A 72089-nucleotide genomic window follows, 5' to 3' on the forward strand; every position below is an offset into this window, starting at 1 on the left:
TAAATAAATAGATAATTTCATTATATATTACAATGTAATAATAATATAAATAAAGTACACAATAAATGTAATGTGATTAAATCATCCCAAAGCCATCCTCCCACCCCATCCCTTGGAAAAACTGCCTTCCATAAAACTGATCCCTGGTGCCAAAATGGTTGGGGACTGCTGTTCTAAGTGGTTCAGCTTGAAGGGTGCTTAAAGTGGGGAAGTGGTAAAAGAAGCGCACGGGGGCAGTTTCCTGAAGGCCATGCAGGAATGCTAAGGAGTTTAGATTTTATCTCCTAGAAAAAATGATCCGATCTGTGTTTTAGAAAAAAACCTGTACTAACAAGCATACAAATGTATACTCTTGGCTTTCAAGCTTACAATTTAATAAAGGGGATAAAAAAATAAGTAACGTAACATTGTTTAAGTTACAAAACATTAAAAATAAAATGCAGTGAGTGTTCAGAAACTAGAGAAATCTTATCAGACTGAGGATGATCAGAAAAAAATATTTAAGAAAGAAATTGTTCACATTTGAACTGGGGCTTGAAATTTATGAGGGGGGTGTAGATATAGAGAGAAAGGTGTGAAAGGACCATCAAAGTAGAAGAAACAGCGTGCCCAACGCTCAGCAGGTGGACAGGAGCAACATGGGTGAAGAGCATAGACTTTACAGCTCAGATGGTAGACCAAGGAGAAGACAAGCAGTCCTTGATCTAACTTAAGTACTTGGAGCTTTATTCAATAGGGACATTCGAGGAGAATGTGATCAGAGACACAATTCCAGATGGTTTACCTGGGAACAATGTCTGTGATGCCTCATCAGGAAGAGAGAAGCCTGGGCCAGCAACAATGTTTCAGGCAAAAGAGGAAGTTCTGAGTATGGATGTTGACAGTGAGCCTGACAGGAGGGAATGAATGAAGGAGACACCATTGAGGGAGGATCAACAGGGCCTGGCTTGACTCATGGAATGAGGGAGGCAGGGACCTTAAGGGTGTCAAAGATGATGTGAATGTTTCCAGCTTGTGACTCAAATAATAGCAGTTCTAATAACAGGAACAGGGAAGGCATGAAGAAAAGCTCTTTGGAGAGAAAAGCATTTCTTAAGATTTGGATATGATGACTTTATGCTTTAGATAAAATATCTGAAAGGCCCGGAAGATATTGGCAATGCTGGGCTGGGAGCTTTGGAAAGAGATTGGATTTTGTGATGAACTTTTAAAAGCTATTGTTAACTCCTGTATGTGACATTTTTCAGGCAGAACTACAATGATTGCAGCAAGCATTTATGGATTCACCATATCTGATCCTCGTTAAATACAATTGTTAAAGTATGGGTCTTCATCTCCCAGAATGATCATCTCTCTAGGGTAAGAATTTCCTTGGATGATATGAGATCAATGAAATCTAATGCTATTTTTTTCTTTCAACAAGTATTGACCAAGTGCCTGCTACAATAGACCTATTGCTATGTGCTGGGGGCCCAGAGATGAACAAAACCCAGTTTGTCTCAGAGTAGTTCGATCTGGAGGAGGAGAGTAAAATGTAAATACCTAATGATTCTATAATATCCTAAGTGTTACAAGAGATTCATTACAAATTGCTGTAAAAACACAGAAAAAGGGCGTGTTTTTAAAAAATATCCTATATTATCATTGTATGTCTTTGTACTTTTTAATTTAAAAATGCTTATTAAGTACCTACTAAGTCCCAGACATTGTGCTTGTCACTTGGGATGCAGATATAAATAACATGTAGTCTTCTGAGGGCTCCTACTCATGAATGTATTAAATGTTATTCATACTTATCTTACAGGTATGGCTGAAAACATTGATTCTTGAAGTGTTCCTTGGGAAAAAACAAAAAACAAAAAAACAAAACAGTTGTAACTAGTGAAGCTTTTAGAGGGTGATTTTTCCATGGTATGGGCACCAACAGTGTGCCCAGCACACTGCTTGGTGCTGTTGAATAGTTAATTCTCTAATTACTGCAGGTCCACATGCCAGTGTGGACTGGCTGCCATGAATACCAGAAAATGTTTCAGCCAAATAAAGCATCCAGGACTTGGAGGTACTCTTGTTCATAATCTTTTATTTGTCTAATTCTTGCTTAATGTAACAAAGTTTGTATGAAAAGGCTGTGCCTCATAAATCTTTGAAACTTTAATATTATTTAGTTTCAAAGAATATTTGAAAGAAATTTCTAGAAAGAAAAAGTTAGGAAAAACTAAGAAATAATGTTAGCTATTTTCTATGAGCATTTAAAAATTGAGAAACTGACTAAGAATATCTGTAGATTGAATTGGTCATCACTTTAAGTTAACATAGTAGCCAAAATGGCAAGTTTCTATTACATTAAAGTATATCATGAAGCCTATTGCAATCATGTAAGGGTGGATTTAGCTGTATGTAAACATCAATTTGCCCATATACCCATTAACAGAGTTGAACAATGATGGTGCCAAAAATTAACATGTAATATAGTACTTACTATGTACCAGGTGCTATTCAAACAATAAATAATTCAATCATCTTATTTAACATATGAGCTAGGAACCATGATCATTCCCATTTTACAGGTAAGGAAAGGAATAGTGAGGCTTACTAGCCCAAGGTCACACTGCTAATAAGTGGCAGAGGCAGAATTTGGACCCAGGATTCGGGCTCTGAAGACAATAATGATAACTCCCATATTATACTGCCACACAGGTAAGAGGAAAAGATTAGCTATGTGTGTTATTGAACTTGGAACATCTTGTAGCAGGGTCTGTTTGTATTAAGTGGGATGCTTACACACAGAAATGTGTTAGGAAAAAAAAATTCTGAAAGTGTCTAATCCTGGTTTAGAAAAAAATATTAACTTCTAAATGCTTATTATCTAGTATCTTGTAACCTTAAAGTAACTTTCAAGAGTGACTCAGTTTGTGCTTAACCAAAATATTACTAATAATGAAACAGCAAAACCTTGGAAGTTTCCATTACCAATCACAAGATGTAAGGCACACCCCAATAATTTTATTTACTTTGCAGAGCATAAGGTGGAATAACATGTTCTTCTAAATGTAGAGTTTAAACATTGAGTTGCATCATTGTGAAGAAAACCACTTAGTATTTTAATAGTGAGGTGACTTTACAAGTAAAGATCTTCAAGAAGATTCTTATGTGATTTAAAAAATCAGCTTAGATGCTTGGAATTTGGATTGTTGCATTCTTGTTCTTTGGCACATCAAGAGGTAAGATTCATAATTTATAATAAGTTCTTTAAAAATAATGAGTATACTTACATCTGAAATGTAATTGACATGAACTTATTATTTAGAAATCACTATTGCTAACTTCATTCCTAAGTAGTTTATTGTTTTTATGAATATGTTTAAAAATTGGCTGTTTATATTTCTTCGTATTTATTCATTTTTTCATTTATCATGAAATTATCAATGGACAAGTGCATCACTTAATACTGAATGAGTCTTATGAACATAAAGAAGCATCTGTTTCCAACAACATAAAAGAGTTGCTGGACAGTCTTGTAGTGGGCTCCTAGCTCTGCCACTTACCAGTCTTATGGACTTAGACATTGAAGTCTCAATTTCTTCATTTCTAAGATGAGTACATAGCAATAAATGAGAAAATATACATAAATTTCCAAATTCAGTAGCTGACTCATAGTAGATACTCAATAATTGAATGAATTAACTAATTATTAGTGTCAATTAGAATGTTCTTTTTTTCCACTTGAGTCACAGTTTTCTGGAAGGATATTAGTCTGCGGACATTTCTTAAACGTTAACTCAATATTCATTGACATGTTTGCTCTTTATATATGGACTCCTTAGACATTACTGTGTAAGGAGTTAGTGGTTTGGGCTACTTTTACCATCCATGTTTAATATTGTGCCTATAAACAAACACTAAAATTAGTTGATTTATTTTAACCAAACTAGAATCAAATAATTTCCATGTTGAATGACATCCACCCCTTTGTTGTAAAGTATCATGTAGTTGGTTGAAATAGTATGGTGGTAAGAAGACAGTCATCACATCTAACATTCAGTTCAACCACCGGTTTGAATTATGAATCTTCTTGGGTTTTAGTCCTCATTCTGCTGCTTGGCAGTTACTTAACTTTAAACAAATACTTAACCTTTCTACGCCTCAGTTGATTCATCTGTAAAAACAGGACAGTAACCAAAATAACATTATAGGGTTGTGCAAATTAAATAAGATGCAAGTTGACCATCTCTAACCCAAAAATCTGAAATCTAAACTTCTCCAAACTCTGAAACATTTTGAGCACTAATATGATACCACAAGTAGAATATTTCACATATAAATACTTAACACAAACTTTGTTTCATGCACAAAATTATTAAAATACTGTATAAAATTACCTTTAGCCTATGTGTACAAGGTATATATGAAACAGAAATGAATTTTGTATTAAGACTTGGGCCCTGTCCCCAATATATCTTATTGTGTATATGCAAACATTCCAAAACCCGAAATCTGAAACACTTCTGATCTCAAACATTTTGGATAAGGGATAATCAACCTGTAATTCATGAAAATGCTTGGCATGGGATTTGGGACATACTAGTAGTGAGCAATCAATAAGTGTCCGTTCTTATTTACACAGGTGAAGAAAACAAAACAGAGAGATTCATTGTGTAACATCTTGGTGCTAGCTGGTGGAATTGGCCAATCTTGACTTTCAGTTCAGTGTTTTTTAGTCTCTGACCTCCAGCTCTTCTCTATTGGCTAAAAAATGAAGGAGATAGGACTAGCGTTAGTTTTCATATTTCAAGGACTATATTCTATTTTGCATGATTCTCCTGCCCCAGGACAGTCCTAATTGAATGTTGAAAGCAGTTAGACTGGTGAAGGCAGAATTAAGCAATAGGCGGCTTACCCTGATCTGCTGAGATGATGTTTAAAGCCATGAATACAGACAAGATCATCAAGGGAGTGACTGCAGGTAGAGAAGGAAGATGGAATTACTGAGTCCTAGGACACTTCCTCATTGAGAAATCACAAAGATGAGGGCAAACTAGCAAAGAAGACTGCCAAGAAGTACTCAGTGAAGTGTTAGGAAACTAGGAGAGTTAGCCTCCTAGAAGTCAATTTAACATGAAAGAAATAACAGCATGTTTGTGTGAGGCTAGGAATGATCCAGTAGAGAGGAGGAAAGTTGGTAAAGCAGGAGAAAGAGAAGAGAGTAATGTTGAGCCTTACCCCTCAGTAGGTGAGAGAAGATGGAGTTCTAATAAGATGAAGGTTTGCCTTTGTGAGGGACAAAGACAGTTCGTCTCTTGTGAACGGAGTGAAGGCAGAATAGAAGGGCAGGTATCTGCAGGTAGCTGGATAGACATGCTGGGACCTTGTAAAAGTCCCTTCTCTTTGTTCCTGGTTTCCTATTGAAATAGGAAACAGGGTCATCAGCCAAGAGGGTTGGTGGGCATGAAAGTGTTAGAGGTTTGAGAGGGGAGAAGAATGAAATAACCCAGGAGCCTGGGAAAACGAAGGGCCTAGGAAAATATGATACGATGGCTGGGCAGCTTTAGGATCTGCTTTAATTTCATAACCACAAATTAAAAGTGAGATAGTCAGTACGGTATGTGATTTCCTCCAGGCATATGCAGCTGCACAGGTGCAGGCAGGAAATAGGTGAAGTGTTGGGCTTAACCAGAGTTGTGGTTAAGCCAAGTGAAGCAAGAACAGGAGAGAAGTTCAAGGAGAGTACAGGGGTGTGGTTTTAATTGACTGTAGGATTTACACTGGGTAAGAAGGGAATTGAGGAGAGAAATCGCTGCCTAATAAGAAGTTATTTTAACAAAACACATAGTTATGTAAAATTTAGATAATACATATATTTCTCCTACATACCACGTATCTATTACACAGCTGCCATAAATTTAACAATTGAGTCTACATTCATTTGTATTATTACCTATATCTCATCTATTAAATCTGTAGCAGAGTCCATTGCCGTCAATCTTCTGGTACCTACCATTTATGCTAATGACTTCCAAGTGTAATATCTCCAGCTGAACTTCTCCCTGGAATCCCAGTCTCATATACACAACTGCCTCTGAGATAGCTCCACTTAGGTATCTAATTCATATCGAATCTACATATCCAAAACTGAACTCTCAATATCTACCCCCAAATCTGTTCATCTCAAAGTTTTCACAACTAATGGACTTCCAGGTACTCTGGCCAAAACACCTTGCGTCATCCTTGACGTTTCTTTCTGTCATACCTCACCGCCAGTTAGTCAGCACATCTCTTTGGATCCTCCTTCAAAACCTATGCAGAACCTGACCACTTGTAACCACCTCCACTGCTACCACCCTAGTCTTAGCCACCATTGTCTCTTATCTGATAGTTTGTTATAATAATCTCCTAGCTGACCTCTTCCTCTACCCTTGCCCTGCTTCAATCTCTTCTCAGAATCGACTGAACAGAAGCTAACTCAAGTCAGTCCATGTCACTTTTCTGCTGAGAGTCCTCCAGTGGCTTCCCATCTCACTTCAGAGTAAAAGCCAAAGTCCTCCCAGTGACCTGCCAAGTACTACATGCTTCAGCTCTCTGTTACCGCCTAGCATTGTCCCCTGCTACTCATCCACCTACCCTATTCAAACTCCTGGGGACCAGATGCATTCCAAATGTTAGCTTTTTAAATTATTATTTTAGAAACATGCTATGGTAAACATACTGTATATAATACATAATTTCCAGAAAAATCTAGGACAGCACCCCATATTTAATCACATGAATATTTATGTGGTAAAATACATGCCTATTATCCCACATAATTTAATCTCACATTAAATGGGATAAAGACTATAAATAGCTTTAGGTCTGTTATTGCTGCCAAATTAGTTACTGCAAATTAGAAAACAAGTAAATAAAGAAACCCAAAAGCAACTATGTTTCCCCAGAGATTTTTAGATTTTGAAATTGCAGAATAAGACATTGTGGAGCGGTGTCTTCTCCTTGTCTTCATTCCCTGGGTCCTAGTCTGGGTGCCTCCTAATTCCTCAATCACAATAGGCTCTCTGCTTCCTTGCAGAGTCTTGTACTTTCCTTCCCTCTGTCTGGAATGCTGTCCGGCATATCTGCACGTGGTTTGCTCCTCTCCCCCTCAGGTCTTGATGCAAATGCTACCCTGGACACCCTATTTAAACTGCAAACCACTCCTCACCTAAACACACAAACACCCTCATCCCTTCCCTGCTTTAGGTTCCTCACAGCACCTGTCACTGTTTTAACGTAGCCATTTTTAAAAAACTTATTCTTATTTACTGTCTGTCTCTACATCCCCTACTAGATTATATACTCGATGAGGGCTAGAATTGTTTCTTTCAATGCTGCATTCCAGTGCTAATAGCATCTGGCAAATAAGAGGCACTCAAACAAGCAAATATCTCTTGAATAGAAATTATCGAACCTACTTTCCAGCTTTTTTATGTCTTTGGAAAAGTCTGCTCACAGTAAGACAGAGAAGTGGCTCCTTTAGAAAGTGGAAATTAGGAAGATATGAACTAATATGCCAATTTACATGATTTCTTAACCAATTAACACTAACTTCATGTAATGTGCTGTTTTTCAAATGTTTATTTAAAGAATTCTTAGGCCAAAGGGGAAATAAAGCATTTCAACTAGAGAATATATTAAAATATAAGGACTCAAGAACTGAAGAAACTGGAAACAAATCAGTAAAGGTGAAGAAAGCATTTAAGTAATAAAAATAAAAATAAAGGCCGGGCACAGTGGCTCACGCCTGTAATCCCAGCACTTTGGGAGGCTGAGGTGCACGGATCACGAGATCAGAAGATCGAGACCATCCTGGCTAACACGGTGAAACCCGTCTCTACGAAAAATACAAAAAATTAGCCGGGCGAGGTGGCGGGCGCCTGTAGTCCCAGCTACTCAGGAGGCTGAGGCAGGAGAATGGCGTGAACCCGGGAGGCGGAGCTTGCAGTGAGCCAAGATGGCGCCACTGCGAGGGAGACTCCATCTCAAAAAAAAAATAATAATAAAATAAAATAAAATAAAATAAAATAAAATAAAATAAAATAAAATGCCAGGCGTGGTAGCTCACGCCTGTAATCCCAGCACTCTGGGGTGCCGAGGTGGGCAGATCTTGAGGTCAGGAGATGGAGACGTTCCTGGCTAACACATTGAAACCCCACTAACACATTGAAACCTACTAAAAATACAAAACATTAGCTGGGCATGGTGGCGGGAGCCTGTAGTCCCAGCTACTCAGGAGGCTGAGGCAGGAGAATGGCATGAACCCAGGAGGCGGAGCTGGCATTGAGCCGAGATCGTGCCACTGCACTCCAGCCTGGGCAACAGAGCGAGACTCCATCTCAAAAAATGAAAGAAAAGAAAAATATGCATAGGACACAAATATCTCATCCGCAGAAGAGGTACAAATTGTCAGAAATGCACAAAAGGATATTCAAAGTTTCTGGTAATTAAATAAATGCAAATTAAAATAACAACAGGTTTTCATTCTTGTAGAACATGTGAGGTTGTCATACTGGTGGTACTTACAGAAACTGAAATCTACATACCCTTCCATAGTATGTAGATTGTATTGTTGTTCCCCATATTGACTCTCCATCCCTGTAAGACCCTTATACACATTTACCTTTGGCCACATGACATAGAAGAGAGCATTCTAAGTCTAGACACCTTTAAGAGCCTTTGCATGGTTCCACAGTTGCATCCTTTCCCTCCACCCCGAGAGACACATGCTCAAAACAGAGCCTACTCATTTAGCTTGGGTCCTGCATTGCAGAAGACTGGAAAATCAGAGCTAGGCCCAATCTAAGACCACTGAAGCCAAAAAATAACATGAGCAACAAATAAACCTTAATTTTTGTAAGCCAATGAGGTGTGGGGGGCTGTTTATTACCACAACATAACCTAGCAAAAGCTAGGCTATACCTCCCAGTTCCACTTAGTGATAGAGTAACCAGCATAAGGGTTCAGTTATTTTCCTGCCACAAATAGCAATAGATTTCACTTAGATCATCACTGTTTCTAAGTCTTCATTTTGTCATTTTTTCATATGTATGACACATAAGGCTAAATCTATTTTTGGTATTTTTTATTAGCAGTAGTAAGACAAAAAGGAAAAACCAGACTGGGCATCATTTGGTAAAGAAATACTCTTTCTGTCCTTTTGTGACTTTTTCATTATTATAAAGGTAATTCATATTTATTACTGAAAATTTTATAGCATAGACAAGTATAAATAAGAAAATAAAAACCACTGGGATTCACCATTAATATTTTGATACACTTTCTTTTAATTTTATTTTTTTCCATTACAGATATTATTACAAATTCTCTATAAATGTTTATAATGGCTGCATAATATTCCTCAATACCATAATTTTAAAACTATATCCTTTATTATTGGCCACTGAAGTTATTGATCCAATTTTAATATATTAATTTTAGAGCAAACATTATTTTTACAGAACTATTAATCTTTCAATTTTTTCTTAAGTAGCTTTAATACCTTATAATGTTGCTCAGTCTGCTTTATCACATCTATTTGCCTTTAACTTTACACTCTCTGTGAGTATTTCCTTATGGAAAAAAGAGCACAGTGGCAGATAACCCTGGTAAGCGATAAACACAGAAAATAAGGACTAGTTTTAAAAATCTTCATTTTAAAATCCATAGACTGAATAATGTAGTTGAGAACCTGGAGAAAAAAAGCAACAGAATGCAAAAAATAAAAGCAGCTGGGCATTCTAGGGAAGACAGAAGGCTGTTTTAGAAAGCCATGATCCAACTATGTAGTCACTGGTTCGAATTAGAAAAGGATCAGAATAGATTCCAGGCAGGAGAAATATTAAGAAGCTGCAATATAATAGGAATATATTGAAGAAGGCACATGTTCATTCTTCCAGAAAGAGAAAAAAAGGCAACCAGAGAATACAGGAAAACACAAACAGTACAAGAAAGGCATAATCCAAATATGGAGTAAACTACAATGACACTGATCCTCAGTAATTCAAATATTAGGAAAGACAATTCATTTGCATTGTCTCCTTTGAAGGGAATGAGTGTCTGAACAATGGAAGTGCAGAAAAGGAAATGTAATTATAGCATGTGAGTTGACTGAAGGCAAAAATATTTATCTAGTCATAATAATATAAATTCTGTTCATTGATTCTCAACTTTTTGGAGTCAGCCTGTAGACAAAACATGGAAGGATTAATTATGCTTATAGAGCAAAGTCTGAATATTATCAATCTTGATAGCATGAAAGCAACATTATGAAGTTGACAGACCTTAGAAGCTGGAAGGGAGGCAGAGAGGGAGAGGCAGTACCACTAAAATCTTCCTCTTAGGAAACTGGGAGTCAAGTTCTAACAAATATGATGTATGGATCAAAAAATAGAAAGTTACTATTTAAATTTATAATAGAAGTCAATAAATGAGCAAACAAACAAACAAAAACAAAACAGTGTTATTGACCGCGTTGGAGGAAGAGGTAAGACAAAGTGAAGAGTGGCGTGTGCTGGGTTATTGAGCTGTTATCTCTTGGCTTCAAGCCTGCCCTTCTGGCTGAGCTTTGCTGGGGCTGGAACGTGGCCAGTACCATCCTAACAAGTGTGGGATGATATCTCATTAAGGTTTTGATTTACATTTTCATAGTGATTCACAATGTTGAGCATCTTTTCATATGGCTGTTGGCCATTTGTATGCTTCTTAAGGAAAATGTCTGTTCAGGTCCTTGCCTATTTTTAAATTTAGTTATTTTATTTTTTGCTATTGAGTTGTGTGAATTCCTTAGGTATTAACGTGGAACCACAAAAGACCCCAAATAACAAAGCAATCTTAAGAAAGAAGAACAAAGCTGGAAGCAGCACACTTCCTGATTCAAAACTATACTTACTACAAAACTATATTAATCAAGACAGTATGATACTGACATAAAAACAGACACACAAACAAATGGAACAGAGTAGAGGGTCCAGAAATACACCCATGTGTATATGGTCAACTAGTCTTTGACAAGGGTGCCAAGAATATACGATGAGGAAATGATTGGCTTCTTCACCAAATGGTGTTGGGAAAATTGGATATCCACAAACAAAAGAATAAAATTGAACCCTTATACCATATACAAAATTATAAACCCATGTGTATATGGTCAGCTAGTCTTTGACAAGGGTGCCAAGGATATACAATGAGGAAATGATAGGCTTGTTCAACAAATGGTGTTGGGAGTATTAGATATCCACACACAAAAGAATGAAATTGAACTCTTATGCCATATACAAAATTAACTTGGAATAAAGACTTAAATGTAAGACTTGAAATTATATAACTCCTAGGAGAAAATATAGGAAAAATCTCCTTGTTGCTGGCTTTAGTAATGATTTTTTTTGAATATGACAACAAAAGCATAGACAACAAAAGTAAAATAAATAAATGAGTGGGATTTCATTAAACAAAAATCTTCTGCACAGTAAAGGAACTAGTCAACAAAATGAAAAGGCAACCCTGTAGAATGGGAGAAAATATTTTCAAGCCATAAATCCAATAAGGGGTTAATTTCCAAAATTAAATCCTACTTTAGCTCATAGTGAGAAACACAGCCTCTCTGTAAGCCTAGTTCCTCTATTACTGACACTCCGCCTTTCTGCTGCAGGCAAAGAAGTTTGCTATGAAAGGTTAGGGTGTTTCAAAGATGGTTTACCATGGACCAGGACTTTCTCAACAGAGTTGGTAGGTTTACCCTGGTCTCCAGAGAAGATAAACACTCGTTTCCTGCTCTACACTATACATAATCCCAATGCCTATCAGGTAAGCTAACTTGCAGCCTTTACACATGGATTATTCTAAAATATAAGATTTGCCTATAGATACAAGAAGACATAGATACAGTAACATTTCTTTTCAGTATTATGAGTCAGATTGTTTTGTATGTTATCTGTTCTATATTATCTGTTTTGATATATCTGATTTAAATATGAAGATTGCTCTTATGTTGTTATTTCATAAGAGGTAAAAGACATTATGTTCAGTCAATGTACTAACTGAGAACCTTCCATCTGTAAGACTGTGGATAAGCAACAATGCCTATTATCTATTGAATTGAATAAACAGAACAGTCTTGAGTTTATTATAGTGGAAGAAATGGCATATATAAACAAATACCTTTCTTGCAACACAAATTATGATCTGTGATGTAAGATGCAACTGAAAGACTCTGGGAACAAAGTGAAGAAGAGCTCACGTCGAGGTCAGGGATGGAACCAGGTAACATTTTGAGGAGGACATGTGTTTGAGGTGTATCCTGCAGGATGGGCAAGATGCTCACAAGCAGAGGTAAGCAGGGTAATGGCAAAGGAAGTGGCATGAACATAAAGAAGAGAAACCACAGGCGCGTCTGATGGATGATGTGTTGGGTTAGTGTAGGTTAGTGTAGTTAGTTGGGTACAGAAGGAGTCTTCAAAAGTAAGATTAGTTAGAAAAGTAGTTGAGGAACAAATTGTATAGTTCCTTCCTGTGGAGTTTGTACTTCCTCCTGTAAGTCATGAGGCCCCACTGAGAGCTTTTCAGAGCTGCTTTAGGGCATTTACTGTGGCTGCAGTTGCTCTCTTGTCTGAAGCTGGAAGAGATCAGAGGTGACTATGAGACCACTTAGAACTGTGCTAACATACTAGCCACTGGCCACATGTGACTATTAAAATTACAATTAAATCAAATTAAAAACTCAGTTCATCAGCCACACCAGCCACATTTCAAGTGCTCAATAGCCACATGTGGCTAGTGGCTACCATACTGGACAGTACAGATGTAGAATATTTCCATCATCACAGAAAGTTCCATTTGACAGTGTTAAATAGAAAGCTATAGTGCAGTTTGGATCACACATGGGAAGCAGCCTGAACTGCAGTAAGGAACGTGAGTATGATAATAGAAAATCAACATGATAAACATCATAAACTAGTCTGAGATTTCACACGTAAATGATTGGGAAAATGATAACCCTTTTCTCAAAAAACTTGAGGATAAAAGAGGAGTTAGATTGTGGACAGGTGAGGCTTGAGCAACCTATTGGAGATGTTAGTCTGACAGCCAAGCAGGCAGCCCAGAACTGGAGAAAAAGATTCAAAAGTCTTCTGGCTGGAGTTGAAAATTGAAACCAAAAGAATACATGAAATCTCAGAAGCAGAGAAACGAGGGCAGGACTAGGAGTGGATGGAGGATCTATATTTAGGGAGCAGGGAAAAAGGGGGACCAGAGAAGATCATTTCCAGTCTTTACCTGAATCTGTAACCTTGGGGCTTACTTTCCATCCAGCCCATCACACACTGCTGGGCCTTGCCAGGCAAGACAGTCTTCTCCTATGCCTTCCTACCATACAAATATGGTCTGATTTGTAGCTGTCTACTCACCAGACACACATACATATGTACACACTACTCTTTACTGAAATTTGCCATCTGTAGATGAGTATTTCCCTAATGTCCTTCACACCTTCTCCACTTCCCTCCATTTGGAAAGAATCATGTGTAATTAAACCAGATCTGTACCTGAATTTTGTAATGGATACAAGCCCGATTGTTTGCTGTTAAAGTGTTTTTCAACAACTAAGATATAGGATAAATCAAGTTATGTACTTAAAACAAGGATTTCCCCAGGCCTGTCCCATATGCTATATGAATTTGACCAATTCTGTAGATGTGGCTGTCTCTAGAACAAGGAAAAAAAGTTCTTACTATGGGTATAGAGACCTTATAAAGAAATATTCCTCAAAAGTTTGAGTTTTATAATTATCAAGAAGTAAAGAGAGGAATATTACTTAGCTTTAAAAAGAAGTGAAATGCTAATACATAATATAACATGGATGACTCTTCAAAACATTTTGCTAATAAGCCAGTCACAAAAGGACAAATAATCTATGGTTTCATTTATAGGAGATACCTGGAGTAGGTAATGGAAGTTCCTGTTTAATGGGTACAGAATTTTAGTTTGGGGTGATGAAACAGTTCTGGAGAAAGGATGGTAGTGATAGCTGCATGACAACATGAATGACTTAATGCCACTGAGTTTACCCTTTAAAATGGTTAAAATGTTGATTTTAATGCTATGTATATCTTAACTTTCTTTGCATTTTCATTTTAAAAATGTTTGGAAATATGTACAACTTTCATACAGTTTCAGGGTGCTCCAGACACCTGTGGCCACTTCATGTAAACCACTGACTATTTCTAGAGCACTTTCAGAGACTACAATATGATCATGATCAAACTTTGTAATTAAACCTAATGAGGGCAACAGACACTTCTCAAATAAGAAATGTATCAGTTACAGAGCTCGCCTACTCTAAGTATTCACAAGGAGACAGATAAACAGTTTCTTTATTCCTCCTCCCCCTCCTCCTCCTCTTCCTCTCCGTCTTCTTCATCTTCCTCTTCCATCTTTTCCCGGGCAACTTTAGCAGGACGCTATGTGCCATCAAACTTTACTTTCGACTTAGAGTCAGCAACATCCTTCTCATACTTCTCCTTCAGCTTTGCCACCTTAGTGATGTAAGGCTGCCTTTTTGCTGTCATTTAAGTTATTCCACATCTCACCCAGCTTTTTTGCCACGTCTCCAATAGAGATGCCAGGGTTTGTGGATTTGATCTTGGCGCAGAATTCTGAATAGAACAGGAAGAATCCAGACGGTGGCCTTTTGGGGGCATTAGGATCCTTCTTCTTGCCTCCCTTAACTGGTCTATAATCCTTCATTTCCCGATCATAGTGCACTTTAATCACCTTTGCCATTTCATCAAATTTAGATTTCTCTTTCCTGGACATTGTCTTCCACCTCTCAGAGCACTTCTTGAAAAATTCTGCAAAATTGACAGGGACCTCTGGGTTTTTCTTCTTATGTTCTTCTCTGCACATATAATAAGGCATAAACAGACATCTTGCCCTTTGGTTTCTTGGGGTCACCTTCAGCCATCCTGACTGTATTGTTTGCTAGCAGATTAGCTTTTTTTTTAAGTGAAGAGAATCTATGCTGAATACAAGTATTTTGGGGCAGCTTCTCTCCCTTTTAGGATGGTCAGGGCATATTTATCCACTTAGGACTAACTCTATTCCCTGATCTTCACTCTTAGGGCTAATCAGGCTCATGGATCCTTTTATCCTTTCATATAAGTGGCCATGCACTTGAATTCTGTGGAGCATGGCCAGTAAAACAGAAGGTGATAAAGACAGTGTTTAGGTGAAGCTGGGTCCTCTTGCCAATGAAAAGAAAATTGGAAAACTAAATACTTCCCTAAATAATGTTCTTCACACCTTACCTACTTCCCTCCATTTGGAAACAATCCTGTGTAATTAAACCAGATATGTATCTGAATTTTGTAATGGATGGAAGCCTATTGTTTGCTGTTAAAGTGTTTTTCTAACAACTGTGATATAGGATGAGTCAAGGTGTGTAATTAAAATAAGGATTTCCACAGGCCTGACTCATATGTTATATGAATTGGACTCATTTATAAACAAATCAGAAATTAACTCTACACAGTTAACATACTCCCTTCTCCAAGTGAGGAATTGTCAAAGGTAAACGTGGTGTGGTACAATAAACTTGGTGTCCTGGAAGTCACAGGTCTTTACAGTTAACTTTTCACCTTTCTGTAAGAATAAAACCAACCTACTTCACCCATGAATCCATGACACCTTAACCTATAGTGACTTATGCAGTCACTGGTGGTGATGGACATGTTGCACACTTCCAGTAGTTTCTGTGTCTGCAGCTTTAGTCAGGGTTAGAATATACCTAACTGGTAACTATTTTTTACTTGCTAGCGATGATATCACTGGAAATGTAGTCTTCAGAATAGATTGATCTCATACCTATTATGCTTCATGTCTACTCAGTCAAAGAATGCTAAAAGGCCCAGATAAACCTTGATACTTTAATTCACTCTTCCTCTCGATAACCTATTGTGTACGATATTGGCATCATTTCCTGGTTTCTATCCTTGTGGCAGCAGAATCTAAGCTTTCTTCTTTTGATCCCATGATGCTGTGTGGAGTTTCCCACGCTTATGTTGAAAAGCTACTTTAGAGGGTTGTGCCAGAGTGAATGTGAAGTGAACCAAAGTGTTTTCTCCACCTATGCTACTTGATGAAACTCCTCAGTGATCTCAGACAAGATCACCCATATCAGCATACCTGGATGGAAACCAGATGGCAGATGGCAGACAGACATGTGCAGTGCATGATGTGAATGAGCTCCTCTTTACACTAGCATGACAACAGATGCTCAGACCTCACAATACTTGTTAGAATGCCACTTGGAGGTTTGCTTGAGGTCTCACCTATTCAAACTATTCTCATGTTGAGAAAAGAATAAACATATTTTTTTGGATTAAATTCCCTCCAAACGGTTTTTCTGATGTAGAAACGGGACTATAGTAGGTGTTTGAGGCTCTCCAGCTGGGCCTAAGAGAGTTGAAATGAGTGAGCATCTGGATTCTCTTAGATACATAGATGGAATCATGTTTTTGTACTTGGATTGGATTATTTAGCAGAAAAATGCTTCCTAGAAGGCCTGAAGACAATTGATTTTATTGCCCACTTCAGCAAATCCCACATCTGGTTTGGGCCCTATCAGCAGAGAAAACCATAATCAGAACATGACTTGAGAGCCCAGTGGTTAAGCACCTAACTTCAAAGGCCATGTGGATTTGAACCCTGGCTCCAGGATTCATTAGCTGCAGTACTTTTTGGCAAGTTACTTGGCCCCTCAGTGCCCCCTTTTCTAATTTTTAAAATTAGTAGCTACCTCACAGTGTTGTGAGAGTTAAATGAGCTACTCCATAAAGTGCTTAGAACAATGCCTGGCAAATAGACAGATAGGAGTGTTAGCTATTATAATTACTGAGCAAGCCAGCTTATGACTCTCATAACCATTAGCTTACAGTCTTGGAGACACTTTACCTAGCCAGCAAATTGTATGATTAATTGCATTACTATTAAACACAGGTAGCCAGAAATAGGCTCTTTGTTTGAATTTCATAAATATCTAAATGTATTGCTTCCAGGTTATAGGATTCACCACAGTCAGAGTTGCTATTTGCTGATTTAAGTATTCATTTTTTCCAATAGAATCGCTTATACTTGTGCCTTTTATTGTTTTAAATAACAAAATCACTTAAATGTATAGTCTCCTGAAGTCTTTGAGAGTTTTGTTGTTAAGGCAATCCAACAAAATACAAGCAATACAAAATAATATTTGACATAGTCATATAAAATTATCTTCAATATGCTGGTATATTTCATGCAATGAGATTCTAACCTCAATTCCTTACTCATAAAGTGGGGTGGACAACCTCCATTTTTGCCATGTTTTTGGCATGCTTCTAGGCATGTTTTAATTCTCATGAATTACACTGATCACTGAGAAATGTTATACAAAAGTAAGATTTATTGAAATTCTGATTTAAACTTTCCTACGTTGTCTTGCAAACATTACTTTAAAAATCAAAGATTTTTTCTCTCCTTGTGTTGAATTTGTATACTGCATTGTATGATGCATTAATTTTTTGAGCTAGATGTGGTGGCTCATGCCTATAATCCCAGCGACTCAGGAGGCTGAGGTAGGAAGATCACTTGAGGCCACGAGTTCAAGATCAGCCTAGGCAACATAGTGAGACCCTGTCTCTAAAAAAAAAATTGTTTATAATTAGCCATGTGTGGTGGCATGTGTCTGTAGTCCAACTACTGAGGAGGCTGAGGCGGTCAGATGGCTTGAGCCCAGGAGTTTGCAACTGCAGTGAGTTATGATGGAGTCATTGCACTTCAGCCTGGGCAACACAGTGAGACCCTGTCTCTAAATAATAATAAAAATAATTTATGGTTCTTTTATAGTATGTAGCAGTAACTATTTAGTAAAAATATGTTAAAGAAGGTTGTTAAAAATCAAATTTAGTGAAACACTTTTGAGCAGCTTTGGAATAGGTCTACTAACTATTAAATAATTTTTAATTACTATTTTTCCTTAATGTCTTCCTGCTTGAAACAGGAGATCAGTGCGGTTAATTCTTCAACTATCCAAGCCTCATATTTTGGAACAGACAAGATCACCCGTATCAACATAGCTGGATGGAAAACAGATGGCAAATGGCAGAGAGACATGTGCAATGTATGACATGAATAAACTCCTTTTTACACTAGCATGCAAGCTTTATGTTTAACATGAATGTACTTTGCAAGGTATTCATGTATATTCATGGAAATCTTCCATTCAGTTATCCACAATTATCCGTGTTACAGGGCCTCAAATGAGTTATTCATTTCACATTTATTTTTATTATAAATTGCATAGATTACAAGGGGAGCAAATTTGTATAATCACTCTTGAATAAATTCTTCTCTTGACAGAAGATTAAATGGTATGATCAATTTCTCATTTAATTTAAGAAAAACAATTTCCAAGTTAACTCGACAAAATTAATCTTTCTCTCCTATACTTAAGATTAATAGACTGCTAACATCATAAGCAATTAAATATTTATAAGGCCATATAGTGAAGATAATATTAGTACTATCTCACTGAGTGAGAATTAAATTTATGTGTATGTATTTTATATATACTGAATATATGTGTTTATATATATAAATTTAATTCTCACTCAATGACATAGGTACTAATGTATAGGTGCTAATTACTAATATGTGTGTGTGTGTACATATATATATATGGGTTAGGACAGAGCCTAGCCTGTAGTAGGTTCTCTATTAATACCTATGTGTTAGTCCATTTTCATACTGCTATAAAGAACTGCACTAGACTGGGTAATTGATAAAGGAAAGAGGTTTAATTGACTCACAGTTCAGCATGGCTGGGGAGGCCTCAGGGAACTTACAATCATGGCAGAAGGCACCGCTTCACAAGACAGCAGGAAGGAGAAATGCCAAGTGAAGGCGGAAGAGTCCCTTATAAAACCATCAGATCTCATATGAGAACTCACTAGCAGGAACACAGCATAGGGGAAATCGCCCCCGTGATTCAATTACCTCCACCTGGTCTCTCCTTTGACACGTGGAGATTATGGCGATTATGGGGATTACAATTCAAGATGAGATTTGGGTGGGGACACAAAGCCTAACCATATCAACCTACTAGTATAATTTCTTATTATGGAATCAAGTGTTAAGACACGTCGGTTTCCTTGAACACTTATTTCTTTAATATTTATGTGACTCTTTGTGCCAGGTGTTGCTACAGCTGGAAGATATAAACTGCATCAATTTAGACTGGATCAATGGTTCACGGGAATACATCCATGCTGTAAACAATCTCCGTGTTGTTGGTGCTGAGGTGGCTTACTTTATTGATGTTCTCGTGGTAAGAAGACTTGATTTTTTTAAAATTATATTGAATTGGTTTTGGATATTAACACTCAGAAGTTGGGACAGTTGAATGTCTTTTTTTATTAGCTTAGACAAGTACTGAACACGTGAAATAATAAGCATTTGTACATGGCAGACAGAAAAGGAAAAGTTTCTTCGTAGTAGAGTCTGTGGTTATTTGAATCATCACTAGGTGGCAGTGTGTCTACACAGGCTCATCACTAAAAACTACCCCCGCAAGGTCAGTGCCCTGGTCAGCATGTTAGACCATCTCGATCAGTTTCATCACATTGTAAATCTATCCTTAAAATTATAAATTCTTACCATCTTACAAATATTTTTTGTTTAGAATATGACACGTATTTTCACACAAAAAGAGGGCTCTGTGCCTGTGAATTAGTTAGGTCTGTAAGCCAGTTTAGACACAACTATTTAACCCACATATTCTCTAAAAGAATAAAATAGATCTTGCTATTTATTAGGCCTATACTCTGCGACATTTACGAATCTCCAAATGCTTTCCAAAAAGTAATTTCCCACCCTAAAATGCAGGGTAGTAAAATCTGAAGATGCATAATCCTTTCAGATTTTTAAAGAGGGTTCATTCATTCATTCAACAAATATATGTTTCACTCTGCACTTACTGTGGGCTGGGCATGGAAGATATGACTTGTAAGTAAGACAGCATTTCTGCTCTGACAAAATGTACACCCTAGTAGGCAATGGAGGCACACACAGAAACCAATGAACAAGAAAATGTCAGTTGGTGACAAGTAGTGGGTGAAGAAAATGCAACGCAGTAGAATGGAAAGTGGCAGGAGCAGAAACAAATTGGATGAGCAACCAGGTTGGGTGATATTTGAACATCACGACTGTCAGTAAACATCCTGAAGAAGAAATTAGGAATCCAAAGACTCATTTATGCCCCAGCACTTCTCTATCTTCTCTTCCCACTCTGTCAGGGAAGACTAGGGTACAAGATCTTTAGAGACAGTCTTTGTGTACAAAGGATGAATTCAGATTCATCTTCATCTTTTCTTTAGAGAAAAAAAAAAAAAAGCCAGCTGTAAGCTTTTGTGAATTTCTTCATTGATCTTAGGGCCTGAGCTGTGGGCTTTCCTATGTCCAGTAAATAAATAATATTGGTTCATAGGAAGCTGACAGGAGATGTTTGCAGAACTGAAGGGGAAAATGTTTGTTGAATTAAATGTTCATTGAATTGAATAGGCCACCTTGGAGTGGGAAAAGGGTTTAGGGTGAGTGGGCTCCGGGGCCTCTGGGGATAATTCAGGATTCAAGCTTAAAGAAGGAGCAGCTAAAAGAACAGCTGACACTCTTCTTTACCTCTCTTTCTGTCATCTCATCACAAGTTACTAGGCCACTACAGTTCACCACCTGGATTGGTTCTGGGGCAAGCAGGTGCCTGGGAATGGGGTAGGAAGATGGGGAAGAAGGAGAACAATGAAGGGGATAAGGGCTGAGAATGATCTCAAATACCAACCTATATAAGGAGATAGGAAAGAAAATAGACATTTAAAAAAATAGTGGTGACAGTCGGCCAGGCGTAGTGGCTCACACCTGTAATCCCAGCACTTTGGGAGGCCAAGGTGGTGGATCACAAGGTCAGGAGATGGAGACCATCCTGGCTAACATGGTGAAAACCTGTCTCTACTAAAAATACAAAAAATTAGCCGGGAGTGGTGGCAGGCACCTGTAGTCCCAGCTACTCAGGAGGCTGAGGCAGGAGAATGGTGTGAACTGGGGAGGCGGAACTTGCAGTAAGCCAAGACAGCGCCACTGCACTCCCGCCTGGGCGAGAGTGTGAGACCCCATCTCAAAAACAAACAAACAAACAAACAAAATAGTGGCAACAGTAGAGAAATGGATGTCCTAATGACCATGTAGCATTCATTGGCAGTTATTCACATATGTAAATGAGAAAGAAAATATTCTTTATTCTGTGACTTATAAAACTGTCATAACTGGTGGAAAAATGGAACATTTGATCAAATGAAAAATGTATGCAAGTAAAATCAATTGTTTGATTTTTGTGATAATTATGAGAGCCTGAAACTTAAGTGAAACTAAAAGATGCTTGCTCAGGAGTGACATTATTAAGGTAATAGAATAGGAAGACCTAGATCCTTCTTTCTCCAACAAGCAAACTGATTCAACAACAACACGCAGACAAATTTTCTTCGTGAGAAATTCAGAAACTAGTTGAAAGGCTCTTACATCCTGGGTGAATATAAAACCAGCTACGATGAAGGCAGGAGGAAAATTTGAGATACCTTCTTGTCTTAACTTCTACCCCTGACCCAGCACCATATGATCTGAAGGAAACTCCTAGCTTCCCGTTTCACCTTGTGGATGGAAAAAGTGGAACTTCATACCCAATGTTTCAGTTTTTCTGGGGGCTGCTCAGGGTAATCACTTCAATATCACATGTCTTGGAGCATTGATAGAACCCAGAATACTTTAGTACCTAGGGGCCAATGAGAACAAAGATGGGAAGAAAGATGGCATTCAAGCAGTTACTATAGCCTCTTCCCCTAGCTCAGTGCAGACAAAGTGATTGGGTAGAATACCCTCGATCCCATGTTTTCCTTGGGAGGAAAAGAGTTAGACTGCAAATCAAAAGCTCCAACTTTTCCAGGGGCTGCCTGAGAGACTGACTGATTTCTGTCTTGACTCTCTTGGAAGTGCTGATGGCACTCAGCTTACTCCAGATGCTGAAGGCTGCTAAGCATAAAGATAGCGATTTGGACCAGCACAAAGGTTTGACAGGTGCCTAGAATTGTTGGCTAGGCGGATTGGTGAGAGTCTTCTTCCACAAAGAACAATCCATGAACACCCTGGCAGAGGTGGCTATTTTTTCTAATGTGCAAATACCGACATAAAGAGTCAAGGAAAATGAAGAAACAATATATACCAAAGAAACAGATTCATCTACAGAAACAAACCCTAATGAAAGAGAGATATATGTTTAACTGACAGAGAATTCAAACTAACCATCATAAAAATGTTAAATGAGGTCAGGAGAATATTGCATGAACGAAGCGACAACTTCAACGAGAAGATTAAACAAATATAAAAAGTACCAAATAAATCTTGGAGCAAAAGAATATAATAATTGAAGGCTGGGTGTGGTGACCCATGCCTGTAATCACAGCACTTTGGGAGGCCAAGGCAGGCACATCACTTGACGTCAGGAAGCCGAGACCAACCTGGCCAACATGGTGAAACCCCATCTCTACTAAAAATACAAAAAATTACCCAGTCATGGTGGTGCACCTGTAATCCCAGCTACATGGGAGGCTAAGGCACAAGAATTGCTTGAACCTGGGAGGTGGAGGTTGCAGTGAGCTGAGATGGTGCCACTGCACTGCAGCCTGGGTAACAGACTGCACTCCAGCCTAGGCAGCAGAGTAAGCAGCACTATACACACACACACAAAAAAAACATCAATTTGAAATAGATTAAAGACAATCATAACACCTAAAACTATAAAACTCCTAGAAGAAAACATAGAAGAAAAGCTTTATGACATTGGACTTGACAATGATTTCCTGGATATTTCACCAAAATCACAGGCAGCAAAACCAAAAATAGACAAACATGCATTAAACTTGTATTAAACATGTATTAAACTCTCTAATCATCTCTAATCAAAAGATATAGAGTAATTGAATAGATAGTTTTGAAAAGATTTAACTACATGCTGTCTACAAGAGATTCATTTTATATTTTAGAGACACACATAAATTTAAAGTGAAGAGATGGAAAAGAATAATCAACACAAATGGTAACCATAAGAAAACAAATGACCGTACTTGTATCTGACAAAAAATAGACTTTAAGTCGGAAAGTATCACAAGTGACAAAGGTCATTATATAATGATAAAATAATTCACGAGGAAGATATAATAATTATAAATATATATGCACCCAACACCAGAGTACCTAAATATATAAAGCAAACATTAACAGAATGGAAGGGAGAAATACACAGCAGTCAAATAATAGTAGGAGTTTTCATTATCTGCTTTTCAATAATGGATAGATCACCTAGATGGAAAACAAATAAGAAGAAAACGTATTTGAACAACAATTTGAACAACACTATAGACCAAATGGACCTAAAACATGGGCATAGAATATTTCCCCCAACAACGACAGAATACACTTTCTTCTCAAGTACACACAGAACCTTCTCCAAGATAGATCACAAGTTAGGTCAGAACAAAATCTTGGTCAACTCAAGAAGACTGCAATAGTACCAAGTAGCTTTCTTGACCACAGTAGAATGAAACTAGAATTCAGTAGCAAAAGGAAAACTGGAAAATACACAAATATGTGTAAATTAAACAGAAAACTTTTGAACAACCAATGGGTCAAAGAATAAATCAAAAGAGAAATTATAAAATACCATGAGACAGATGAAAACAAAAACACAACATACCAAAACCTATGGGATTCAGCAAAAGCAGACTAAGAAGGAAGTTTATAGTGACAAACACCTAAATTTAAAGAGAAGAAAGCTCTCCATTCAACAACCTAACTTTACAAGTAAAAGAACTAGATCAAGCTTACCCAACCCACAACCCAGAACAGCTTTGAATGTGGCCCAAAACAAGTTTGTAAACTTTCTGAAAACATTACAAGATTTATGCATGGACCTTTTTTTTAAGCTCATCAGATGTCATTAGTGTTAATTTATTTTATGTGTGACCCAAGACAATTCTTCTTCCACTGTGGCATAGGGAAACCAAAAAATTGGATACCCCTGAACTAGATAAAGGAGAATAAACTTATTCTGAAGTTAGCAGAAGAATGGAAATAATAAAAATTACAGCCGAAATGAACAAAATAGTGAATACAAAAACAATATTAAGAAATGAACAAAACTGCAAGTTGGTTTGTTGAAAAGATGAACAAAACTTACAAACCTTTAGCTAGAGTAAAAAAAAACTTGAGAAGACTAACACTTAAAAAAATAAGAAATAAAAATGATTATTGAGGCCACAGAAATAAAAGGAATATGAGACTAGTATAAATAATTACACAAGATTTAAGATAACCTAGAAGAAATAGATAAATTCCTAGAAACATACAACCTACCAAGGTTGAACCATGAAGAAATAGAAAATATGAACAGACCTGTACTAAAGAAGACACAAATCAATGGAAAGACATCCTGTGTTCGTGAATCAAAAGAGTCAATATTATCAAAATGTTCATACTACCCAAAGCTATCTACAGATTCAATGTAATACCTAACAAAATTCCAATGGCATTTTTTAACAGAAATAGTAAAAACAATTGTGAAATGTATATGGAATCACAAAGGACCCTGAATAGTCAAAACAATGTTGAGAAAGAAGAACTAAGCTGGAATCATCACAGTTCCTGTTTTCAAAATTTATTACAAAAGTACAGTAATTAAAGTAGTGTGGCACTGGCATAAAGACAGAATAGAGATCTCAGAAGGAAACTCATGCATGTATGGTCAACTGATCTTCCACAGGGGTGCCAAGAATATACAATGAAGAAAGGATAGGCTCTTCCTACAACTGGCGTTGGGAAAGCTGGATATCCATATAAAAAGGAATTAAATTGGACCTTTATCTTACACTCTACACACACAAAAAAACATCACTTTGAAATAGTTTAAAGACAATCATAACACCTAAAACTATAAAACTCCTGGAAGAAAACATAGAAGAAAAGCTTTATGACATTGGACCTGACGATGATTTCCTGGATATTTCACCATAATCACAGGCAGCAAAAGCAAAAATAGACAAGGAAGAAGATGTGGTTTGGATGCATGTCTCCTCCAAATCTTATGTTGAAATGTGGTCATAAATTTGGAGGTGGGCATAGTGGGAGGTATCGGATCATGGCGGTGGATCCCCCATGAATGGCTTAGCGCCATCCTCTTGATGATGAGTGAGTTCTTGCTCAGTTAGTTCACATACTATCTGCTTGTTTAAAAGAGCATGGAACCTCCCCCCTTACTCTCTTGCTCCTGCTCTTGCTATGTGATAGCCTAGCCCCACTTTTGCCTTCCACCATAATCATAAGCTTCCAGACATAAGCAGATGCTGGCACTATGCCTTATGCATAGCCTACAGAACGATGAGCCAATTAAACCTCTTTTCTTTATGAATTACCCAACCTTAGATATTTCTTCATAGCAACACAAGAATGAACTAACACACACACAAAAAAAAAGTAGTAAAAAGGAGCAGGGCATTGCTGTAAAGATACTTCAGAATGTGGAAGTGACTTTGGAGCTGGGAAATTAGCAGATGTTGGGAGAGTTTGTGGGGCTCAGAAGAATACAGGAAGATGAGGGAAAGTTTTAAACTTCTTAGAGACTTGTTAAATGGTTGTGAGCAAAATGTTGATAGAGATATGGATAGTGAAATCCAGGCTGATGAGGTCTCAGATAGAAATGACAAAGTTATTGGGAACTGGAGTAAGGGTCACCCACATTACACCCTTCCAAAGTGCTTAGCTGCATTGTGTCCACACCGTGGGGATCTGCGGTATGTTGAACTTATGAGTAATGACTTCAGGTATCTAGCAGAAGAAGTTTCTAAGCAGCAAAGCATTCTAGATATGATGTGACTGCTTCTAACAATCTACAATCAGATATGGGAGCAAATAAATGACTTAAAGTTGGAACTTATATTTCAAAGGGAAGCAGAACATTGAAGTTTGGAAAATTTGCAGCCTAGCCTAGCCATGAGGCAGACAAAGAAAAAGCTTTTTCAGAAGAAGAATGTAAGTGGGCTGTGGAGCAACCACTTGCTAGAGAGATTAGCATGACTAAAAGGGAGTCAGGTGCTAATATCCAAGACAATGGGGAAAAGGCCTGAAAGGCATTTCAGATATCTTTGAGGCAGCCCCTCCCATCGCAGGCCCAGATACCTGAAAGGAAAGAATGATTTCAGAACCCAGGCCTAGGGTGCCACTGCCCTGCTCAGCCTTCAGAACACTGCTCCTTGCATCCCAGCTGCTCAGGCTCCACCCTCAGCTCCAAGGGTCCCAGGTACAGCTTAGAACACAGCTCTGGAGGGTGCAAGCCATGAGCCTTGTTAGTTTTCAAATGGTGTTAAATCTGCAGATGCTCAGAATGCAAGTGTGAAGGAAGCTTGGCAGCTTCCAACTAGATTTCAGAGGATGTATAGATAAGTCTGTGTGCCCAGGCAGAAGCCTGCTGCAGGGGCCGAGCCCCCACAGAGAAACTCTACTAAGGAAATGCCAAGAAGAAATGTGAGATTGAAGCCCCACACAGAGTCTCCAATGAGGAACTGCCTAGTGGATCTGTGGGAAGGGGCTCCTGCCCTCCAGACCCCAGAATGTTAGATCCACTGGAAGATCCATGATTATAAAAACTGGCAGGCACTCATCTCCAACCCCAGAGAGCTGTATGTGGGTTATACCCAGAGAAGCTACAGGGGCAGGGCTGCCCAAGGTCGTGGGAGCCCACTCCTCACACCAGGATGTGGGACATGGAGTCAAGGATTATGTTGGAGCTTTAAGACTTAATGCCTGACCTGCTGGGTTTCAGATTTGCATGGAGCCTATTACCTCTTTCTTTTGGTCAATTTTTCTTTTTTGGAATTGAACTGTTTACCCAATTCCTGTACCACCATTATATCTTGGCCTTGAGTCTCAGATAAGACTTTTGACTTTGAACTTTGAGTTGATGCTAGAATGATTAACATTTTGGGGGAATAGTAAGAAGGGATGATTGTATTTTGCAATGTGAAAAGGACATGAGGTGTAGTGGGGTGGGGTGGAATGATATGGTTTGGATGTGTGTCACCTCCAAATCTCATATTGAAATGTCATCCCCAATTTGGAGATGGGGTTTAGTGGAAGGTATTAGTTCAGGGGAATGAATCCCTCATGAATGGTTTAGTGCCACCACCTTGCTGATGAGTGAGTTCTCACTCAGTTCACACAAGATCTGATTGTAAAGAGCATGGTCCCTCCCCACTTGCCTCTTACTGCTGCTCTCACTCTATGATACACCAGCTCCTCCTTTGCCTTCCCTGATGATTCTAAGCTCCCTAAGGCCTCACCAGAAGCAGATGCCAGCACTGTGCTATGTATATAGCCTGCGGAACCATGAGTCAATTAAACCTCTTTCTATAAATTACCCAGCCTTAGGTATTTCTTTATAGTAATGCAAGAATGAACTAACACAGGGGACTACATCCAACTAAAAGCTTCTTCCCAGGAAAGGAAACAATTAACACTGTGAAAAGGCAACCTATGGAATGGAAGAAAATATTTGCAAACTATATATGTTATCATATATCCGATAAGGGCTTAAATCCAAAATATATAAGGAACTCCAACAACTTAATAACAAAAAGACAAATAACCTGATTTTAAAATGGGCAAAGGACTTAAATAGTCTTTTTTTTTTTTTTTTTTTGAGATGGAGTCTTGCTCAGACACCCAGGCTGGAGTGCAGTGGCATGATCTTGGCTCACTACAAGCTCTGCCTCCTGGGTTCGTGCCGTTCTCCTGCCTCAGCCTCCTGAGTAGCTGGGACTACAGGCAACCGCCACCACACCTGGCTAATTTTTTTTTTTTTTTTTTTTTTTTAGTAGAGACGGAGTTTCACCGTGTTAGCTAGGATGGTCTCAATCTCCTGACCTCGTGATCTGCCCACCTCTGCCTCCCAAAGTGCTGGGATTACAGGCATGAGCCACCGTGCCTGACCTAAATAGTCATTTTTTAAAAGAAGACACACAAATAACCAACCGGTTTATGAAAAACTATTGAACATTACTGATCATCAGGGAAAAGCAAATCAAATTCATGGTGAGATACCATCTCACATCTTTTAGAATGGCTATTATAAAAAAAAGCTTATAAGTGTTGAGAATTGGGAGAAATTGAAACCCTTGTACACTGTTGGTGGGAATGTAAAATGGTACAGCCATTACGTAAAACACTATGAAGATTCCTCAAAAAATTAAAAATAAAACTACCATATGATCCAGCAATCACACTTCTAGGTACTTATCCAAAAGACTGAGATTAAGATCTAGAATAGATATCTCCACTTCCATGTCCATTGCAGCATTATTTACAATAATCAAGACATGGAAACAACGTACATGTCCATGAACAAATGAACGGATGAAGAAAATGTATATATACACAATGGAATATTATTCAACTTTAGGAAAGAAGAAAATCCTGTTATATGCAACAAAACAGACGAACCTGTAGGACATTATGCTAAGTGAAATGAGCCCATCACAGAAGGACAAATATTGTATGATTCCACTTACATAAGGTATCTAAAATAGCCGAACTCATAGCAGCAAAGAATGGAATGCTTCTTTCCAGGAGTTGGGCAAAAGTAAAGAGAAATAGAGTTGCTATTCAATGGGTATAAAGTTTCAATCATGCAAGATGAGTAAATTCTAGAGATCTTCTGAACAACATCATGCCTGTAATTAGCAAAACTGGTTCATACAATTAAGATTTTGTTAAGATGGTAGATTTCACATTAAATTTAGTCTGATATTTAAAAACGTTTTTAAATGCTTGCTCCTTTGTTCCCTATCACACTTTTGTTTAAACTCTAGATGTATAATCTATTTGTGAATATTCTTTTTCATTTAAGATTTTGTTTTTAATTGACAAATAATAATTGTACATATTTATGGGGTACATTGTGATGGTTTGATATATGTATACGTGTATACATGGTGGAATGATTACATCCATCTAATTAACATATCTGTCACTTCACATCTTCACAGAGCATTTTTTTTTTTTTTTTTTTTTGAGATGGAGTCTCGCTGTTTCACCCAGGCTGGAGTGCAGGGGCGCTATCTCATCTCACTGCAACCTCCGCCTCCCGGGTTCAAGTGATTCTCCTGCCTCAGCGTCCCGAGTAGCTGGGATTACAGGCACACACCACCACGCCTGGCTAATTTTTCTATTTTTTTTTTTTAGTAGAGATGGGGTTTCACTATGTTGGTCAGGCTGTTCTTAAACTCCTGACCTCATGATCCGCCTGTCTTGACCTCCCAAAGTGCTGGGATTACAGACATGAGCCACCGCACCCGGCCGACATAACATTTTTTAATAATGAGAATGTTTTAAATCTACTCTTAGCAATTTTGAAATATATAATGCGTTCTTATTAATGCTAAGCAATAAATCTCAGAAACTTACTCCTCCTGTGTAACTGAAGCTTTATACCCACTAATCAATATCTCCCTATTCCCGACACCCCAATCTCAGCCCCTGATAACTACTATTATCCTCTACTTATGTAGTTTGACTTTTTAAAATTCCACATACTAAGTGAGGTTATGCAGTGTTTGTCTTTCTTTTTTTTGAGACAGAGTCTCGCTCTGTCGCCCAGCCTGGAGTGCAGTGGCGCGATCTCTGCTCACTGCAAGCTCTACCTCCAGGGTTCATGCCATTCTCTTGCCCCAGCCTCCCAAGTAGCTGGGACTACAGGCACTTGCCACCACATCTGGCTAATTTTTTTGTATTTTTCTTTTAGTAGAGACGTGGTTTCACCGTGTTGGCCAGGATGGTCTTGATTTCCTGACCTCATGATCAACCCTCCTCTGCCTCCCAAAGTGCTGGGATTTTCAGGCGTGAGCCACCGCGTCCGGTCCAGTGTTTGTCTTTCTATGCCTGGCTTCTTTCACTTAGCATGTCTTCCCGGTTCATCCATGTTGTCACAAATGACAGAATTTCCTTTTTCATCGTGTAGGTATAACATATTTTCTTTATCCATTAATTCATTGATGAACACAGGTTGATTCCATATTTTGGCTATTATGCATAATGCTGCAATGAAATGGAAGTGCAAATATCTCTTCTTCAGCATAATGATTTTGATATCTTTGCATGTATTCCCAGAAGTAAGATTGATAGATCATATAGTAATTCTATTTTTAGTTTTTCGAGGAACCTCCATATTATTTTCCATAATGGCTCTACCTATTTATATTCCCTCCACCAGTGTACAAGTTTTCCCTTTTCTCCAAATCTTTGACAGCTCTTGTTATCTTTTATTTATAATAGCCATTCTAACAGATGTGAGGCGATATCTCATTGTGATGTTGTTTTGCATTTCCCTAATGATTAGGGATGTTCAGCATTTTTTCATAAATCTATTGGCCATTTGTATGTCTTCTTTTGAGAACTATTCGAATCCTTTGCCCATTTTCGATTGGATCATTTGCTTTCTTGATATTGAGTTATTTGAGTTTGTGAATATTCTTAAAAGCTCCTGTTTTAAAACCAAAGTTATCCCATACATTTTCTAGTGTTGCCTTAACCTGAAGGATACAGACACAGGCAAGGTGGATAACAGTGTAGGAATGAGCTGCCTTTGATGCATGTTGTGAGCATGCTGAAAGGTTTGGGCCTCAGGAAGGATCAGCATGGAGCTAGAAGCCACAAATATAGTTGCTGGGGCTGTTCTCCTGTTTCCAAGGACCACAGGCCAGCCCCTTAGCACAAGCAGAAGAGCTCCTACAGAAGGCATTCTTCCAAGCCCATCTGTTCTCCTTTAGTTGGATAAGGATGTAGGCAGAGGTGTCACTTTGTGACTTTACCAGTCCCCATCTTACGTGCAAAAGGGAGAACCATGTTCATCCTTTTTTTCTTTCTATTTTTAAAGCATATTTAAGCTATTCCACCGCTGTTTTAAAAATACTTATTATGTTAAATGATACTTTCAGAAAAAATTTGGATATTCCCCTTCTAAAGTGCACTTGATTGGCCACAGCTTGGGAGCACACCTGGCTGGGGAAGCTGGGTCAAGGATACCAGGCCTTGGAAGAATAACGGGTAAGCATGCCCTGCAGTTGGGCCTTGAGTATGTTTAAATATTATTTTCACACAGTATCAAGTATCTGAACACCAAGTAATACTGCAGAAGAAAATGTAAGATACTACAAAATGTGATTCCGATGAAATAAAACATGAAAGTGTTTTCAAAGCAAAAATGTGCAGATTCACTTCAAGGGTGTTCATCGCAGCATTGTCTTTGGTGACAAAGTAAGAGAAACTACGTGATCCCTCGCCCGCAACTGAATGGTTGAATGAATTATAACACATTCCATCCATTGGGATTTCATACTGGTAATGCAAAGTGTGAGGTTTACGTAGAGGTAAAGAGTAGAAGGGTGGTTATGAGAGGCGGGGAAGTGAAGAAGAGAGGGGAGGCTAAAGAGAAGTTGGTTAATGGGTACAAAAATCCATAGCTAGAAGGAGTACATTCTAGTATATGATACAGAAATTATAGTTAACGATAATTTATTACATGTTTCAAAATAGCTAGAAGAGAAGGACTGTAATGTTCCCAACACAAAGAAAAGATGAATGATTGTGGCAATGGATATCCCAATTACCCTGATTTGCTCATTACACATTATATACACGTCTCAAAATACCACATGTACATGTACCCGCAAAATATGGACAACTATTATATATCAATTTTTAAAAGTTATTTTTAAGAAAGAATGAGTTTGAGTCCCACTGATTGTCCTGGACGTTCCTGACACACCTGAACTGCAGCTTACTCAGTTGTTACCATTTTTAATACTACCCCCGGATATACTGTTAAGTCTAAAAATAAGTTGCAGAGTAAAGTATATAGCATGCATTGGGTTTGGGGGTATAATAATTAATCATGTCTCCTCCCCACATTCTGTTTTCCAAACCAATTGTGTGAGGTGGATGAAGGTCAAAGCATCAGCTCCTTTACCGACAGGCGGGGCTGGCCTCTCCCTCTGCATCCCCTACCAACAGCCAGTAAGCAAGTCCCACATCTCCTTCATCTGCCTTTTCCCTGTCCATCCCCTGGTCATTGTCCTCGCTTAGTCCCTCATCTCTTGCCTGCATTTTGGCCTTGGTCCCCGCTGGTGCCCTAGCCTAGTCTTCTACAAGTACTGCCAGGCTTATCTTTCCAGGTGCAGGCCATGCCACGCCACTGCTCCGAACCTCTCAGGATGTCTCCTTGCCTAAAGCCTCTTAGCTTGTCACACAAACTTGTCATGTTTCATCACAGTTTTTCATGCTCTGTGCCTTTGCACATGCTGTCGTCCCTTTTCCTGAGCGTTCACTGTCCATTTGTCAAGATTCATCTCAAATGTTTCCTCCTAAGGCAGGAATTAATTCTCTGTGCTTCTCATACCCTTGGACGTGTACCTCTTTTGTATTTGAAAACACAAATATTATATTACCTGGTCTTATAATTATGGATGAGCCTGTTATTTTTAACGGAAAGCCTCCCTTACCGCATTGACTCCAGGCTTGGCCACAGTAGCATATTTTCTTTTTGTTAAACTACTGTGCTCTGTGTGCATGTGTGTGTACATGTGCTCTGTCTCTCTCCCACACACGCACACACACATACATGCACACTTTAAATTCAAATCTCGATTTAGAACAGAGTTTTAAAAAAATATCTAGGAAGTCCAAATTGAGATTAAAGTATTTTGTCTCTGCAATCTGTTGATATAACAAGCTTATTCCTGCTATAAGTCATCTCTCTTCTAGCTCTCTGCTCCTAACTCTTCCTCACTCACCTCCACCACCACTACCATTCTTGTTTGGAATAATAAAAATTGAACTTTTTTGCTGAAGTCATTACGTGACCCTTTGCGGTCAATTTTCAAGCCCAGAAAAAAAGAAAAAATGAGTTCCTCTTTTGAAGACGGAAACTCATGGGGCCTCACAGCCTCATGCGGGCTGTGAGATAACCTGGCCTGAGTGAAGCAGAACACATACCTGCATTTACAATTCATACTGGGTTATGATCAATTCAAAGAGATTTTGTTTTTAGTAAGTTTTTTCAAAAATCAGATACTGTTTAACTCTAGTTTTTCCCATCAGATGAATTATCCTGCTGGGTAAATAAAAAAGAGATTTTTAAAGGCTTTCTGAATGTCCAAGGAATTAATATCATGTGCATGTTGTAATCTGTATTCCTCTGAGAAACTAGTTTTGGGGTAATCATGTTCCTTGAGTAATAGAAGAACTGAGACCTCAAAAACAGATTTTAGCTATATAATAAACCAGTTAAAAACAAAATTAATATGATAAACACATTAAGGACATACATAAGTTTCTATGTCTTTGGTATTTATGTATAAGTGATAAGTAGTTTTCATTATAACTATTGTTAGGGGGTTACTCAGCTGATTCTGCTTTTATTTATTTTTATTTATAAACAGTATCAACGCTTTTCTTATTTGAGGAAAAATTACCCTTATTATGCTGACACACACACGTACCCAAATACACATACATACTACACACTCAGATCCTAAACGATTAGTTCTCACTCATATAGTAAGAGGTCATGTCTCTCTCCCTAAGGTTAATTAATAGGTCGAACCTAATAGTTCTCTTCCCTTCTGTAGATTTTTCTCCTGAGATATCCTAGAACAACAAATCCAATGTTCCTTCTTCCCTACGTCTTGAAAAGACTGTCTTTTTCTTTTTCTTTCTTTTTTTTTTTTTTAATCTGATTGCCTTGTCCTCCAACCTATCTTGGGATGTTTCTCTCTAGGAATCCTGACTTTATTGGAAAGTTGTGTGTAGTCACACTGGTAAAATAAAAATTCTTCCAAGAGTTGAAGATTAATTGTGAGATAAATACTTTTTCCTCTTTCTTTGTTCAGCGCGAATGGTTCATTCATATGCATGTTGCTTTACTTCATCGATCTTTTTGTCTAATTGTCTTTCCTCCTGTGCTCTGAGTTCCACCGCCTTTGTGGACTTAAGTAATTTGTTTACTTTTTCTCAGATCTTGTCAACAGAAGCGCTGTACTGAAACTCACCCCTTCCTTCCTGGCCTCCCATTTCCTTCTAAATGATGCTCTAGCCTGTTGCATTCCTCTAGACCCAAGCTCCACAAAAGTTGAAAGTGGAGTGATTGCATTTCCTTAGTTCATTCTCTCCTTGACCCACTGCTACCTAGCTTCTTTCCCCAAAACCACTGTTACCAGATCACTAGTGGCTTTTTGTGGAACTCTACCAGACCTTTTGACTTTGTGTTTTACTTGACCCCTTTGCAGAATGTGTCCCAGTGGGCCCCTCCCACCTTGCTGAAGTGTTCCCTCATCTTAGCTTCTATGATTCTGCTCTTCTTGGTTGTCTTTGTTTTTTGACTCCCTCTCTCCAGGCTACTTCATGAGTTTCTTTTCTTTTGCCTTTGCCTATATGTTGATGTTCTTCAAGGTTCCACTCTAGACCCCCTCTTCTCTCCTCCTCTTTTTCTATAATTGCTCTTTTAGTGATTATATTAGTCAGAAAGATAAAAATTTAAAAACACACACACACAGAAATCCTATGACAACCTAAGTGTGCTGAGCACATACCCCAGAGCTGTGACACAGACATTCCTTCTTTGCTCATGCCACATTCCCAGAGGGTTGGGTCAACGCCAGTGCTGCTCTGCATCCTCCCCACTCCGGGATCCAGCCACTATATCACAGCAAAGGTATTTTGCTAAAATGTAACTCTGATCATAGATCTCCCCTGCTTGCAAGCTTGCAACAGCTTCCCGTTGATGACCACATCATGTCCAAACTCCTTGACATGGCTCAGCTGACATCCGGCTCCTGCTAGCAATACTGCCTTCATCTTCCAACAAATCCTAGAAATGTACACACCAGCCTTAGCAAACTAGTTACAGTTTCCCAAATGTGCTGCTCTTTCATCTGGAGGCCATGTACTTCTCTGTCTTCCCCTGGGTTGCTGGCCATCTTACCTTTGCCCTGGCCAATTCTTCTCGTCCCTCAGATCTCTACTAGTGTTTCTTTTTTCTTTTTCTTTTTTTTTTTTTTTTTTTGAGATGGAGTCTTGCTCTGTCACCCAGGCTAGAGTGCAGTGGCACAATCTCGGCTCACTGCAACCTCCACCTCCCGGATTCAAGCGATTCTCCTAGGATTCAAGCTAGGGTTATAGGTGTGTGCCACTGTGCCTAGCTAATTGTTGTACTTTTAGTAGAGATGGGGTTTCACCATCTTGGCCAGGCTGGTGTCGAACTCCTGACCTCGTGATCCACCCGCGTTGGCCTCCAAAGGTGCTGGGATTACAGGTGTGAGCCACCGTACCAGGCCGTGTTTCTTATCTCTTGCAGAAGCACATCCTAGTTTCCCAAGACTGGGTTATATGCGGCTTCTCTGTGCTTGAATAACACTTATGATCACCACTGCTTCTGCACGGAGGACACTGATTGGGGTGCCTTTCCCACCAAATGGAAAATCCTTTGAGGACAAAGCAAGGTCTTATTCCTCATATCTGAATGCTGAACTTAGTTCCTGGCACATACCAGTTTCTTGACAAATAATTGTCAAATACAGAAATGATTATATGTGTGGAAGATCATAATGTTTTAAAGACTTCCAGCTATCTTGTCCTTATTTTATGAAACATTTGAACATGACACAATGGGATGAGAGTCTGGACACCTGGCCTCTTAGTCCAGTTTGCCTCTAACATATGATAACCTTGTCTAGTCACTTCACTTCCCTGGGCTTACGGCTTTTCATTTGTATTACTATTAATGAAAAGTAGAACAAAGTGAGCCATAGTTCAGGACAAAGATTCTGCTGTTTTAATTGTGTTGCTTTGTAGATTCATCTTTACATATTGAAGAGTGTTTTTTTAAATTTAATTTAATATTTGCCTACAGACGTTGCTTTTCAGGAACATTGGTAATTCATAACCTTATTGTATATATGGTACTCCATATACAGACCCTAGAATAGCCACTGTGATTTTTTTTTTAGTTTGTTAGCTGTTTTGGCATTGTCTCAACATAGCATTACTTATCTGTAGAAACTTGACATTGCAATACATAGAGACCCTACATTTATAGATTTAGATTATGTATCTGTACGTTTTGCTGAGTGATCTTTGATTGATAGAAATAATGTAGGAAAGGGCACATGTTTCCAAAGTGACAACAATATTAATGTGCACTTCCACACAACATGTCTTGGTTGTGCTTTCTCTAGGGTTGGACCCAGCTGGGCCATTTTTCCACAACACTCCAAAGGAAGTCAGGCTAGACCCCTCGGATGCCAACTTTGTTGATGTTATTCATACAAATGCAGCTCGCATCCTCTTTGAGCTTGGTAGGTTTTTAACAGAATCAGAAACTTCATTGAAGCATAGAGGAGATTTGTAGAGGCATTTACCCCGTTTTCATTTATTTCAGGTGTTGGAACCATTGATGCTTGTGGTCATCTTGACTTTTACCCAAATGGAGGGAAGCACATGCCAGGATGTGAAGACTTAATTACACCTTTACTGAAATTTAATTTCAATACTTACAAAAAAGGTAAATAGTTTCTAAACTATGAATACTGCTGATATGTATTCACTGAGCTCTCTCCTGAGACGGGATCCACATACTTTTATGTATAATATACATAAAAAATGTATTTTCTCCCTGTTGCATATAAGAAGCTCTCCCACCAGTTGTAAGAACCGCAAGATCGGGTACTGTGTCTTAGTTAACTTTGTATCCCTGGTGCCTTATCAATGTCTAGCATATTACAGTCAACTCAATATAAACAAGGAAGGTGTGTTATTCACTCAGCAAATTGAGTGTTTACTATGTGCTAGGCATTATTCTAGGAACAGCAAATATGGAAATGAATACAAAAGACAAAGGTCTCACCCTGATGGAGTTAATTTTCTAACTTGTTAGGAAACCAATAGATAGTATAAGAGCTACGGAGACAAAATAAAGCATGGAAAAGGAATATGATGTGTTGGAGACAGAGAAGGTAAAGTAGAGGAAGAAAATTGTTGATAGGATGGTAAGGGAGTCCTTACTGAAGAGATGAACTAAAGGAGTAAACCTTATAGACACCGGGGGAAGAGGCATTCCAGGCCAACAGGGGGAAGCAAGTGTAAGGGCTGAAAACAGGAATCAGCCTGGCAAGTTCATGACAGTGAGGAGCCTGTTGTGGCTGAAACTAGGTAAAAGGAGAGAAGCAGGGCATAAGGTTAGAGACGGAACCAGCAGAGGGCAATAACACAGGAGTTTGTGGATGGTAGAAAAGACTTCAGCTTTCACTCAAATGAGATAGGAGCCATGAGTGGGTTTTGAGCAGAGAAGAGACGTGGTTTCAGTTACTTGTGAAAGAATCATTCTGGATGCTGTAATCACAAATTAAACAAGTAGTATTTAACTTTTTATAGTAGTTTCCAATAATAATAATTGTAATATCTATATGGCATTAAGTTATAAGGCACCAAAAGGTTATTATTTGGGAAATTTATTTTTCCCTGTCTCTACATTTCATCATATAAATAATGAAATATACTATCCATAATATGCAATAATACATAATAATATATATGTATGGTGATATGATAATGGATACCTGGAAGATTCTAAATATCTCACAGCCCAATCCCATGTAGTGAAGATATCAAGGGCTTGAAATTACTTGCTTTTTTCATTTGGCTGTTGTGCAGGAAAGATACACAGATCATAGTATTGAGTGTAACTCAGGTATCTACTTCACTAGAAATAATATTTGCTCCGAAAGAGTAAATGTGATCAGAAGTATATATTTGTAATGACTACATTTTAAAAACCCACACAACTGTCTAATCTACAAGTGCAACAAATAAGAAATAAAGCCAATTTCACCTAGTTCAGATAAGCAAAATTCATACAAAAAAGGCATATTATTAAATTGATTTTCCTCATTATTTTCTATAATATGACTATGAATCCTTTCTATTAGGACAAAATATAGATCAGAAGACTTCAGTACATAATTAATTGTTATAGACAGATCATATGAAATTCTATAAAAGATTAATTCAACTAAAATATACATTTATCATAAGCTATCATTTTGAGACATTTTAAGATTTCCTATAACTTTATTGGATTAAAAGAACATTTATCATTCACGTTAAACCTTTGGATGAGTTTTAAGACTTCAAGGTGTTCTATTTTACTTAAATTTATTACTAAGAAACCATTACTTTTAAAATTAATAGTTTGCTATATTCTAACGAACCGTCTTGTCTAAATCACAATTAATTGTGAATATAAATCTATAGATATACAGAGACCTAATGTAAAAGAAGTCTTTGTTTAATAAAAATGGATGGTGCCAATTATTAATTTGTGCTGACGATATTACATTATTTCTGAAACTATGCTGTCTCAGTTCTCTATTGTATAACAAACCACAGTGAACAATTACAAGAAAAATTATGTTATTGCCAGCATTCTGAGGGTCAGAATTCAGGCAGAGTTCTGCTGAGACTCTGCTTTGTGTGGTGTTGGCTGGAGTAACTCAGGTGACTGCATCCAGTTAGGGGCTGAGCTGAGCTAAGCTGGATGAGGAGGTCTGAGATCACCCTCCATGTCGGAAACCCTGGGACTTGTTCTCCTCTGTTAGGTGGTTTGTCATCCTTCAGGACCTCTCTCCCCAGCCAGGTAGCCTGGATTTCATAATATTGCAACTGGGTTCCAAGACAGTTAAGAGTGGATGCTGGAAGGTCTTTTAAAGCCTTAGAACTTAACCAGTGTGAGTTTCTCCACAGAACTGATCTTGGCTCTTAGCTACTGGGCAAAGCAAGTCACAAGATCAGCCTGTAATGGGGCAGGGGTATGAAAACATGGCCTCCATGTTGAGAGAAGGAATGGTTACATAATACTGCAAATGGGTGAGGACCTAGGAAGGAGTCATTTGTTGGTAGCAATTATTACATAATAATTATACTGCATATGCTAAAACCAAAATCTAGTTTCTCGAAGATTGGCTAAGCTGTGTAAGTCATTGAAAGAATAGTCCATGCCATTCGGTAAAAATATTGTTATGTAAAATAAAAGAAAGCATAAATGGCTGGGCACAGTGGCTTACACCTGTAATCCCAGCACTTTAAGAGGCTGAGCCAGGAGGATTGCTTGAGACTTGAGGCCAGGAGTTCAAGACCAGCCTGGGCCCAACAAGGTGGCAAGGCCTCATCTCTAAAATAAAAAAGAAGAAGAAGAAAGAAAAGAAAAAAGAAATGACTACAATGTTATGAAAATTTTGGAATATGCAGATGTATTTAGATCTTATTATTATTCTAATAATCTCAACTATTGATGGCAATAATGTCATGCTTGATAATGGCAAAACTAATTCATCTTTAGCATTCTTTATAAAACCCCCTACCTGTTACACCTTTAACTCAGCACTGGTTAACAGCGCTGAATATTTTGTGGTTGAATAGGAGGGAGTTCAGTTATTCTTGCAGAAGCAGAGAGGCAGACTCTTAATTGGTCTACAGTGGAGATACTATATGCACAGGGATACTGTGTCAGAGATCCTAGTGATACAGGATTTTTTCCATGCTGCTTCACCAGCCAGAGACCTCCACAGCCTGCAGTGCCTCTGCTTGAGTTTCACTTTCACCTGCTGGGCTCACCACTGGACTTGTCTCACCCACTTGGCCTGGCAGCCTGTGCTCAGCTCACTCTGCTGACCTGGATCTCACACCTGCCAAGGGTGAGCCAGGCATGCCCGCTGCTGTGGTAGGGTGGGTGGCTTTAGGCCAGTAACGGCACTGGTTCCACGTGAGGCTATGACTGGACCAGGCATACTGCAAGCAGCTTCCACCTTGGACGCCAACTTCTGAATGAGGGAAATGTGGTGGTGCCCAAAAAACTCAGAGATGCCAGGAACCACGGAGCTCCAAAGGGGATGTTACATACAGCATGTTACCAAGGCTTAGGGAGCCTTCAGGTCTGAGCCCCCAGGAAACATTACGGCTCATTTGTGTTACAGCTCATTTGTTCCCACCCTCTGCATAGTTCAGCAAACAGGGATGTGTCCCAGATTGTTTGATCCCATTGCCATACTCCAGCCCAAAGCTCTTGGGCTGTCCCAGCCCCACCACTGCTTCCTGATGCATGGGCTGGGAGGGCTACAGTGTTTCAGCAGCTCCTTTGGCACCTGCCATTTGGTGGGTCTCAGGTTCTTGTCCCACATCCAGGAAGAATGAGGTTACACAGACAAATGAAGAGTGAGCAAGGCAGAGAACAGTTTTATCCAGTGACAAAACAGCTCTTGGCTGAGAGGGGAACCCAAAGTGGGTAGCCCCTACCTGAAGGCAGGTAGTTTCCACCCAAAGGCAGGTAGTCCCCAAAGTGTGGCTTAGTCTGGGTTTTTTATAGACTCAGAATGAGGGAGGTGTGGGCTGTAGGTAGCCTTGGAAAAAGCAACATTTAATTGGTTAAAAATCCTTGTTCAGGAAGAACCAAAAACGTTGTTCAGGAAAGACCAGGCAAACAGGAATAGAAGTTCTCTGTTCAGGGACTTTACCCAGAACTGGCAGCTTGGTTTTCAGGCTTCACATTGTTTTTGGCTTGAAGGGTGGGTTTCACTGGTACACACTCCTATCTGCCTAGGAAATTGCCTGCCTCCTGCCACTGTCACTAGGAAGTGACTCAGTATATTAGTGTCAAAGCACAAAGTCATCCACATTTGCTTGTGTTTATTTCCACTTCTTGAATGTCCCTTTTGAGTCACATAATTCTTTGGTACAAATAAAATTATATGTAACTTTGATAAATGTTGTACAATATCCAAGCCTAGACAAAAGGTCTGGCCCTCGCAACTCAAGAGACTGCCACTTACAGTTACTCTAAGAAATGGTTTATGCTACCAGTTATCAGTTAATTGCTATCAGTTAATTGGGAATTGTTTTCACAGAAATGGCTTCCTTCTTTGACTGTAACCATGCCCGAAGTCATCAATTTTATGCTGAAAGCATTCTTAATCCTGATGCATTTATTGCTTATCCTTGTAGATCCTACACATCTTTTAAAACAGTAAGTAAATCATCTTACTTGGAATTTAATTATAAAGTAATTTTTTGAAACACAATCGTCCAGCTAAACATTAGGGTTTTGAGTAGGTAGCAAAAAAAATACACCTGCCATTTTGGGAAATAATGGATTGTTTCTGTGCTGAGTACTGAACAGTAGCTGGGATTGCTGGAGGGTTGAAATAACTCAACCAATTGTTTATATTCTGGTTGTTTCAGCTCTTTTGAAGATTATATACAATTTTGCTTTTTTGGCCATTTGTTGTGCAGTAATTAGGTGCTACTGTGTAACAGGCATAAGTCTAGGGCAAAAATATTTCTGCATATATATTTTAAATGTCATCTTCAAAGATGCCTTAAGAAGGTTGAACTAATCAATAGCTACAACCAAACATATTACTATTTACTTGGAATATGAACATTATTTTATTAAAATGTAATTATTTATACAGAGCAGAACTAAGGCATAGATAGCTCAGAGGAGTTCTACACAGATCAATATGTGACAAACTACCAAATCTGATTTTACTTGAGTAAAAGAAAGAAAATCTATTTTATAGTGGGAAATGGAAAAGATCTTCATTCTTGTGCTTTAGAGACCTAATCCCCTGTTTTATCACGGTAGAAAATGTGGGCTGTTCAGCCGAAGTTTATGGTAAATAATAGTACTTTGCAAATAAGCGCTGTGTTGTGACATGAAGAAGCATTTCCCTCTTGCTGCAGAACTTGGCAGATGGATGAGTTTAGGCCATGCTCTCAGTTTCCTGCCATTCTCAGAAAGCTTGACAGCCAAACATTAGCATTTCCCACATATCCTCCTTCTCCCCTCTCTTCTTCCTGCTGTGGCTGTGCTCTGAGCACCCAAGGGATCCTAGCATTTACTTCTAGTGGAAGCAGGCCCTTGGAGTCATTGTATATTTGGAGATAAGAGTTAATCTGCCAAATTGGAGAACACTTAGAAGCTAGCTCATGCCACATGGATGCTACATGTGGTTACAAACTGTTAGAATGAATCAATTTCCTCAACATATTTTATTGTACTGTACCCAGACAGTCATACAATCAAAGTAAGTCAGAGCCAGCAGTGACATGCACCTGTAGTCTTAGCTACTTGGGAGGCTAAGGCAGGAGATCTCTTAAGCCCAGACATTCAAGGCTACAGTGCGCTATAATCATGCCTCTGAATAACAACTGCATTCCAGCCTAGGTGACAAATTGAGACCCCATCTCAAAAAGTAAGTAAATAAATAAATAGGATGTTACTGTAATCCTAGCCTAAATGTCCATGGTTTATTAAATTAAAAGTTCAAAGCCTAAAATAGCAAATATTCAATCACTGCTACCCATGGTTTTTTTTTTTTTTGAGACGGAGTATCGCTCTTTCACCCAGGATGGAGTGCAGTGGCGCGATCTCAGCTCACTGCAAGCTCCGCCTCCTGGGTTCACACCATTCTTCTGCCTCAGCCTCCTGAGTATCTGGGACTACAGGCACGCACCACCACGCTTGGCTATTTTTTTTTTTTTTTTTGGTGTTTTTTTAGTAGAGACGGGGTTTCACTGTGGTCTCGATCTCCTGACCTCGTGATCCACCAGCCTCAGCCTCCCAAAGTGCTGGGATTACAGGCATGAGCCACTGCGCCCAGCTGCTACCCATGTTTTTAAAATATTCACATTTCATTCCTTTTCCTTTAGATTTTTAAAATATACAAATAAAATTAAAGAAGCCAAGGACCTTATCTTCCCGTCATTCCTTTCCCTAAGGCAGAGTTGAATTTGATATATATCAAATAAATGCTATCATGTTATAAGTACATTTCTGGATTTGCTGTTTTCATTAAATATCATAAATATAAAATTTGAAATCTACATTGATGTACATAGACCTGATGTATTTATTTTATAGGAATCAGTCGTGATTTATTGATTCATTCCCCTACTAATGTGAGTTTTGATTGTTTCCAGTTTTTGCTATTAAAAACAATGTCTACCAACTCTGCCATCTTTGCATGTCTCCTTATGTGCTTGAGTGGAATTCCTTCATGGCATACAACAGAAGTGAAATTATCAAAGCATACATACATTTCCTTCCTTATTAGACATTACCAAATCACTGTTTAAAATGTCTATTGATTGCTAAAGAAAAATACAAATGAAGGCCACAATTTAGATATAACCCAAGGCCACCCACAACCACATAGCCAAAACCAAGTCATGCTGATTTCCCAGAAACACCAGCTCTAATCATAAATGAAACAAAAAAACGTGAGCTTTACCAGCTTGTCAGCATGATTCAGGGAAATTAAACCAATCAGCTATAGACAAATCAACATAAATATCTCTACTTGCCCTAGAGAAGAATGTTAATGTAGAATAGCCAATCACATAAAAAGGTCAAAATACTTCTGTCTTTATAAACTATCCTGTGACTGCTGTAAGTGGGGGCTTCTTACCATTTTCAGTTTGAAGTCTCCCAGCTCAAGGACTGTTCTTTTGTGTGCACAGCAAACTTTTAAAAATTTAAAAATTTGATCTGATTATGTTTTTGACGTTTTAAAAATTATATTCCAGACTGGGAATGCAGTGAAGAATAATACAGCTTTCCAGCAAAAGCGAAGGAGAATTCCCCTATTACACGTATTCAGTGTTGCCAATTGCTTTAATGTTTGCAAATCTGTTTAATATGAAATTATACCTTGTTTTAATTAACACATTCCTGACAACTAGTAAGGTTGAGCATCTTTTTTACATAGTTATTGACTATTTGAGTTTCCTCTTCTGTGGATTGTCTATTCATATCATCTACCCATTTTTCTAACAGGGAGTTTCTCTTCTTCCCTCAGTTACTTTTGTTTTATTTTTGAAAACAGACATGGTGGCCTGTTAGGCACTTTTAAAATGCATATCCTCTATTTAGATACTTGAGATGTATTATTATTTAATAATATATCACATGTTTTATTGAAGGGCAACATTTCTAATTATGTAAGTAATCACCTTTCATTTTCTGTCATCAGGGAAATTGCTTCTTTTGTCCCAAAGAAGGTTGCCCAACAATGGGTCATTTTGCTGACAGATTTCACCTCAAAAATATGAAGACTAATGGATTATATTATTTTTTAAACACAGGGTCTCTTTCCCCATTTGCCCGTAAGTATTATAGCTAAGTTTTACTGTAATGCTTTAAGGTACTTATCTTTAAAAATTCAACAGTTTTTATTGAGTGTCTACTAAATAATTGGGCATTGGGCCAGACTGGGAATTCAGTGAAGAACAACACAGTGAGGTCTTTAACTGAGTTTAGGCTAATGGGAAAGACAGCAAGTAAAATCTCAGTTCCAATCCTGCGTAATAAACTTTCTCTTAGGAAACATTCAAGATATGTGCAGAGCATAAAGGTCAGGGAGCCTTTCTAAGCTGACTCCTGTAGGATGAGTAAGAGGGAGAAGGAAAGTAGGAGTATTCTAGGCAGAAGGGACCACATCTGTAAATGCCTGGAAGTCAGAGAGAGCAGAAACTGAAAGAAGCCCCTGCCAGGATTGTAGAGACTGGGAGGACAGTGATAGGAGATGAAGTGGGAGAGACAAATTGGTACAGATAATGAGGGACGGGCCTTGTGTCCCAAGTGGAGAGGTTGGGCTTTGTCTGTGGGTGAATGGAAAGCCATTGAAGGGTATTAAGAATTACCAGATTATTTTTATTTTTAGAAAAATCACTTTAGTTTCTGCATGGATTAGAAGGCCACAAGATGGAAGCAGGGTGCCTGTTAGATAATTATTGCCACAATTCAGGGAAAAAAAAAAAAAAAAGAAGTAGAGAGGTTGCAAAGATAGTTAGAAGGTAGGAGCCAAATGGATCTAGGTGAATGGATTTAAAAATGCAGAAAAGCAAGGCGTCAAGGACAGTTCTGGCTGTGGGTGAGGTGTCATTCTCTGAGCTTGACGACACAGGAAGAAAGGCCAGTGTGGAGCAAGATGATGGGCTAGTTTCTCACATGTTACTTTGGAGCTGCCTTTAGGGTTTGAGAGTATGTGTGCCCCATGAGGCAGGTAGAGATAGGGATCTCAGCCTCTGGAAATGGATGTGTTCTACAGAGATTTAGGAGTCACTCAGCCTGTGGTCAGTGTGGTGAAAGTGGATGATGTCCTTACCCAAGAAGAATGTGGGGAACAGATGAGAAGGAAAGAGAGCAGAGAAAGAGGCCCCTGCAAAGGAGACTGAAGAATGGGCAGAGAGAAGGAAGACCAGTGAAGGTTATCATTAAAAGAGCCAAAGAAAGAAAGATGAGGAGGAAGAGAGGAGACATATGCCACAGCAAATTGTTTTTTTTTTTTTTGAGACGGAGTCTCCCTCTGTTGCCCAGGCTGGAGTGCAGTGGTGCGATCTCAGTTCACTGCAAGCTCCGCCTTTCTGGTTCAGACCATTCTCCTGCCTCAGCCTCCCGAGTAGCTGGGACTACAGGTGCACGCCACCACACGTGGCTAATTTTTTGTATTTTTAGTAGAGACGGGGTTTCACCATGTTAGCCAGGATGGTCTCCATCTCCTGACCTCATGATCTGCCCATCTTGGCCTCCCAAAGTGCTAGGATTACAGGCGTGAGCCCCCGCTCCTGGCCCACTACAAATATTTTTATGACTTCTAAGAATGGAAGTCCTATGTCGTCTTTTGTCTATTTCCTTTGTATTGTGGTCAAATGAGACAGGGCCCCACAGAGGCTCATTGGGTGAAGAAACAATTCAACTCTTACTGAGCTTGGCTAGGGTGGTTTCAGTGGAGACATAGCAGGGGGACCCAGATTCCAGTAGAAAGATAGCAGGGGGACCCAGATTCCAGTAGAATAGGCTGAGAAGAGAAAGAAAATTCTTTGACAATGATTAACTCGGAATTAAAATTCCTCTCTGGTAGGTTTCTTTCCCTTTTTAAATTCTTTTTCAAATAATCATATGAAGAATTGCATTGTTTTAGTTTGTTATTAAGCATACAGTAATTTAAGAATTCAATAAAAAGATCTGTTTAGCTCTAGATGTAAAAATTTACATTTGACCATTTACAAGGGAATGATCCTACTGACAGATACTGTATTGATCTGTATCTATGTGTACTGGGCATTCTTAGCACATATCCCTGCAGGAGAAGAAGAATAACTCGCTTTGCCTCTAAATGATTATAAAAGCACACGTCTTCTTGCCCAATAGGTTTCCTAGATTTTTCTGGATTAATTGTCACACTATGGCAAATAAAAATTTGGCTATAGAAAGTATACATGCTATATATATGCCACACAATACAAAGGAAATAGACAAAAGAAGACACAGGACTTCCCTTTTTAAAAGTGATAAAAATACCTGGAAAAATAAGGAATGTTCTGGAAAATTAAAATGTGGCCCATAATGTGTATTTTTAAATGTAGTTTTTCACCAAATTCACTGAAACTAAAGTTGTATTTTTGCATGAATATGTGCAGCACTGTTCAAATACAACCCTGAAAATTGTATTTCCATTAAAGGATCCAGGATGTCATACTTCCCATGTGTTTTTAACCCTTTCTCTCCCTTTCTTTCTTGTTTCCTTATATCTAGGTTGGAGGCACAGATTGTCTGTTAAACTCAGAGGAAGCAAAGTCACTCAAGGGACTGTCTTTCTTCGTGTAGGCGGGACAATTGGGAAAACTGAGGAGGTTGCCATTGCCAGGTAGGCACAGTGAGAAACTGACGCTTTGCACCGTGCTGGGGGCTCAGTAACACTCAGTGAGACTGGCTCAGTAAGCTGTTCAGTCTTCTGTTTTCCTATAATTCCACAGGCTACCATATTATCTTTGATTCTTCTTTTTACTTCATGTTTTCCAAATATAAAGTAGAAATCATAATATGTATTTTCTCTACAGTTCCAACTAGAAACAGAAAATGTTAGGAAATGTTAGGAAATGATAACATGAAAATACAGATCTAGATAATAGAGCAAGTGGAAAAAAACTGACAGTATTCAAGGTATATTTTTAATCCCATTCACTTAATATTATACAAATATAAGCATATATTTTTATTTGTGTAAGTAACAAATGAGACATTTATATAAATTGCTAAATTTCTAATAAGCTGTCTAAGCATTACCCACAGATACAGGACATGTGTTGGAATAGTTAGAGGTTAAAAATAATCCAGTTCAGGTGTTCCTTTTGTATTTTTTGCTAAAGCCTCCTTTTATCTTGAAATTTTCTTAATCTTTTATTTACTCAGCCTTCGCATTTTTGTATTATGTTCATGTCCATTATTTTATTCTGTAATTTATGTCAGAATTAACATTATACATACTAATTAGATGCAACCTGTTTTGCAAACAGATGAATGGATTAGGTGTTTTATCTCTGTGATTTCCATCATCCTCAAACACTGGGCACAGGCACGAACAGCAGAGATTTTTTGGTTATTTTGTCAGTTGAGAGATGCATCAGTTTTATCACTGGCAGAGTTTCTGCACGTCATCTTGCCTTGGTCCAACTGTCTGTAAATATAAGCTCAGTGAGTGATGATCTGGATCCTGGTTGGTGCACAGGCTCCAGCCCACCCCTCTTCTAGCCATGTCTCCCACCATTTGGCTTTGTTCCACCTTCAGTTCAGCGAGGCTACACTGTTTGCACTACCCAGCACTGAATAGATCTCACCCTTACCTTTCTTTAGGACTTCACCCATGCTGTTCCTTTGTTGCAGATACTTTTTCCTGTCTGCTATTTTGTTTCTACCTGTTCTTCATGGCTCCATCAAGCCTCCCTCTGAGAGCAGTTCAGCACAATCATGTGCCTGTGGTTTTGAGGCTCACAGGATGCTGGATAAAAGCTGTGTGATTTGTGCCCTTCACAGAGGCACCTAACCTGGGGCAGCTGGCGATGAATATGCAGTTTTTGCCTCTTTTAAGATTTGTGAGAGCGTTTCCACATCTCTGTTCTTTTGATAACGGCCGAAGAAGCTGTTTGTAATGCTGTTGCATAGTTACCCAATCCTCTTTTAAGAATAAGTAAGCATTGAGGGTTCACAGCAGATTTCTCATCTTGAAATGAAGTCAGCTAGCTAAATTTGTATGCTGGTCTAGTTCTATTTTTCAGACAAGTTTTATAAGTCCAGCTTCTCCATGCTCATGGATAGGAAGAATCAATATCATTAAAATGACAATATCAATAACATGAAAAGACAGATCTAGATAATCGAGCAAGTGGAAAAAAATTGATGGCATATAAGGTATATTTTTAATCCCATTCATTTAATACTATACAAATATGAGCATATATTTTTATTTGTGCAACTCACAAATAAATAAGACCGTTATATAAATTGCTAAATTTCTTTTTCTTTTCTTTTTTTTTTTTTTGAGATAGAATCTCGCTCTGTCACCCAGGCTGGAGTGTAGTGGTGTGATCTCACCTCATTGCAACCTCCCCTTCCCGGGTTCAAGTGATTATCCTGCCTCAGCCTCCTGAGTAACTGGGATTTTGCGTGCCCACCACCATGCCTGGCTAATTTTTGTATTTTTAGTAGAGACAGGGTTCACTATGTTTGCCAGGCTGATCTCAAACTCCTAGCCTCAGTGATCTGAGCACCTTAGCCTCCCAAAATACTGGCATTACAGGCCTGAGCCCACTGCGCCTGGCCAAATTGCTAAATTTCTAATAGGCTATCTACTGCCCAAAGCAATTTATAGATTCAATGCTATCTATATTAAACTACCATTGAGTTTATTCACAGAACTAAAAAAAACTATTTTAAAATTCATATGGAACCAAAAAAAAAAAAAGAGCCCGAATAGCCAAGACAATCCTAAGCAAAAAGAACAAAACTAGAGGCATCATGCTACCTGACTTCAAACTACACTACAGGGCTACAGTAACCAAAACAGCGTGGTACTGCTACAAAAACAGACACATAGACCAATGGAATAGAGTAGAGAATCCAGAAATAAGGCCACATACCTATAGTTATCTGATCTTTGACAAATCTGTCAAAAACAAGCAATGGAGAAAGAATCCCCTACTCAATAAATGGTGCTGGGATACCTGGTTAGCCATAAGCCGAAGGTACTGAAACTGGACCTCTTGCTTACACCATATATTACAAGAATTAACTCAAGATAGATTAAAGACTTAAATGTAAAAACCCAGAACTATAAAAACCCTGGAAGACAACTTAGGTAATACCACTCAGGACATAGGCCCAGGCAAAGATTTCATGATGAAGATGGCGAAAGCAATTGCAACGAAAGCAAAAATTAACAAACGGAATCTAATTAAACTAAAGAGCTTCTGCACAGCAAAAGAAACTATCAACAGAGTGAACAGACAACCTACAGAATGGGAGAAAACTTTGGCAACCTATTCATCTGACAAATGTCTAATATCCCACATCTATAAGGAACTTAAATAAATTTACAAGGCAAAAACAAACAACTACATTACCAAGTGGGCAAAGGACATCAACAGACACTTTTCAAAAGAAGACATACACATGGCCATCAAGCATATGAAAAAAAGCCCAACATCACTGATCATTAGAGAAATGCAAATCAAAATTATAATAAGATACCATCTCACATCAGTCAGAATGGCTATTATTAAAAGTCAAAAAATAACATACTGAGGTTTTGGAGAAAAAGGAACACTTACACACTGTTGGTTGGAATGTAAATTTGTTCAACCATTGTGGAAGGCCTCAAGGACCTAAAGACAGAAATATCATTTGATCCAGCAATCACGTTACTGATTATATACCCAAAGGAATAGAAATTGTTCTATTGTAAAGACACATGCATGCCTATGTTAATGCAGCACTATTCATAATAGCAAAGACATGGAATCAACCCATATGTCCATCAATGACAGACTAGATAAAGAAAATGTGGTACCTATACACTATATACCATGGAATACTATGCAGCCATAAAAAAGAATGAGATCATGTCCTTCACAGGAACATGGATGGAGCTGGAGGCCATTATCCTTAGCAAACTAATGCAGGAACAGGAAACCAAATACTGAATATTCTCACTTATAAGTGGGAGCTAAATGATGAGAACACACAGACACATAGAAAGAAACAGCACACACTGGGACCTGCCAGAGGGTGAAGGGTGGGAGGAGGGTGAGGATCAGGAAAAATAGTTAGTGGGTACTAGGCTTAATATCTGGGTGATGAAGTAATCTGTACAACAGACCCCCATAACACATGTTTACCTAGGTACCTGCACATGTACCCCTGACCTTAAGTGTTTAAAAAAAAAAAAGTCCAACTTCACCATAGGTTATATCTTAGCTAACTGGACTTCTAATGACATAAAGGGCTGCATTGTATGGGCACTGAGTGAAGATAGTTCTTGGAATAACAGAAAGATTACCCTTAAGAATTTGGAAGAACAGTTTCCTCTGGTAATTAAATCAATTAATTCCACTAGTAATATAATAAGACAGACCCTAGAAACAGCAATATTCATTCGTTAATTCATTCAGCAAATATGTAGGTGCCTACACTGCACCAGGAACTGTTCTAATTGCTGGGGATGCAGACACAGTTCCTTCTTTCACAGAGCTAATATTGCAGTTTGAGTAGACAAATGATACATTAACAGAAGAATAGTTTTATGAAGAAATAAGGAAAGGTGATACAGTATGGAGCAACATGGGGACAAATTTAGTTATGATTGTAGCTTAATCATTTACTAACTATAGTTTAATTTATGTTGCCAACACAACAAAAAAGGGACTGTTTCATCAGAAGGAGACTATTAGCAATAGCCATAGGAAATGGGAGTCAGGAAGCTCTTCTGGAGGTAAGAGATGTTGGTTTGGGTGCCACGACCAATTTGGGTCACAGTGGAGAATTTTTGCATGATAGGGAAGAAACATGTCATTGGTTTCACTTTGGCTTGGATGGAACATACCTTATGCCTCGAGATATGGCACCTCTCTCTGCTCTATTGCTGTGATCAACAAAATGTCTTTTGATCACTAATTTGGCTACCCAATTCCTTTTATGTGGTTAAAGAAGGTACCAGAAAAAGGGCACGGGAGCTTTCTGGTAAATCAAAGGGAGGCATTTCCACACTGTGAATTGGTGAACAGGCTTCTGGTTTATAGATAAGTCTCGTGTAAATTTAGTCCACTATTGAGAATTTCTTGATTTCCTTGTGTCAGTATAATCTGGTTTCTGATACTACAAAACCAAGACCAGATCTTCCACTGTGGAGAAATCACAATAATGCCTCTCTAGGTATTCTGTAAAAATCATCTAGCCAAGCTTTTCATTTACTTCACCCTTCTTTCAAACTTCAGAACCATGCTATTCTGAGATGCTGATCAATACACATGGAAAGAATAAATCTCCTACAAGCAAATGCCAGCAAATACAAGTTTCTCTTCCATAGTGCATACACAGATGTGTTTTCTTTCATTCAGTGCTGTGAACAGTCAGTGCAAACTTATGAGTCTTATTTTTGTTTACAGTGGAAAACTTGAGCCAGGCATGACTTACACGAAATTAATCGATGCAGATGTTAACGTTGGAAACATTACAAGTGTTCAGTTCATCTGGAAAAAACATTTGTTTGAAGATTCTCAGGATAAGTTGGGAGCAGAAATGGTGATAAATACATCTGGGAAATATGGATATAAGTAAGTATTGCTTTTTCCTTTTCATTCTAGTACTTTACATTTTATAAATGGTGTTTAAGCCCATAGATAATTTGAAATGTGCAAGTAGTATAAAAATTTATAGACTTTGAAATTTTGCAATTAAAGAAAAGGAAAATTTAAGAAACCAATGCTTTATTTGCAGAAGTGTTCAAACATAAGAATGACTCATTAAATTGGGGGATCTACCAATGTCTTTTTCTTCCCTGGTGTCAGGTTAAAATTCCTTTTTTTTTCCTTAAAAACTTTCAGATCTACCTTCTGTAGCCAAGACATTATGGGACCTAATATTCCCCAGAATCTGAAACCATGCCAACCTCAGATACAGTCTTGATGGATTTCTTTAGTAGGAGCAGTGAAGAAAAATGTTTCCTTCCACCTGGCATCCAGACCAAATGTAACCCTTGTAAATGACTCCCAGTCATTTGCAAGGGTCCTACTCAGAGTCAAGTACAGGTTTGGTTTTTTTTCTGTGTAGAATGTTCATCTAATTGCACCTTAAAAACACACTGAACCCTGGGACAAAAGATAATTCCTGTGGTCTCTAGGAATCTGGATGTCAGTGACAAAATAGAGCTGTTTTGGAATTTTCCTGAATAAGAGGAGGTGATGCAAATGTACGGTGAGTGTATAAACTCACTGGAAAAAAAGTGAGCCTCTGGTTTGCTGAGTTTTTGAAGTACATTTTCAGATATAATAAATCATTGTTCTAAAATTATACAAAACTATTTGTTATGTTGTTAAATCTTGCTGAGACAAATTATGACTATAGTGCATGATATATAGTAGATTATAACCTTGTGGGTTGATGTGTCTATCTAGTAATAATAAAAACTAATGAGATTGCACTAGTATTTCCAAGGTGTTCCTTGGTGTTCAGGGTGTGCATAAGAGAGATTTTAGAGCTTATCTCTTGTGTGTTCATCAGTTAGCAATGGGATCTAGAGTTCAACAACCCAGGGTATAGCCCCCTTCCTCCAAAAGTCCCTGCCACAGGAGAATTACTCCTCTCCGTGGGTCTTGAAGGCTCTACGGTGAATTTGTATCTAGCCTCAAGGCAGCATTTCATTTGTAAAACACTTGGATAACCTTTTGTTCTTGCAATAACAATATTACAATATTTAAATGTGTCCATTGTGGGTTTTTTTTTTCTTTATGTTGCTTCAATTTCTTCCAAGTAAGTTGTCCTTAGCCAGCGAAAGGGAGAAATTTTATATTTTCATTTGCTCTGTTTTCTATCACTAGGCTCAGTGTTTAGCTTATAGGTCTGTGCTGTAAATATTGTTGGAGAGAAATGATGACAGATCCTCTGCAGAGGCTTTCTCGATTCTCCTTGGCGCCTCGCTGCCAGCTGAACCTTCAGAAGGACCCGTGGATGTACATAAATAAATCTGTGCTGTGGCGGAAAGCAGAGAAGCAAGTGGGATACTCTCCCATTTTGCAAGTAAGGGATGGAAGATTACTGGGGAGAAGGAGGAAAATGGGTTCGGGGACATTTGGCATGATCCAGCGGTGTGTACTGCTCTCACTCGTGGGCTGCACATATTCACACCTAGGCCAATCCAGGAGCAGAGTGGCTATGAGTAAGCTCAGTAGAAGGGACTGAGCCGTTCTGAGTAATTGTGTCACAGTCCAGCATTCATTAGCAAGCTGGTGGTGAAGTCAGCACAGGCCCTCGGGGAGAGAAGTCTTCCTGAGAGCAGCTGTCCCGAGCCTGCGCAGGTCCCAAGGTGGAGGAAGAGTTATGGATCCGGCCCTGGCATTAGGCAACATGAGTACTAGCTGCCTCCTCACCCAAGAGGTCTCTAGGCTGGCTCCTTCAAGGCTTGAAAAGACTAATGGTAGTCAATTAACTTCCGAGAACCCTATTTTAATAAAGTATAGACTTGCTGTCCTATAGTTCTTAATATCCGTCCCCTTTTTTGCATTATAAGAACGTGTGAGGATGAAAAATAGTGCATGAACTATCTAGGCAAAGGAATTCCAAAAGTTCAAGGTGACGCCGTTATTTTCTGTGTGTGCTATTCCCTAAGGAAGCACTAAAAAAATGATTCCCTTTCCCTCTGAGTGCCCTGCATTATTGTAGCATAGCAATTATGGCCTACTACTGTTTGGGCAAGGACTATTACTGAATTGTTCTGCTTCCTGAATGAATGCTGAAAATGCAGTTCAATTACCCAATACTCCCTCCACTCTGTGACTATTAACACACACTCATGCCTGGTCATCATATCACTCACAAATGCCCACCTCCAACTCGCCAAGCGGAATGTCCTCTTTGACCACAGCTGCCTCCCCTTCCGGCTTGCTGAGTGACATGTTTTGTTTTGTTTTTTTTCTGTTAGACAAAACCTTAACCTTGAATGCTTTCAGATTTCTTTTCTCCGGGCCGGCACCTGAAGTGCTGTTCGGACAGTGGTACCACAGAGAAGATGGGTGTAATTAGAATGTATATGATATGATGTATATTGTGATCTGTACTGTCCTGAAATGCGTTTGACACCCCCGCCCCAAACTCTTCTCCTACTTTATATAGAAAACAGATGCCATGATCAGACAGCAATCTCTACTCTTTTTGATCCAAACACATCAACTACTTACATCTGCATCCATTCTATCCTTTTTCCTTCTAATAAGGAAGCTGCTGCTTCTCTCCCAGGCTAATCCCTGCCTCTGTGTGGTGGACTCCACCCTCTCCTGCTTTCTCGGGAGCACTGCCCTACGGGTTACTTTTTCTTTCTCTTGTATGTTCAACTTCTCATTGCATCCAGTTTTTAAAATCTGAAGTCCCTGCCATTAGAAAATAAAATAAAATAAAATAAAATAAAATAAAATAAAATAAATCCTTCCCAGTCCTAAATTCCTCTCTGCTCCCATCTGACTTTAGAACACCTCTCACCCAGATTTCCAATGACTACCAGTCACTAAATCAAACAGGAAATTCTACTCATTTGCTCCGTCCCATGGCAGAGTTCAACACTGCTGTCAACTCCCGCCCACTCTCTCTTTTTAAAATTTAAAAAAAAAAAAAAAAATTACTATTTTTGGCCAGGCATGGTGGCTCACACCTGTAATCCCAGCACTTTGGGAGGCCAAGGTGGGTGGATCACGAGGTCAGGAGATCGAGACCACAGTGAAACCCCATCTCTACTAAAAAATACCAAAAAAAAAAAAAAAAAAAAAATTAGCCGGGCGTGGTGACGTGTGCCTGTAGTCCCAGCTACTCAGGAGGTTGAGGCAGGAGAATGGCGTGAACCCGGGAGTTGGAGCTTGTAGCGAGCCGAGATCATGCCACTGCAGTCCAGCCTGGGCAACAAAGTGAGACTCTATCTCAAAAAAAAAAAAAATTTATTTGTAGAAACTTTTAAATATTCACAATAGCAAATAAAGCAGTAAACTAGCACCCCCGGGTGCCTGTCAACCAGTTTAACAATTTTCATATATTGACAATCCTATTGTGTCTGAAATTGGTGGGTTCTTGGTCTCGCTGACTTGAAGAATGAAGCCCTGGACCCTCATAGTGAGTGTTACAGTTCTTAAAGGTGATGCGTCTGGAGTTGTTAGTTTCTCCTGGTGGGTTCGTGGTCTCGCTGGCTTCAGGAGTGAAGCTGCAGACCTTTGCAGTGAGTGTTACAGCTCATGAAGACGGCATGGACCCAAACAGTGAGCAGCAGCAAGATTTATTGCAAAGAGCAAAATAACGAAGCTTCCACAACGTGGAAGGGGACCCAGCGGGTTGCCACTGGCAGGCACAGGCAGCCTGCTTTTATTCCCTTATCTGGCCCCACCCACATACTGCTGATTGGTCCATTTTACAGAGAGCTGATTGGTCCATTTTTCAGAGAGCTGATTGGTCTGTTTTGACAGAGTGTTGATTGGTGCGTTTACAATCCCTGAGCTAGACACAGAGTGCTGATTGGTGCATTTACAATCCTCCAGCTAGACATGAAAGTTCTCCAAGTCCCCGCTAGGTTAGCTAGACAGAGTCCTGACTGGTGCACTTACAAACCTTGAGCTAGACACAGGGTGCTGATTGGTGTGTTTACAAACCTTGAGCTAGACACAGAGTGCTGATTGATGTATTTATAATCCCTTAGCTAGACATAAAGGTTCTCCAAGTCCCCACCAGATTAGCTACATACAGAGTGCTGATTGGTGCATTTACAAATCTTGAGCTAGACACAGGGTGCTGATTGGTGTATTTACAATCCCTTAGCTAGTCATAAAGGTTCACCAAGTCCCCACTAGACTTAGGAGCCCAGCTGTCTTCACCTAGTGGATCCCACGCCAGGGCTGTGGGCAGAGCTGTCCGCCAGTCCCATGCTGCACCTGCACTCTTCAGCCCTTGGGTGGTCGGTGGGACCGGGTACCATGGAGCAGGGGGTGGCGCTCGTCAGGGAGGCTCAGGCTGCACAGGAGCCCACGGTGGCGGGGAGGCTTGGGCATGGCAGGCTGCAGGTCCTGAGCCCTGCCCTGTGAGGAGGCAGCTGAGGCCCAGCAAGAATTCGAGTGCAGCCGGCAGGCTGGCACTGCTGGGGGATCTGGCACACCCTCTACAGCTGCTGGCCTGGGTGCTAAGCCCCTCACTTCCCAGGGCCAGCAGCGTCAGCCAGCTGCTCCAAGTGCGGGGGCCCGCTGAGCCCACACCAACCCAGAACTTGCACTGGCCCATGAGCACTGCGTGCAGCCCCAGTTCCTGCCCACACCTCTCCCTCCACACCTTCCCACAAGCAGAGGGAGCCAGCTGTGGCCTCGGCCAGCCCAGAGAGGGGCTCCCACAGTGCAGCGGCAGGCTGAAGGGCTCCTGAAGTGCAGCCAGAGTGGGTGCTGAGGCCGAGGAGGCACCAAGAGTGAGCAAGAGCTGCGAGGGCTGCCAGCACGCTGTCACCTCTCAATCCCCCCCTCTAAACACGACATCCCAACTGCTGTTGGGAATTTGGCCAATGACCACTGTAGCAACTTCCTGCTGGAGAGGGGTGATGAAGGGGCCCTGCAGTTATAGTGCCCTCCAGAGGGGAGCTCTCTAGGCCAGTAAAAGTGCCAGCAGGTCAGTCCAGGGGTCCTTGGTAGAAGTTGTTAGTTGAACTCATTTGGTGTTCCATTTGTAAGACCATCTGTAGCTTGATGGCCTCAATTCTAGAGGAAACAAATTTGACAAGAAGGTTGAAAATACAGGACCCAAAGACTAGTAACAGCAAGATGGCTGCTGAGGGATCTAGAAAGGGGAGAAACCATGTTGCCCAACTCCAGAGGTTGGTATAAGAGTTTGAAAGGCATTGTCTGATTTCAGAAGCCTTTTCCTGTAAATGCCAGGCAGCATCTCATACTATCCCTGACTGGTTAGTGTAAAAACAACACTCTTCCCCTAAGAAGGTGCAGAATCCTCCTTTCTCAGCAGTGAGGAGGTCTAGACTTCGGTGGTTTTGGAGAGTCACTGCTGCTAAAGAGTCTATTTGTGATTGCAAAGTAAAGATAGGTTATGTTATTTCTTGCAGACTCTCTGAGAAATCCTTTAAGAGTGTGTGGTAGTATGACAATGAAGTAGATAAACCAGCTATTCTGGTTCCTATAGCAGTAGCCATTCCTAACCCTATAAGAAGGGGTATTGGTTGTATGGCTCTGCACTGACAGACTTGAGCTTTGAGGTGTACTAATAAGGTCTGATTTCCTGGGGCAATATTAATGTTGGGATTTAGAAAGACTAAGGTGCAGGTGCCTGTCCAGTTAGTGGGGAGGCAGGTATAGGTGGATGTTCCACATAAGAAGAATATACCGGGCCGGGCGCGATAGCTCAAGCCTGTAATCCCAGCACTTTGGGAGGCCGAGACGGGCGGATCACGAGGTCAGGAGATCGAGACCATCCTGGCTAACACGGTGAAACCCCGTCTCTACTAAAAAATACAAAAAACTAGCCGGGCGAGGTGGCGGGCACCTGTAGTCCCAGCTACTTGGGAGGCTGAGGCAGGAGAATGGCGTAAACCCGGGAGGCGGAGCTTGCAGTGAGCTGAGATCCGGCCACTGCACTCCAGCCTGGGCGACAGAGCGAGACTCCGTCTGAAAAAAAAAAAAAAAGAAGAAGAATATACCTTGGCTGGGTAGACAGAACTGGTTATGTATGTTAAAAAGGTGTTTGTTGTTTTCATTTTCCCATACTCCTAGAGTACTTTCCAAGGTAGCTCCAGTGAGTGGCTGGAAAGCGGTGTTGGGAGCAAACTGAGTGACTCCCTGTGTTCTATTTTTCCCATTGGAGAAAGAAATGTTTTGTATCTACTAGGAACCATTCGAGAGAGTGACTGAAAGAGGGGATAAGAAGGCATTCACTAGTGCTGGGGGCACTGCTGCAGGGGGGTCCAGGGGTGAATGGTCATATAGGGAGTATGTTTGCCATTACAAAACCTGGAATGTTTGTTAAGCAGGGAGGAGGAGATGATTTTGGGGGGCCCTGAGAAGCAGAAAAGTCATCTGAATGGAGCAGTTTGGGGGACTCGGAAGTTACTATGATCAGTTGGGGCTTGAAGTTGTAGGGTGTAATTACACTGATATGTTAGTAGGTGCCCCAGGGGCAGGCCTGATAACAGGTTGCGTTGGATGCATAAAGGGGCTTGGAAAGTTAAGATAGTGTTTGTGGTTACAGGGCCGTGTATGGGCTTTTCGTTGCTTGTGTAATAGGTGAGGTTGGAAATTTAAGAACATAAAAGTTGGATTGCGCGTCCTGTTAGGGTGTTCTTGGTCCTATCAGAGATGGGGAAGTCGGCTAATGATTGCATATTTAGAAGTTGGAAAGGGTCTTTTCCTTCATAATGAGGGTGGTAGGTTAAGTTGGTAAAGACCCAGTTTTTTGAAGGAATTGGAGTGGCAACGAAGGCAGAGGTTGATAGAGAGATACAAAGTCAACAGTCATTTGCCAGGGAAGGATTGGATTGGTTTAACAGAGAGTGTGAGTTAAGTTGAGAGTCTTGTAGAGTTAATTAGGAGCTAGTGGAAGGGGAGGGGTGATTGTATGAGGTATCCAAGGAAGCAGGAGGAATAGATAGGCAAAGAGCAAATAGGAAGGTAAAGAGGGTGCTCTGGAAAACGAGATCATTTTATCTAGTCTGAGTTAGAGGTAGAAGTAAATTGCTGTCAGAAGGAAGGAAGATAGAAAGAAGGTTGATGTGATTAGGATTTTCGTCCTGGCAGGAGCTACAGTATATAGTCCTATCACGAAGAATATGGTTAGTATGCTGTTTTCACTTATCTTTTTTAAGGAGAAAGGGGTCTTTCCTCAGGATCAGTTGTAGGAGCCTTTTTAGTCTGGGATTTTCCTTCCAAAATAGGAGGTGCAAGTCCTCCAACGGTTCGCAGGTGTATCGGGGCTGGTCTGGCTGATCTTGGGACTCCTGAGCTGATGGTCCTGTAGGTTCCTCAGGGGATGTCCAAAGTTTAACTCTGGTGTAGTGAATCCAAGATTCTACTCCTGCCACCTTAACTGCAGTGGGAGTAGAGAGGATTACCGAGTATGGTCCTTCCCACTAAGAGTCCATAGATGGGGAAGTAGAGGGGAGAGATTTGACCAACACTATATCTCCCGGTTGAAACAACTCTGTTCCCTTTTCTCTGTGACATCCTTTAGGTAGATTTTTAAGGTTTTGTTGATATTTTGCCAAAGAAGCTATACCTTTGACCAAGTTGGCCGTTTCCGGATCAAGTAGGAGGTCATTTGTGAGAAAAGGTCATCCATATAACATTTCATATGGACTGGGCCCTATTTTGTGAGGAGAATTTTGGATTCTCAACAGGGCCGTGGACAAAAGAGTAGGCCATGGGAGATGAGTTTCTTGTGTTAGTTTCCTTAAGTGCCTCTTGAGTGTTTCATTTGCCTTCTTGACCTTCCCTGAGGATTGTGGCCTCCAGGAGCATTGAAGGTGATATTGTATCCCTAGCACCCTGGAAATTCCCTGAGTTATCATGCCTTTAAAAGTCGGACCATTGTCGCTCTGTAAGCTTTGGGGAAGCCCAAATCTAGGAATTATTTCATGAATTATGACTTTAATCACTTCCTGAGCCTTCTCTGTCTTGCAGGGGAAAGCTTCTATCCAATTTGTAAAGGTATCAACTCAGACCAACAAATATTGAAATCCCTTTGACAGGTATATGGGTGAAGTCTAATGTCCAGTCCTCTCTGGGATAGTGACCTATTCTTGGTTCCCCCAAAGGGGCCTTACGATGAACCAAGGGATTATTATTTTGGCACACCTCACAGGCTTTGACTACCTGTTGGATGATTCGGAGGAGATTTGGCCCTGTAAATGGGATTTGGCCATTTGATTAGTGTTTTCAATACCCATATGAAAAGTTTGGTGGAGGGTTTTAAGTATTTTCCACTGGCTGGCTTCAGGTATAAGTATCTTTCCTTCTTCTGTCGCCAACCACCCTAGGGGGAGAAAACTATGCCCCAGTGAAAGTCCCCACTCTGCTTCAGTCAGGGAATACTGGGGCTTAATCTCTTGGAGGGGGTTGTTCCATACCAAGGGTCCTTCTGTAGGTATTTCTAATGGGGGGTTCCACCTGACAGCAATTTTGGCCTCAGCACTGCCTGAGGGTTTCCTTCTGCCTTCTCTTCTTCACCTTTCTGATGGCTTTGGCAGTGTAAGACTGCCACCTCCTTGGGTTTTTGCACTGCATGCAATAACTCTATAATTTCCTTGTGGTATTTAATGGGGGTTCCCCCAGAGGTTAGGAACTCCCTTTCTTTCCATATTGCAACATGGGCATGTAGGATTAGATAAGCATATTTGCTATCTTTATACACATTTATTCTTTTTCCCTTTCCCAGTTCTAAGGCTCGGGTAAGTGCCACTAGTTCTGCTAACTGGCCACTGGTCCATGGGGGAAGAGGCTTACCTTCAAGTATGGTTACATCACTAACTATGGCATAACCTGCCCTTCGTATCCCATTCTCCACAAATGAACTTTCATCAGTATATAGGTTAAGGTCAGGATTAGCTAAGGGGATAAGAGATCCTCTCAGGTAGCATAAGTCTGGCATAACAAGAAAGGCATGTGAAAAGAGCAAAGTCTCCCAATTACAACTGAGGAGGTGGGAGAAATACCTGGTTACAGGCTGTCCCAGCATTCCTCGGATGGTAACAGACCTTGAGGGCAGTTGTCCAGGACAGGAGATTAACACTGAGAAGGCTGCGCCAGTGTCCTGGAGGAAGTCAATTTCCTGGCCCTCAATGGTTAAATGTACCCAGGGCTCAGTGAGGGTGATGACATGAGCTGGTACTTGCCCCAGGCACCCTCAGTCCTGTTGTTGGATCATCTGGTTGAGGGCTTCTGACCCAGAGAACCTTTGTCCTCTAGGGCAGTGCACCTTCCAGTGATGGCCTTGGCATAGTGGACATGGACGAGGGGGCAGCTTGTTTCTCATGGACAATCTTTTCTTTAAAAGTGTCCTTGCAAACCACACTGGTAACAAGCCCTACTGGGTGATTGGCCTGCTCCATTTTCTGTCCTCTCTGAACCACCAAGGTTTGTCTGTCTGAGGACCATGACTCAGGCTGTGGCCTTTCTCTGATCTCGCTTTTCCTTTTGAGCCTGTTCCTCTTGGTCCCTATTATAGAACACCGAGGTTGCCAGGTTTAACAATGCCTCCAAATTTTGTTCAGGGCCCAGGGCTTGTTTTTGGAACTTTCTCCTGATATCTGTGGCTGATTGGGTAATAAACTTATCTTTCAGAATCAATTGACCCTCGAGTGAGTCAGGTGACAGGGGAGTATATTTTCTTAAGGCCTCCCGTAGCTGCTCAAGGAAGGCAGAAGGATTTTCTTCTTTTCCCTGAGTTATGGTGGACATCATTGAATAATTCATCAGCTTTTTTCTAATTCTCCTTAGTCCTTCTAGAACACACGTCAACGGGTGTTTACGACTCCAGTGCCCATGATCTGAGTTAAGATCCCAGTGGGGACCCATACTGGGGATGGCTTGCTGACCGGTAGGGAATTTATCCCTTTCTTCAGCTTTCATTGTATCATTTACTTAACTAAGCAAGTATCTCCAAACTCTCGGGCTGCAGCTAAAGCTGCATTCTTTTCATTAAAGGCCAGGGTTTGATCTAACAGTAGCATGACATCTCTCCAAGTGAGGTCAAAGGTTTGCCCTAGACTCTGTAGGACATCTATGTACCTATCAGGATCATCTGAAAACTTCCCCAGGTCTACCTTGATCTGCTTTAAATCAGAGAGGGAGAAGGGGACACGTACCCGGGTGGGGCCAAATTCCCCTCCCCCTACAGCTTGAAAGGGATATAACCGATAGCCTGGGGGCTTTTGGTGCTTTGGCAATTTCTTTGCTTATTTCCTTCTGGACAGGGGAGATTAGAGGAGGATTATCATTAGTAGGAAGGGGAGCTATAGGAAGGCTAGGATATGGGGTAAGCTGAGAGGTCCTCCTGTGGGATGTAAATTGTAAGCTTTGCATAGTTGTGTATTCTCCCTCAGTGAAAAGAAAGCTTGGACATAAGGTATTTCACTCCATTTGCCTTCCCTCTTACAGAAAAGGTCAAGCTACAGGATAGTATTGTAATTTGTACTTCCCTCAGGTGGCCATTTTTCCCCATCAGAGAGAGAATATTGGGCCCAGGCCACAGTGCAGAAAAAAATGAACCACGTCTTTTTCAGGGTTTGTGGATCAAATTGGTCCCAATGGCTTAGGATGCATTTCAAGGGTGAGCCTGTTGATGCCTGAGTGTTTCCCATCTGAAAGGCAAAACCACCTGCGGTTTTTGTTTGTTTTGTTTCTCCTCCTGCCCAAGAACCCGCAAGGGTCCCTGGACGCTGCTGATCGGATAGTTGTGCTCACCGACACAGCAGCAGAAACACTAGTTTTCCTCCCAGAGCACAAGGAGGACCAAGGAAGGTCAGATTTAGTGGCCCTTCCAACGTATTCTCGAAAACCTGCACCCTTGCCTGTCCTCCTAGACCACAAGAAGAACCGACAAAAATTGGATTTAGTGGCCCTTACTGACGCATTCTCGAAAGCCTGTTAGAGTCCTAAGCATTCTCCTGTTAGTATCGGGACTTTACCCCTGTCCTATAAAGATGTTATGCCCCAAAAATGAAGTGGAGGCCACACCCTGAGGGAGGGAAGGGATCTCCAGGGTTGGAAAAGTGATGCCTTTTGTCCTCACTTATATGAATAGGAAGGACACAGTTTCTAAGGCTCCCCATATCCTAGCTTCAGCAATAGCTTTTGTTAGGCCTGCTTGTCTGAGGAGGGATCCTAAAATTCCAGATAGTCTCCCCTATGATGGGGCTTTGGGCAAAAATTATGTCTTTCTGATTGGTAAGCCCGGGTGCCTAAAGAAGGTAACAGAGTCCTGGAGCTTATACTAGAAATCATTCTTATAGGAGAAACTAGAAAAGCACCAGAGATAGGTAGTGATTTTTCAAAGCTGGACTAGCTCAGAAAAGAGAGGTGAGAGGAACTTTGTCTGGCAGGCATTAGGACCCAGGGCGCAAGGGTCAGGATAGATAGGATAGATGGGTGAGTATGGCTTGGGCGACATGCCTTTGAGAGTTCCACTCATGGCCGCAGGGTCAACCAAGTTGTTGTCAGGACCCCAGAGATGAATGACTTTTCTCTCTGTCGACCCTCGGCTCAGCCCAGAAGTACAGGAAAAGTGGAAGCTGGTTCTAGGCAAACCAATGCTCCCAACTCCGAAGAGTCAGGGGTTGTTAGAGAGCCCTTTCCCAGAAAGCCTGACACTCGTGTCTTTAGTCCAGTGGCCACACTAGTCACTTTTAACTGGCCAACAGGCGCCCGGTATTTAGCCCCCAAATTCTAAGGAAAAATAGAACAGAATAGCAAGCAAAAGGTGTCCAGTGGTACTCACCGCTTGGTGATAGGAGATAGCCTCACTGTTTGGTGATACATTATGGTCCCTTCGTGGTCGCCAAAATGTGTCCGGCATTGGTGGGTTCTTGGTCTCGCTGATTTCGAGAATGAAGCTGCGGACCGTCACGGTGAGTGTTACAGCTCTTAAAGGCAGCGCATCTGGAGTTGTTCGTTCCTCCTGGTGGGTTTGTGGTCTCGCTGGCTTCAGGAGTGAAGCTGCAGACCTTCGTGGTGAGTGTTACAGCTCATGAAGACGGCGTGGACCCAAAGAGTGAGTAGCAGCAAGATTTATTGTAAAGAGGGAAAGAACAAAGCTCCCACAGTGTGGAAGGTGACCCGAGCGGGTTGCTGCTGGTTGGCTCGGGCAGCCTGCTTTTACTATTTTATGAGTGTGCACAAACACACTCCCTATTTTTGTTTTGTCTGTTTTTGCTGGAGTATTTTAAACCAAATCCTAGACGTAATGCTGTTTCTCCCATTTATACTTTAGTATGTGTCTGTAAACGATAAACTTGCTTCCCATAACTACAAAATGAATTTTATAAAAATTAACGATAATCATTTTTAAGTGAATTTGAGATTAATGGAAAAATTAATAGTAATTTTAAAATATCATTTTATATTCAAATTGTATTGAAATTTCCCAGATTATCTCAAAAATGTCTTTTGGCAGTTAGTTTGTTTAAAGGGGGACCCAAGCAAGGTCTACACACTGTGTTTGATTGACATGTTCCTAAATCTCTTCCTCTGTAGCAGCTTCCCCTCCCACTTCTTCCACACTAATTATTAAATAAACCAGGTCATTCATCCTATAAAAATGCTCACTTAAAACTGATGGAATTATCTTGGTATCATTTAACGTATTTCTCTATCTTGTATATGCACTGTAACTAGTAGCTCGTTTGAGAGACTTGGTGAGATTCAGGTTCATCTTCATTAGGCCGTGGGGTTTGGCTGTATGCCTGGTAGCCTACAGCCCTGGTAATTTTCACACCTTGCTTACTGCTCTCAAGTTAACTGCTGATCCTTTTTTTTTTTTTCTTAAAGGACTATGTATATAATAGCATTTTACACATTTGAAACGGCTATACCAATTCAAGTTGTAGGTAAAATAGAATATTGAATGGCTCAGAACCTGGTTGCTCAATGGCAGGCTAAGAGGAGAAAGGTACCTGGGAGAAGGTTTACAAGGGTTTGTGCTCCAGGACTGGAGGAAAGAAAGGGGCAAATATTAGAGCTGTGTAAAGATCCAATTATGTCAGAAGCACTGACCTCTGCACTATGCCTAGGGCTAGGGGAAGTAAAGCTGAAGCTAAAGGAAGATTCTGACACCTGGTTGAGTTGCATGGCTATTTATTTCCCCAGGCTAATCAGATGGGAGTGAATAATAGAAATTCTCCGTTCAATAGAGCCTTCAGATTTTGTTGATTCTGCAACTCTCCAGAGCAAGCAGGGGGGCCTTAGAAACAGGAGAATAATAAATCATGCCAAGTTATTGTTTCCCAGCATTTTAAAACCTAAGTTCATGTTAGACAAACAAAAAATTCTCATGTCCCTCCTGGGGTCTTCTCCACTTGGTAAAAGCAATCTTTTTTTCATAGACCCTCTGGCCAAGAAGATTTTGTAAATCTTCACTTTCTGTAGATTGTGTAATAAAAATGATAGATGTAGCTTGTGTTGTGTTGTGCTATATTTTTTCCCAAAAATACATACTATAATACTAGATGGGCTTCTTTATTTTATGCATGCTTTTCTGTGAGTTCTGCCCTACGTGATTTGAGTGTTATACTCAGGAGAGTGGAGTCTACCAGATTTTACTCCAATAAGGGAGGCCGAATGTCTATATAGGCTGGGTCAAAGATGCTTGGCAGATGTTTTCTTTCTTACACAGCCTCCTTTCTATGTTTGAGTTTTGCAAACATTTAGCCTTCATATACTCTTATATTTCTATTTTCTTTTGTAGGCTTTCATCCCATTCATTTATTTAACAAACATTTACTGAGTTATCCTTATGTGCCAAGCACTGTGCTAAATAATGAGGCTATCTAATAAAAAGATATATAGTCCCTATTCTCAAGGCACAGCATTGAAGAAGTCACAGGAGAGGAGATCACTGATTATAATACCACATGACAAGGATTATAACAGAAGCAGGCACAGGGGTGAGAGAAGCACAGAAAAGAACCAGCTTTCTCGGCTAGTCTTAAGACCTTTGCCCTCCACACATTGATTCTCCTGTGGGAACAATAACTACAAAGAGAGTAAACAGTGGGTTTTCTTTTCTGAATTCTGTGTTTACCACACATATGTTGTTATAAGCAATCTCACTTTGGAATTCAGAGTACTTTATTTTTCTGGAAGCTATGGTCCTGGAAAATAGAACTGACATTTCATTCATCCGTACACACATACATCTACCCATCAAGGATGTATTGACTGTCATCTGAAGCCAGAGGAGCAGTAATTTCCTCGAGGGTCCTAGACCAAGGGAGCAAAGGCCATGCCCAATAGATTTAGGACAAATCCAACCAGACCATGACTAATCCACTCATTTCAGGCTCCTCTCGGACACAGTCAAGTGGCCTTAACTGGGTCAATTGCAAAACAGTGTCCATTGATCATGAAGACAGATGCAATTACCAAACTTTAATCCATCATTTAGGAATAATCGCAGCAAACCTAACATTTAAAATAACTTAAGGCTAGAAATGTGAGTGTGTGAAGGAAGAAAAAAATGTCACTTAAAAATAAAGAAAACATCATTGTTTCCTCTCTCTTAGCTCAAAGACCATACTGGCAGTGGACAATGCTTCCAGACAGTTCATTTATGTGAGACAAGTCTCTCAAGCGCTGTATTCAACTAAGAACTCAATCCAAGTCACGGTATTGCAAGTGTGGGAAAAGGGAAGAGAGTGATTCTCATCTGGCTTAAAAATGAAAATATATGCATATATATAGCTTCTGGAGAGCAGAAAGGCATTTAAATTTTATTTCTACTGCAAAACATTTTTAAGTCAACCAATCAGAATTAGACCTTTTATAAGATGAGGGCTACATTCATAGACTTTAACATCAATATCTAAAGTCCAGGTGTTTTACCAAACTCTTTTTAGCATTTGGAAATAGCACTTCCAGCAACATTTTTATTATGCATGATGCCATTTACCTTTTCTCTGAAGCTGCAGGGGAAATATGCAACATTTTCTGTCTTATTTACAGAAGTTTCTTGCACCAGCACTTACAAACACCCATGAATTTTCGAGGCCAAAAACTGTAATTCCATTGGTTATCACAGAGAAAGAAACAGGCCCAAGGCACCCAAAACAAAAAACTTGAAAAAAGAAAAATGCAGAAGACAAAATGGAACATTTGGCCAGAAGACAAATGGAGCATGTTGATATTTTGTACCAGCAGTGCAGATGACATTGTCTGAAATCTTAGAAATAGAAGTTTATTTCCGTTTGAACTTCCACAATATCTTGGAATCTAATACAGTGAATAGAGCATCGAATTGTGAATTAGAGGATCTAGGATCTAGTTCTGAGTCCAGCATCAGTTAATGAAGTGGACTTGAGCAAATCTATTCTCCCCTTTAGCCCTCAGTGTATCCATCTGTAAAACGAAGATAGCATTCATGATTTCTGGGGTTATTTTCTTACTGTGAAGTCCTTGAGGAAAATTAGGTCAGGATATGTGTACAGAAGTGACTGGACAGATGGATGGATGAATGAATAATGACTCAATCAATACAAAAGAAGCTTTGGATTTTCATGTGTGGTCATAATTCCCCCCAATCATATAGAGCTATAATTACATATTTTTATGTTTTAATTATGTTTACTGATTGCACCAAATAAATTCTAATTTTCCAAAAGTTTGATTTGTCTTTTTATTGTGGAAAGCCTTAGTTGACTTTAATAGATTTATTACAGTGCCCTCTAGTGGAAGAATGAGCATACTGTGTCATCCAGCGACTGCTTAGTAATCAACAAACCTCTACATTTCACACATTTTTGATGAATCAAACCTCTATGCTTCTTGCAGTGAAATTTTCAGTTTCTAAGATCTCACTCGGATTAAAATTCTGGTTTATAAACAATCTTGAAATTTAGCAACGACAACAAGCATTAAGGTAGAATATCATTTTTTTAAAAACCCTCTCCTGATAATTGACTAATGCTCTTGGAGTAAGTGTATATAAAACATAAAGGTCAAACCTCATAGCGTTCTCCAAATGCATGAATTACAACCAGTAAAGAAAGAAGATTCTGATATCCTGAACTCTTTGCTGGTTTACCATGTATGTTTCTGTCACATGTTTCAGGTGGGACAGGGACAGTACCTGTGGAACGGAGAAGAGGAGCACCAGCATGGAGAAACTCTAGCCTCACAGAATGTTTAGAGTGTGAGAGCACAGGGGGCACGTGCCGTGGGCGTTCTTCAGCTATCTGTCCTCAGGTTACATAGGAACTTACCGTCTTACTCACTGGCCTCGGCTTCAATGTAATTGCTGTTGGTGTAGTAATCAATAGACATTTCTCTCCAGAAATTGAACTTTCCCCTTGGTTGACTAGCAACTGAAAGCATACGAGGGAAACATTTAAGCTCTGCCTACAAACCAATTTCACACAATTAACTGGTCAGTTTTGTTTTTAAAAAGTGACAAAGGCATTTTAGTCAAGCAACAAACATGATGTTTTAAAGTAGAATTTCTCCAGTCATTTATTTCAATTTATATCAACATACCAGATACCAACATACCAAAATATCACATTGGTTTGTATGTAGAGAGAGTGTTATGGAGTAAATAAAAAGCTAAAAAGAGATGTGGCAACTTGAATTCCATAGGATTGAATAATTACCTTAATTAGTACTTTCTAGGACAACATCTGATGTGATTAGTTTCTATAACAACTCTTCATGTTAAATTTAGATCACTCCTCATAGCAAAAGGATGCATTTGCATTTTTTAATGTAACTATGGAAAAAAATCCATGAGTAATAAATATTTGGGGTGCTGAAAATTCTTGCATTGAACAGAGCAAAATCCTGCCATCTCTACATTTGTCACCTGAGTAACTCATGTTTCCAGAGGTTCCCTACATCTTTAATCTAACATTTCATATTCTCTTTTCTGTTTACACCATTGGCAACAGGATAGGCTCCTACCTCACTGAGGAGGATGGGAGGATAAATGAGGACAGTGGGTGAATCACAGGTGAGCAAAAACAGTGAGCGCTGGAAAACCTACGACACTGATATACTCTGTGTAATCCAGGCTAATTTCTAGGAAGGAAGCCCCTTAGGAGATGGGCTGCCACAGTTTAATTTAAACTTCATTTTATTAAAGTGTAATATACATACAAGAAAGTGCACAAATCGTAAGTGTACAGCTCAATTTTTTTTTTTTTTTTGAGACGGAGTTTTGCTTTGTCACCCAGTCTGGAGTGCAGTGATGTGATCTCCGCTCACTGCAAGCTCCAACTCTTGGGTCCACGCCATTCTCCTGACTCAGCCTCCCGAGTAGCTGGGACTACAGGCACCCGCCACCACGCCTGGCTAATTTTTTGTATTTTTAGTAGAGACAGGGTTTCACTGGGTTAGCCAGGGTGGTCTCCGTCTCCTGACCTCGTGATCCACCCACCTTGGCCTCCCAAAGTGCTGGAATTACAGGCGTGAGCCACCGTGCCTGGCCAGTTAATTTTTTTAAATGAACACTGCCGGGCGCAGTGGCTAACGCCTGTAATCCCAGCACTTTGGGAGGCCCAGAGGGGTGGATCACGAGGTCAGGAGATCAAGACCATCCTAGCTAACATGGTGAAACCCCGTCTCTACTAAAAATACAAAAAAAAAAAAAAAAAAAAAAAAATTAGCCGGGCATGGTGACGGGTGCCTCTAGTTCCAGCTACATGAGAGGCTGAGGCAGGAGAACGGCGTGATCCCGGGGGGTGGAGCTTGCAGTGAGCAGAGATCGGGCCACTGCACTCCAGCCTGGGCGACAGAGAGAGACTCCATCTCAAAAAATAAAATAAAATAAAAATAAAAAATAAAATAAAATGAACACACCCATGTAATTTTTTAAAAAAGAAGAACATTAATGGCATCACAGGCCAGTGCCTGTGATTTTTTTGTAAAAATGCAAAAAATTAGTGGGGCATGATGGTGGGCGCCTGTAGTCCCAGCTACTCCGGAGGCTGAGGCAGAAGAATGGCCTGAACCCCGGAGGCGGAGCTTGCAGTGAGCCGAGATCGCACCACTGCATCACCGTTCATTTAATTCCATTATTTAGAAACCAGATGCTATATATATCTATTGTTTTCTCTCACTGCTTTGGTCAACAGACAGTCAATAAATCAGAGTGAAAACCCACAGCGTCTCATTTTTTCTACCTGTCATCATTTATATCTTGATAGGATGACTGCAGAATTCATTCTCCAGGTGCCCTATTCAAATTGACTTTTGGAGGCTCTCCCTGCCATGGTACTGTGTGCCTGTACTGTTAAATGGTAATATTTGCTGAAGAAAAGTTTATGCTTTCATTTTATTTTTCAGAGACAGGACCCCACTCTGTCACCCAGGCTGGAATGCAGTGACATGAGCATACTGTGTCTGGAATTGGTTCCTTCCGGTGGGTTCTTGTCTCGCTGACTTCAAGAATGAAGCCGGGGACCCTCACGGTGAGTATTACAGTTGTTAAAGGTGGTGTGTTTGTAGTTTGTTCCTTCAGATGTTCAGATGTGTCCAGAGTTCCTTCCTTCCAGTGGGTTCCTGGTCTGGCTGACTTCAGGAGTGAAGCGGCAGACCTTGGCAGTGAATGTTACACCTCTTAAAGGTGGTGCATCCAGAGTTGTTTGTTCCTCCCAGTGGGTTTGAGGTCTTGCTGACTTCAGGAATGAAGCCGCAGACTCTCGCGGTGAGTGTTACAGCTCATAAAGGTAGTGCAAATCCAAAGAATGAGCAGCAGCAAGATTTATTGTGAAGAGTGAAAGAACAAAGCTTCCACAGTATGGAAGGGGATCCAAGAAGGTTTCCACTGCTGGCCCTGGTGGCCAGCTTTTATTCCCTTATTTGGCCCCACCTACATCCTGCTGATTGGTCCACTTTACAGAGTGCTGATTGGTCCATTTTTACAGAGTGCTGAAACCTTTAGCTAGATACAGTGCTGATTGGTGCATTTTTTTTTTTTTTTTTTTTTTTAGTTTTAGACAAGAGTCTCACTCTGTTGCCCAGGCTGGAGTGCAGTGACTTGATCTCGGCTCACTGCAAGCTCCGCCTCCCGGGTTCACGCCATTCTCCTGCCTCAGCCTTCTGAGTAGCTGGGACTACAGGCGCCCACCACCACACCCTGCTATTTTTTTTTTATATTTTTATTAGAGACGGGGTTTCACCGTGTTAGCCGGGATGGTCTTGATCTCCTGACCTCGTGATCCACCAGTCTTGGCCTCCCAAAGTGCTGGGATTACAAGGGTGAGCCAGCACGCCCGGCCTGATTGGTGCATTTTTACAGAACACTAATTGGTACATTTACAAACCTTTAGCTAGACACAGAGTGCTGATTGGTGTGTTTTTACAGAGCGCTGATTGGTGCATTTACAATCCTCTAGCTAGACAGAAAAGTTCTCCAAGTTCCCACCTGACCCAGAAGCCCAGCTGGCTTCACCTCTCAATAGCTCACTGCAACCTTGAACACCTGGGCTCAAATGATCCTCCCATCTCAGCCTCTTAGGTAGCTGGGACTACTGGAACATGCCACCATGTCCACGCATCTGGCTTTTTTATTTTTAACTTTTTTGTAAAGACTGGATCTCTCTATGTTGCCCAGGTTTGTCTCAAACTCCTGACCTAAGGAATCCTCCTGCCTTGGCCTCCCAAAGTACTAGGATTACAGGAATGGCCCATCACACCTGGTCAAAAATATTTATATATGTGTGTGTATGTGTGTTTGTGTATATGTATATATATATATCCCTAAATATTGAACTCAATATTATATATACATAATTTTTTATATATTTTACCTAAAGAATATGCCTTTTATATTTTCAATTTGTGGCTTGATTTTTCCAAAACATATTAACAAGACAAAGGAATGTATATATACACACACACACACACAATTATTTACCTGCATTTAGAAAATGAAAGTAAAATTTTTAAATAAAAAAAAAAAATTACCAATGGTGTGGAGAGAAATAATGTGGGAAAGGACAGAGAAAGCCCGACTTTTCTGAATCTACTTTGTTTTGTAGATTTCATTTTGGAAACATGTAGGTATTTTA

General features: G+C 39.9%; 1 protein-coding gene and 1 pseudogene across 1 annotated transcript; one reads left to right on the forward strand and one right to left on the reverse strand.

Annotated features, from left to right (window-relative positions):
* The first annotated feature begins 3005 nt into the window (after positions 1-3005).
* On the forward strand, positions 3006-53059 carry PNLIPRP3 (pancreatic lipase related protein 3). The gene is made up of 12 exons (XM_038009587.2): positions 3006-3221; positions 11675-11829; positions 18056-18175; positions 19250-19381; positions 31137-31245; positions 36432-36551; positions 36635-36757; positions 41151-41269; positions 44280-44412; positions 46844-46955; positions 51748-51915; positions 52186-53059. Exons 1-12 carry the CDS (start codon positions 3173-3175, stop codon positions 52265-52267), a joined length of 1422 nt encoding a protein of 473 aa, XP_037865515.1. The 5' UTR covers positions 3006-3172; the 3' UTR covers positions 52268-53059.
* LOC119627980 (high mobility group protein B3 pseudogene) lies at positions 14394-14983 on the reverse strand (annotated as a pseudogene).
* Positions 53060-72089: the final 19030 nt, after the last annotated feature.

The sequence above is a fragment of the Chlorocebus sabaeus genome, chromosome 9 (assembly GCF_047675955.1).
Source record: "Chlorocebus sabaeus isolate Y175 chromosome 9, mChlSab1.0.hap1, whole genome shotgun sequence".
Taxonomy (NCBI): domain Eukaryota; kingdom Metazoa; phylum Chordata; class Mammalia; order Primates; family Cercopithecidae; genus Chlorocebus; species Chlorocebus sabaeus.

Bases quoted from the DNA above. Each gene is read 5' to 3' on its own strand.
- PNLIPRP3 (XM_038009587.2), top strand. From the start codon at position 3,173: ATGCTTGGAATTTGGATTGTTGCATTCTTGTTCTTTGGCACATCAAGA. The intron at 11,830-18,055 runs GTAAGCTAACTT...TGCTTGAAACAG, and splicing joins ATAATCCCAATGCCTATCAG to GAGATCAGTGCGGTTAATTC. The intron at 31,246-36,431 runs GTAAGCATGCCC...TGCTTTCTCTAG, and splicing joins AGGCCTTGGAAGAATAACGG to GGTTGGACCCAGCTGGGCCA.